General features: G+C 46.5%; 3 protein-coding genes across 3 annotated transcripts in view; 1 reads left to right on the forward strand and 2 right to left on the reverse strand.

Moving 5' to 3' along the window:
* Positions 1–9,731, forward strand: part of LOC144127535 (uncharacterized) — a 17,893-nt gene extending 8,162 nt beyond the window's left edge. Inside the window, exons 4-6 of the mRNA XM_077660527.1 lie at positions 2,138–2,217; positions 3,664–3,747; positions 9,091–9,731. Of these exons, the coding sequence (XP_077516653.1) occupies positions 2,138–2,217; positions 3,664–3,747; positions 9,091–9,647 (721 nt within the window). The 3' untranslated portion in view covers positions 9,648–9,731. The remainder of the gene's footprint in view (positions 1–2,137; positions 2,218–3,663; positions 3,748–9,090) is intronic.
* A 25,739-nt stretch (positions 9,732–35,470) lies between these two features.
* Positions 35,471–40,525, reverse strand: Atox1 (Antioxidant 1 copper chaperone). Its single transcript, XM_077663176.1, has 4 exons — positions 40,410–40,525; positions 36,553–36,622; positions 36,119–36,194; positions 35,471–36,010 (listed from the first exon to the last, which is right to left on the reverse strand). The coding sequence occupies exons 2-4, from the start codon at positions 36,562–36,564 to the stop codon at positions 35,874–35,876; spliced, it is 225 nt and encodes a 74-aa protein (XP_077519302.1). The 5' UTR covers positions 36,565–36,622; positions 40,410–40,525; the 3' UTR covers positions 35,471–35,873.
* Positions 40,526–43,477: 2,952 nt separating this feature from the next.
* LOC144129195 (acid ceramidase-like) lies at positions 43,478–55,248 on the reverse strand. The gene is made up of 13 exons (XM_077663175.1): positions 55,091–55,248; positions 52,814–52,851; positions 51,634–51,718; positions 50,945–51,028; positions 50,744–50,822; positions 50,579–50,653; positions 49,662–49,707; positions 49,416–49,560; positions 49,236–49,290; positions 48,451–48,617; positions 46,499–46,672; positions 44,363–44,419; positions 43,478–43,813 (listed from the first exon to the last, which is right to left on the reverse strand). The coding sequence occupies exons 1-13, from the start codon at positions 55,154–55,156 to the stop codon at positions 43,724–43,726; spliced, it is 1,161 nt and encodes a 386-aa protein (XP_077519301.1). The 5' UTR covers positions 55,157–55,248; the 3' UTR covers positions 43,478–43,723.
* Positions 55,249–66,669: the final 11,421 nt, after the last annotated feature.

The following is a 66,669-nucleotide window of genomic DNA, read 5'->3' on the forward strand; positions in this document are numbered from 1 at the left end:
ATGGCGCAGTATCTGTCTCATATATCGTTGGACACCTGAACAGCGCCGTAGGAGAAGGGATAGAGGAGGGAGTGAAAGAACAAAGGAAGAGAGAGGTGCCGTAGTGGAGGGCTCCGGAATAATTTCGACCACCTGGGGATCTTTAACGTGCACTGACATCGCAGAGCACACGGGCGCCTTAGCGTGTTGCCTCCATAAAAACGCAGCCGCCGCGGTCGGGTTCGAACCCGGGAACTCCGGATCAGTAGTCGAGCGCCCTAACCACTGAGCCACCGCGGCGGGGGCACACAATTGTTTGTGAATCTTAAATGCGGGAGACGCTGGAGAGGGTTTGGGAGGCATCCATCTGATTCGACGCCTTTCCGCAAACATTCTCCAGCGTCCTTACGCTAAACATATATTAGTGTGGGCAGAGAGATAGAAACAAAAATAATGTTGCCAAGGGGAACTACAGATGCGTTGGCAGAAAGTAGCGTAGTCGTTACACGCTCGGCTGAGGAACGGAAGCACGGTGGTTCGAATCCCGCCGTGCACAAGGATTTTCTTCTTATCGAGTTCACGTCATTTGATTGACGGCTATAGTGTGACAGATTTCGTGGACGGACGGACTGACAACGATGATTCATTAAAGGCCTTCGCCTTAATACTACACCGCTGATAACGTCATCGCTGTAGCATGACTGGAGACCGGACAAGGTCATGGCCTCAAGTATGAGCCTTTAAAGGCTTCCGCCTTAATAAACGGGGAGCAACGGCTCCGAGAGGGATTAATTCGAGCCGATGGCGAAGCAGAAGGATGGGCTTCACTTCCTGCTGCCTTAGACAACGTGTGTAACTCGCCTTACGCTAAGAAAAATTGGTTCTGTAGCGCGCGCTGACGCCTCCATCGTTCTTAATGGACCGGCGCTGGTCACGCGTGTCTTTGCACACCAGAAACTGCGAAGGTAGCCGCGCGCGCTGTCGCTGACTATGAGTAATTATCTGCTGACGGAGGCTCCAAGACTCGAGTGCAGCTACCATAATCTACGAGGCGTCGTAGAATCCGCTACTGCTTTCCTGGAACGCGTTTCATGCTGAAATCTCACGGCGACGAGATTGACTGCGAATTTTTTTTTTCGATAATGGACAGGAAAGAAGTCGCAATCACTGGATCGGTCATCTCGTATAACAGCTAGTAGCGAGGGCGACAAGCGGACAGCAGATGCACTATACCACAAAGAGGAACATCGACGAGTCACTTCCGCATAGTTCTGCATAATACTTCCGCATAGTTTAGACAATAGGCTTGCTTTGCAGGCTTGAGGTCGGCGAGTGCAGTCATTGTGAATTAGGTCGTGAAGTGCCAGTGCCGACTTGCCATGTAGCATGCAGTCTGGACTAGCGAACAAAAGAGCGCCGGGTTTTCAAAGATCGTACTCTCAGTGGGCTTTTGAGCCGCGCCATGAAAGAAGGGTTGGAGGAGGAAGTGAAAAAAAAAGCTGAGATTGAGGTGCCGAGGGCTGCGGATTAATTTTCATCTACCGGGAGCTTTCATACGGGGCCTATAGCATCGTACATGACAACTACCCTAGCTGCAACGTGATGCACTTCACGGTTCGCACTTCGCCAACTTGTTGGCGGTGTTCTGTCGGCTGCAGCTGCTGACCTACGCCGGTGGAAAACCTCGCCCAAGTTCTTTTAAGCGTTACGCAGACGACGGACCGTTGGGCCACGGACCAGGCGTCTCTTCCCGCTCCCGGTGCAGGAGGTCCGCTCCTGCCTTGCCATGCTGGTTAACATAGCAAGGAGAAAGACCGCGTGCATGTCTAATCCCCTTATCGTCACCTGCAAGCAGTAGTGCGCAGATTAGGCATGCGCGTGACCTTTCTGCGTGCTCGTGTCAGGCGCTGACCTCCAGAAATGAGGCATCACGCGACGCCTTGTCCGCAGGCTGATTATGAATTGAGACGACGGACCATACTAGAGTGGCCTCACGTAGAGTGCACCCAGTCTCTCCGGGAATGCCGTTCACATAGGGAGCTCTGCACTACGGGTTCTTTTGGCTGCAGGTAGCGCTAGCTTGCTAACGAAGACCGTTGCTCTCTATCACGGGTTCAGACGGAAAGTGCGAAATACGCCGCGCCTTTCTCACTCGCAGAGGAGCTGGAGACGCCGCTGCTTCGTCGGCGCCCATAGTGGCGGTGGTCCTCGTGGCCGCTTTCGCGCTCCTTGGAGTGGGTGAGTACACGCTGATGCTCACGTGATCATTCCAAATCGTGACGTCACAGCCGATGTTCGGCTGCCGAAACTGAAACTGCGTGGGAGAAGAAAATCAATTAGAAATTGTCTGCCGGGTGTAAGTGTGAGGTTTTCTGTGTGTAAGAACACACGACAGCTTGGTGTCTCCACTGTTGTAAGTATCCCCTTTAAGGTTCGGTGGTTCTCAAAATTGTGCTCAAGGCAGCAAAATTTCAAGCGGTTGATGTTGTATTTGAATCTCTGTAATGACAATAGCCTTCAGGCGCCTGTAAACTTTCTCCATAAATGCATTGCATAACGGGTGTTCACCGAAGATGTTCTGCAACTTTTTAAAATAGGATTTTTGAGATCGAACAGTGCTCTTTTCGGCATAGCATTATCAGTGCTGTCGCCCATCAGAATACAGCCAAGACGTGCAAACTAGGCTGGTTAACTAATATGGAGTATTTAACTTAACTATTACCGTTAGTCTCCTTATTTATTGAGAGGAGTGTACCCAGCCCACTGTAAGTAATATCCATATCTGTGTTAACAATTTCCAAAAAAGGCAGCTACCCTTGGTCGCTGTGGCCCAACAAATTTTGGCTATTTCGATGAGTTACATGCACTGCACAGGTTGCTTCGCCTGCACGCTCAGTCTCGAAAGCACATGCATTTTGGCGCGATGCAGACAAATTCGTTGAGCCACAGCGCCGAGGGTAACTGCGTTTTCGAAATTATAAAACTTGATATGGATATTACTCACGATGGGCCACATGCCTATCCATAATTAAGGAGCCTAACAGTAGTTGAAAAGCTAACTATTCAATATTTGTTAATGACCCTGCTAGTTAGTACATCCTAGATGTATTCTGTTGCACTGCATCGCTGACAATGCTTTTAAATCGCTCTTATATACATAAAAAAACCTATCTTCAAAAAATCGCAAAACATCTTAGGTGCAACACCCGGTGTCACACTGGTAGATGGGCTACGGCCCGACGGGTGCTTTCTGAAGCTTTATATGTTTCAGGGCACGACCAAAGGTTTGTCAGCTTTAAACGCTCTAAAACAAACAGCAGTACCTGTTTGCACTACGCAACTACATGTTGGATTTCAAATATTCAAGCTGTTAAAATTTTACAATTCTCTGGAGTTTCGTGTTGTAGAAATGAGCCGCACGTCATTTCATTCGATAGCTGCCGCGAATTGTGTGGCGAAAACAGGCGGCATTTGCCGCAGCTGTTTGGACAAAGAAAAAGTCGCGTAGCCGATGGCGAGCTAAATCTCCGCGTTAAAAGCACAGCTGTCGCGTGGTTGCGTAGACAACAAGAGTGTGGGCAACGCTGCCACGATCGGAAACTGTATGAGTGCAAACAGACGTGTTGAAAAGGTGACCGACAAAAGAGCGCAAAGCTGACCTCTCGATTACTCCTTGCATTTCAGGGGCATTCTTCGCTTTTTCAAAGTCTGGCGACATTACGACGACGGCAGGAGCCGAAAATAAATCTGATTCAGCAGGACCAGGAGGTAAGGTCGTACGGGCAGCTTGGCCGCAAGGCCCGGAGTGCTGTCACAGCTAGAGGATCCATCGGCTTTGTTTTGTTTTTTTTTGGTGTGACTAGCGATATTTAGTTTGTTTTTATTTATTTATATATCATCATGACCGAATGGTATAACAGAGATCCTGAGAGAGGAGTGGTTTACATCAATACACGCAAAGAAAGCAGATCAAAAATTTAGAAAACAGAACTAAATGGCTTTATTGCGGCAGAATGTGCGAAGGTAATATAAGCTGTTTGTATTGCGAGCTGCAACAGCATCATGCAGTTTCAAACGGAACAGCAAATACAACGCAGTAAATAAGCAATTACGGAAAATAACAGAATAGGTAGAAGTGACAGCTGCGAGGCTATCAAATCAGCAACACCAAACGAGCAGCGAAACCTTTCGAAAAAAAAAAAAAGGAAAACGTGCTAACCATCTGTGACAAGAATAGAGTAGAGAGTCAGACAGTTTACGAAAAAAAAAAAAAGGTCAGTCACGGCTGTGCGAGAAGTGACGTCATCCGTGATATTTCAGCAATAACGCGAGGAAGGAGATTTCAATTGGCAGAAACGCTGGGTATGAACAAGTCAAGAGAACGTTTAGTGCAACGTGATGAAATTCACACCCTATGGATTCCAAGAGAAGGCAAGCGCAGCATAGTGGCGGCAGAAGGTTAGGTGGGCGGTTGAGATTAAGAAGTTTGCAGGCACAGGGTGGGCGCAGCTGGTAAAGGACAGGGTTAATTGGAGAGAGATGGGAGAGGTCTTCGCCCTGCAGTGGGTGTAGTCAGGATGATGATTATGATGACGATTATGATGATAATGATGATGGTGGTGGTGGTGGTGGTGGTGGTGGTGGTGGTGGTGTCGATCTGTTTGGAACTGCGCCATGAAAATGGCTGGGCTACTTTAATTGCTAACAGGACTGCGCGGGGACTCTAACGGGTCGGCCCTCCGAAAGGTGCTGGGTTCCGCTTTACAAGCAAAGCAAACAAGAAAGGAGAGGAGGAGGAAGGGAGCGAATGGATTTGTGGTCCTTTAAAAAGAAAGGGGCCTTGTTCGCTGCCTCGAGTTCTATTGCCCGCCCTTTCCCGGTCTTCTGCTCTTTCTCTGCAAGGGCCAAAAACATTACGAAATAAACATGCGCGTTGCCTACGTTGCGAGAGAAGGGGCAGTGATAGGCTGGCCTTCGTTGGAGTTACACTGATGATCATTCGACAGTGTGAAGCGAGTTGAGGGACTTCAAAATCGGTGATAAACTATTCGACGCTATTCCTGTTTCGCATGAATCGAGCTTTTAATGAGCTTTAGTGAGCTAGGACAAAGTGAAAAGCTTGTTCGATGGTTGCCAAGAGTGTGATTAGCATTATTTACTGCATAATCGATATGCGGTTTCCAATAAGATTTGTCGGGCTATAGCTTGTTCATACTGATTGAAAAGAGTAAACTAAACTGAATGGTTACGGCAAGAGAGAGGAACACACGCGACACTTACTAACGCAGAGTGCCAACTTCGACGGTCAAAGTTGACAGTCTGCGTTAGTGTCGTGTGTGTTCCTTTCTATTGTCTTAAGCCTTTCGAGCAGTTTACCCTTTTCATGCGGTTTACAGGACGTTTAGGAAAAAGAAACTACTTATTAAGGCGGAAACTTGGGCTAGTTGGAAAGCATTCGAAATCATATTTGATAGCGCTTATTTGGACACAAGCGACAAGAGAGCACATACGCACAGCACAGACGCCAGTCTTCAACTGCCGTTTATTGGAAAGAAACATGGATTATAAGTCATTCCAATAAACGGATGTTACTTAGCATGAAACTTCTGAATGGTAACGGCCTCGGTCACTAAATGCATTTTATTGTAATTCTATTCTGTGACACACGCACGCACACACGCACACGCACGCACGCACACGCACACGCACACGCACACACACACACACACACACACACACACACACACACACACACACACACACACACACACACACACACACACACACACACACACACCGGGTGTTTCAGTGAACACTTCCAAAAATTAAAAAAATAGGTTTTTGGGGTAAAATATTGCTTTTGCGGCATAGTATTACCAGTGTTGGCGGACACCTGAAAACCGGTGAATCGTCTTAAGTAGTAAGCTGGTAACCTATTTTTAATAATTAACGTTTTAACTAGTAGAATTAGGCGCCTAGTTGCAATTCGAAATTTGTAACCGGTCGTTAGTAATAGCCATATCAGTTTTTATAATTCCTAAAACGCGATTACCCTTGGCACTGTGGCACGACAAAATTTGGCTTTTTTGACTAGTTAGGTGCACTGGAGAGGGTGCTTTCGCACATGTATTTTCGCGCGATTCAGCCAAATTTTGTCGAGCCACAGTGGCGAGGGTAATCGCGTTTTCGAAATTATAAGAACTGATATGGCTATTACTAACGACCGGCTAAAGATCTCCCCCCACCCTCTCAATCTCTCTCTCTGTCTCATATATATATATATATATATATATATATATATATATATATATATATATATATATATATATATATATATATATATATATATATATATATATATATATATATATATATATATATATATATATATATATATATATATATATATATATGTGTGTGTGTGTGTGTGTGTGTGTGTGTGTGTGTGTGTGTGTGTGTGTGTGTGTGTGTCCCTAGAATGTACACACACACAATGTGTGCGTGCGTGTGTACATTCTAGGGACACACACACACATATTCCAAAAGTGATTGCTTGGCAGCTGATGATCAATGTAGTCACCAGAAATTGAAAAACATAATAGGATTTAATTCACGACGTTCCGGCTCGAAAAAGGCTGGTCCTCCAGCCGAAACATCGTGAATTAAATCCTGTTGTGTTCGATGGAGGCCTGAGTCGCTTTGGGACGTTAAACCCTCATAAACCATAAATCCTGTTGTGTTTTTCAATTTCTGGTGGTTTTGAAGTACTTGCAACTTGGCTTGCAAAATGGCAGCACGGACGAGTAAGGGTTCGTGTGCTGCTCGAACCCTTACTCGTCCGTGCTGCCATTTTTGTGCTCTCATGTGTTTCACGAATCTGGTGGGTTTAATATATATATATATATATATATATATATATATATATATATATATATATATATATATATATATATATATATATATATATATATATATATATATATAATACACACACACACCCCTAGAATGACGCACCGGCTTGCTCAGTGACGCGGTTTCGGATCACAGGCTGTGATTCCTCAAACTGTCGCACAAGTGCGGGGCTGGTTGTGTTCGAATCTCCGTGAAATGTAGCACAGAACTGTTAAGGCCGTTTCACATGATGCGATTGTTGCCGCAGCGCAGTGCGATTTCTGCCGCTGTGCGACAGAAATGCGCGTCGTTCTCGTCGCAGGGCCACTGCGACAGACTTTCAACAAGTTGGTCGCACTGTCGCAGCGTCGGTGCGGTCGCAGCGATGGCCACAGTAGTCAGCCAATAGGAGTTCAGCGACATGACAGGAAACTCTCGAAAACGTCTTATTGAACTTAATAATACATCACGGCTCAATATTATTACTCATGATTACGAAATCAACACCTGCCACGATGTTTGACATTTATTGCAGCCGAAGAATTTTCGTCCACTGAAAGGCCGCACCGACGCTAGGGTGCCGACGGCACCGACAGAAATCGTTGGCATGTGAAACGGCGGCTGCGATTACCGTTGCAACGGCAGTGCGACCGGGCCGTAATTTTTCGTTCCCGTCGCACCATGTGAAACAAGCTTTAGTCGTAATGTGAGTCAGTGGGGGTTGAACCAAGCAATGCCAGGGCGTTTGTGGGAGCGGGTTGGCCCCGTATCACAAGCTGGTTGGTGGACGCATAAAGATGCTGTCGCACTGCCACACGTAATCAGCGATCACGTGCCTCCCTGGATATTTATCTCTGAAACTCAGTACATGTTTTAAACTTTCATTCGTTTTCCTCCGCAGAGCACCACTCGAGCGCTCAAGACGAGTGTGCTCACTTTTGTGTGTTACTGGCAAATTATGCTTGTTTGCTGTTACGCTGCAATGAACTGCAAGGGGCAGCCAAATTTGTGGTCAAAAACGAGAATTAAAGAAATGTGTATTCTGCGCGGTTCAGCTTGGAAAATATTTGTGCAAACCTGGCAGGAGCACGTTAAAGATTTCAGTACGTTTTTTTTTTTTTTGTACCTAGCTCCGAACTTGTGTATCTCAGCACTGGTTGACCACCAATTGTACGGCATTGAGAAAATTTCCGACGATATGGTTTTATCGCCGTGTAAATGAAATAAATACCACACTCTCCGGTCGGGTGTTTAGACGTTACCTCCGAGTAATTTGTACTGACCCAGTTCCTCGCACTTTGCACGTTACGCGCAGTAAAAGAAAATGTGAAGTGGACTTTTCAACGAACCGCAGTACATTTTTGCGCAATTTTATCCGTTGCCGTGCATGCACTAAGTGCTGATAAGGCGGGCCGTTCAGAGTGAGAGATAGGCTAAGACTAAACAGGGTGCACTCTGCTTCGATATTTGCCTTTTTGCTGCAGTAAAGCTGATGCATAAGCTCTGGCACAGCATGCGGCTGTTCCGAACATCCAGGAATGTGAAAAAAATAAAACCTTCGTCCTCCTGTGTCTGTAAACCTTTGAAGGCTGTACAATATGAATTGGTGGGCACGTTAGTGAAGATTTGTAGTGAACAGCGCAACGGCACGAGGCCAAAGGAAGAGAAGGAACGAGACACAGCCCTTAAAAAAAATTTGACAGTCTTTAGACTGTCCATAAACCTCTGTCTGGGGAGTCTATAGACTGTCTATAGGCAAACCCTAGAGAACAGTCTACAGACAATACAAATCCTATAGACTGTCTATAAACAATCTAAATATTTATGGCCATACATTTTTAGTAGACTTTTGTCTATAGACAGTCTATAGACTATGAAGAGACAAAAATAAATATCTATATGAAGGCAATAGAGGCTATGAGAAGTCTATAGACTACTTTTGTTCGGGAGCGCTGTCTCTTCCTTCTCTTCCTTTGCCGTTGCGCTGCTGGGCTAGAAACCTTTCAAGGCTGCATTTTACGCACAGACCCTGTCTTTCGCAATGCCGTCACGTCAGTCCTAAGAGAGGACAGTAAGCTTGGACATTCCAGATTTGTCAGGCGCCAGAGTATTGCCATCGATTTCGAACGCCACACTGTCTTTTTATTTTTCGGCTCAAACTGGCCCTCGTGTTTGCAGCAGGCGAAAATGCGTCTGGCTGCACCGTTGTTTTCCATGCAGGTCCAGCCGGTCCAGCCGGTCCTCCAGCCGACACCACGACTGGGATGACGGGTTCAGATACGGTTACGGGTGACGGCGGACCGACAAAAGGAGAACCAACGGGAGAGCAACCAACGGGAGAGCAACCGACGGAAGAGCAACCAACGGGAGAGCAACCAACGGGAGAGGAACCAACGGAAGAGCAACCAACGGGAGAGCAACCAACGGAAGAGCAACCAACGGGAGAGCAACCAACGGGAGAGCAACCAACGGGAGAGCAACCAACGGGAGAACCAGATGGAGAACCAACAGGAGAACCAACGGGAGAACCAACGGGAGAACCAACGGGAGAAACCCCAGACGGAGACAAGACACCCAACGACGGAGCGGGCGATAGCGGTGATAACGTAACAGGTGAAAGTGGACCAACCGATGAAACGAAACCAACCGATAAATCGGGACCATCCGATAAAGAAGCGACCGATCATGCGGCGCTAGGCGATCAAGAGGAAGAATCCGAACCAGGGGGGCCAGACGACGAGAAACCGGAAGGAGGGGAACCAGGGATGGGCGCCTGACCTGAGACACGGACCGGCAGCGTGGTTATTGAGTGGCAACAACTGAGAAATAATGACAAATAAAATATGGTTTGTGGTTTGGTCTATGGTGGTTTAACGTCCCAAAGCGACTCAGGCTATGAGAGACGCCGTAGTGAAGGGCTCCGGGAATTTCGACCACCTGGGGTTCTTTAACGTGCACTGACATCGCACAGCACACGGGCCTCTAGAATTTCGCCTCCATCGAAATTCGACCGCCGCGGCCGGGATCAAACCCGCGTCTTTCGCACCAGCAGCCGAGAGCCATAACCACTCAGCCACCGCAGCGGCTACAAATAAAAGAAAGCTGCCCCTGTTGCGTTCGTATGCCACGAACGAACGCATGTGACAACCGTGGGATAGACGCACAGCATCGTGCGCTCAGCTGTATGCACCGGAAGCAAGAAACCTCTCGGTGAAGAGTTTTAGAATATGGGACCCAAACTTAGGGGCCCCTCGTGAGAGCTATAGGTTGAGGATAGGGGCTAAGTTGCCAGATGGGCCCATGAACCGAGCGGTTTTAAAAAGTAGCCCCAATGTAGCCAAATGTGAAACATGCGGGGACTAGGGCTTGGTTTTCTGATTTTCCTCTTTGCCTTGTATTGTGCTTTTTTACCCTTTCAGTCAGGTCCCCTCATCTCTACATAACTGCTGTGTGCGCTATGAAATCGCTAGCTCGTCACAGGCAAGAACTGTACCTAATTCTGCACTATAAACAGAAAGGAGTAGGGCACTCCCTTTTATGAAGGGGAGCGCGCTAGAGGACAACTTACTCCCTTTTTATTTCCTTAATGGTATATTCACGTTTAGTCTGTTAATATGGGTGGGGCACTGTGGGAGACTGTTTCCCTCCCCGTGCGACAAAATTTTAAGACTAACAAGTACAGGATCCTTGCACGTCAGTTTTAAATACGAAGCAACTGTGGAACTATGATACTGTTATGGAAATATTGAACGTTATAGTCGAGCCTTATGATGCGTTCGTAAACAATTTCCCGTTGGAAAATGCTCTTGTCCAGAATTTCCGGGTATGGGTTCCATTACACTTGTGCGGCCCCTGGTCCTTTCAAGAGCGTTAGCTCATCACGTTTCTCGATTTCGTGGGGTCTGCCACCACGTACCTTCGGCAAGGTGGCGGCCCCCATAGTAAATCGATATGGCAACCCAATTGGTGATTTACTGGTGACGTCATTAGTATATCGATTTGGTGATTGATTGGTGAGGTCACTGATTTTGTGAAGTCAAAATTAACTAGTCACGTGCCTATGTTTAATCGCTTATAACTCTGTAATTAAAGAGGTCTTCATAAAACGAATTAGCTATTTAGAATACTCTAGGTGAGTAAAACACGTTAGAGACAAAAATTAACCAATGAAGTAGTTTAGGTTAGGCTTGTATATATTTCCTTACAATTAACCGATAACGTCATCTTCTAACTAATGGCATATTTGTAACGGGCTCGAATGGATAGAGCATATGCTGACACGAGTGGAATGAGCAAAACATGAAGCGCGCAAAAATACTTTTGTTCGACTTGACTGCTTGCGTGAGGTGTTCTGAAAAAAATTGCACCCCCAAAAAGAGTGCTGCTTCTGCAGCGTTTAAATAAAGGGTTAAATTCGGTAAATAGGGAGCGGTTTATGGCTTCAGTGATTAGTTACCGAAAGTGACGAAAATTACAAAAATAATTCGTAACCTCGGTTTAATTCACAAAACTCAAATATATTTGGCCCTTTTGTAGATCATTCATATTTTTATCAGTGTACAAAAAATTCATTTTAGCCACATGTAGTGTTCTAGTTTTTGTTTGTCACAGTTACCAGTCATCACGAAAACGTGACCTGTATACGCCAGCCGCGACACCTTCAATCGCGGTTTAGGGCGTAAACCTAACGAATGTTTGATTTCCGCAATAAAAATCTGCTGAGTTAGTCACTCTGGGGGATACTATCTAATCAAGGATATATATATATATATATATATATATATATATATATATATATATATATATATACCTAGCATGCTCTCGAACAGCTGACCGATTTGCAGGTAGAAATGAGTCGAAAAACGAAATTCAATATTATGGTGGTCATTCGAAATTTCTCAAGGAGCGAGTATGCACACTGCGGTACTGTTCAGATGAGGACATATTATTGTGTGTAAGCTAAATTGAAATATTTGTGTCTGTTCTAAGACACGGTAAGGTACACTCCAAGCGTGAGTTGAGTAAGCTTTAGTCATTGCCTACCATTTGGCGAAAATAGAGACAGCACACCATATCTGGCATATGTGCAAACTAACTTCTACAATTAAAGTGGGTAATCAGTGAACGCTGAGTTTTATTCATGCAAATAACAAGCAAAACATAACACTTCAAAACATAACGTTGCGTTATCGAGCTAGGCTTTGCTTTATTAGCAAAACAAAACAAACCAATTCCGAATTCTCTTTTATCCCCAAATTTGTGGTCAAAGAAGGAGAACAATTAGGGAGGGGACAGCTTTCTAGTTTGCCAAACGTGCACGGACGGGCGGCAATGTTCGGTAGGGCATGTTCACATTTATATTTAAAGCGCAGTACTAAAGGACTGATAAAATGTGGTTGTTTGTTGAACAATCTTTTCGATGGGCACTTGATGACAATGGTATGGCAGGGATGTTTCGGGAGAGAACGGAAATTTAGGACGTGTGTCCATGTAAGTGCGATTCTTCGATCCTCTACAGCGGGCTCAATAGCTCCAGTACAAAGGCTGGCTATGCCGGCGATGTTCTGTATGCTCCAGATGATAAGCGCAGTCCGAGATTATAAACAGGGTCTGATCTTTCAAGGTAGAATGCTCTTGCTGAGCCATATACTACGCACCCGTAGTCCAGCTTGGAGCGCACCGGAGAGCGATAAATTTGTAAAAAGGCATACTCTATCGGACCCCCATCGTTTTCGTGAGAGCACTTTTAAGACACTGAGGGCTTTAAAAGGTTTCTTTTTAAGGTTGTTAATGTGTGGTAGAAATGCCAGTTTCTTGTCAAAAGTGATGCTTAAAAATGTGTGTTCTTGCTTAAATGGTAGTGCGGTTTGGTATAAGTATAGACTGGGGTCGACCTGTCGGTCTCGTCGCCACAAGAACAGAACAGCATTGTTTATATGAAGAGAAAACTTTAACCCATTTCTCTCTGTCCAAGCAGCCAGTTTATTTAGTGCCATTTGTATTTGTCTCTCACAGGTTGATATGCTCGAGGAAGTGCATAATATCTGTAGGTCATCTACATAAAACGAATACATTACGGACTTGGGGATTGCTTTAGCTAAGGAATTTATTTTTGCTACGAAGAGTGTCGTGCTTAGAATACACCACTGGGGTACGCCATTCTCTTGGGTAAAAGTCATAGAGAGTTGCCCCTCGGCGGACTCGGAATGTGCGGTTAGCCAGGAAGTCGTTCAAGCAGTTCAGCATACTGCCGAGGATACCTATAGCTCGGAGGATGCCGAACTTCCAACTTGTGTCATAGGCCTTCTCCAGGTCGAAGAAGACCCCGATACAGTGCTGCTTGTGGAAGAACGCCTCCCGGATGGCGTTTTATAGGCGGACAAGGTGATCAGTGGTTCAACATGCTTTTTTAAATCCACACTGAAGCATGTCTAGAAGACATCTGGAGTCAAGTACAAAGGTAAGCCTAATGTTAACAACACTTTCGAGTGATTTTGCAATACAGCTGGCGAAGGCTATAGGCCTGTAACTGCTACGACTTGGTGGTGGTTTTCCGGGCTTCAGAAAAGGTACTATGACTGCTTTTTTTTTGCTCCTCGGGTATTTTACCAGTTATTCATATTTTATTAAAGAATTTCAATAGTGCCTCTACGGCAGTCTCAGAGAGATGGGCAAGCATAGTGTGATGTACATTGTCTAGGCCTGGTACTGTTTTCTTACCGGAAACTAATACTATATTCAATTCCTGAAGTGTTATACGCTGTTTGTATAGCCCTCATGCATGCTTGCTCCAGATGGAAGTTGTTGTTTTTCTGCTATGGATTTGTTCTTGTGGAATGAGTCTGTGCAGCTGGACTAACTTGAGACTTCAGCAAAATGCTCGCCTTATATATTGGCCTGTTCTTGCAATGATGTTTGTGTACCCGGTGTTGTCAACAACGATAATTTGAAGCGGGGTGTATGGTGACCAGTGAATTTACGAACTTTTTCCCACATTTTCTTTTATGGTGTTTTTTCGAATGTACCGGGTTCTAGCCTTAGCCTTTTTAAACGTAAGTAAATTCTCTGAAGTGAGATGATGCAGAGCGCCCCAGGCTTTATTTTGCTGTTTATTTTTGCCAATGTGCATTCTTGTGTCCACCATACTTTGTGTTTCTTCTTTACGAGTCCTGTTTTTTGTGATATAGCTAGTGTTGCGGCCGATAGCATGTAGTAAACTTTTCATTAATTTCATCTATTCTGATATCTTCTCAAAATTTTTTTCCAGAGTGGCACTTGTAAAAAGTGACTAGTCGGCGAGGTTAATTCTCCAGGGCCCTGGTCTTGTGGGGATGCTATAGGAGTAAAGGATGATAGCCTGATGACAGCAGGCAGGTGATCACTCCCCAGGAGACCATTTAAAACATCCCATTTAAAATCATTAAAAACAGGCGGTGATGTGAAAGCTAGATCGCGGAAGCTCATTTTTCCCGAGCTTGGGCAAAAATATGTGGCTTTTTCCGCTTAAAAGGCACACATTACTTGTGAAGACAAAATCTTCGATTATTTGACCCCTAAATTTACCGCGTTCGCTTCCCCAAAAGGAGGAGTGAGCATTAAAATCCCCAACTACCACATATGGCTCTATAACATCATCGATCAGGGCTTATAGTTCTTGGACAGTTAATGTGAAATCTGGAGGAATAAGCACAGAACAGATTGTTATTGTTTTGTAGCTGACGATTCTGACCGAAACCGCCTCATGTTTGATTTCTTGAGCAGGGACGCCGCTCTGAATGACAATTGCGACGCCTCCAGAGGGTCTATTTGCATGCTCGCAATCGCGTTGGAAAGTTTTACAACGTCTCAGGATATTCGCATGTTGTGGACCAAGGTTGGTTCCCTGAAGACATAAAGCTACAGGCAAAATTGACCCCGAAATATGTGTTATGGCACTGTCATTCCTCAGCAGTCCGCTGCAGTTCCAGTGAACTGCAGAAGTCATGTTTGTATTTTTTTTTTGGGGGGGGGGGGATTGGAATGGATGGGATTTATTTCTTTTCTGGGCACGTTATCAGGGCTCTGTCTTTTTTTCGCTCAAGAGCTGTTCCGCCGCTGCAAAGCGGGTGGACTGGGGATTACATTCATCACTTCATCAGGCGATGGCGGACCGCGGAGAAACCGCGGGTGTGTGAGTTCCAGGTCTCCCCTTTCGGGGAGAAGTCCTGCAGGTGACCCTTGGACCGGCGCTTCTTGCTTTGGAGCCTGTGGATGGCCCGGCCATAGGCTCTGTGAAAGTGGCCTGGGCAGGTGCCGGAGTGCTGTGTGGCGCACCACCACTGCGTCGAAGCCAGTCCTGCCGACGCCATCTCTACACCATAACCGAATATCACACACGGTTAATCCTAGCCGCCTATGAAAAGTGAAAAAAAAAACGAGAAAGGAGGAGGAGAGTTGTGAGGAAGAAGATAGGAAAGTGAAAGGTGGATGGGAGGACAGGAAAAGGCAACTGCTGATTTCTCCCGGTCGGGACAGGCCGGAGGTGCCGCCTACGGGAATCTGGGGGCCAAAGTGATGTGCTGCCTTCGCCGATGGGCCTAAAGGTCCAAACCCTCGGCATCGGCTCAACCACCAGGATCCCCGCTTCCCCGGACACGGCAATGCCACGCACGGCTAAACGCGGGAGCTCGGGTCCGTGGTGGCACACTGCTCACCATCATCCCCGTGCGGGGATGTCCCTGCGGGTGCTCGGGAACCCGTGGTGTCGCAACTCACCCTAATCTGCATGTAGCAGATGCCCCTGCGGGCTGAGAAGCACTTGTAGCTGAGCGTATTGGCGCGTACTGGGGAAAGACACATCAGCGCAGAATACGAACACGCGAGTGACGGGGCGAACAGCGCTCGTCCCGTTCTTTCACTACATTCGATTTTGTATTTTGCGCGCTGCTGTGTCTTTCTTGAGTATTAAGTTACTGCCTTTCAATTTCCACACCAGAGATTTCCACTCTGATGTGGAAATTGTCCACTCGCGAAGCTGGCACGAGCTTTCGTAATAAAAAATGAGACTTGAAGGGCCGGCGGGCCATAGCTCTGTGGGCCGCGTGCTTGAGACTCCTAACCTAAGGCCTCAAGGATAGTGACTGTGCCTGCATCAACATCCGGATAGATCCCGCCCCATTATAGTATAAAATGTTCATTTGTTTCCATAGATTTACCACCACACTGCGCATTTGTCATCTCGATTAAATTTCTTTTTGCAGCAAAAAGCTTTGCGTTGTAAGACACCCTGATCTACCTTCCAAGAATACGGCGCTGCCTCTTGAGTAGAAAGCAAATCGCCTGGTGCCCAAGAGGTACAGACTCGGGCAGTGTCGTGCCTGCTGATTGCCCGCAACCGATTTGTGGCCCATAGCAACTTCACCTGCTCATGCGGGCGGAGTATAATAATTGGTTTTTGGGGAAAGGAAACGGCGCAGTATCTGTCTCATATATCGTTGGACACCCGAACCGCGCCGTAAGGGAAGGGATAAAGGAGGGAGTGAAAAAAGAAAGGAAGAAGAGGTGCCGTAGTGGAGGGCTCCGGAATAATTTCGACCACCTGGGGATCTTTAACGTGCACTGACATCGCACAGCACACGGGCGCCTTAGCGTTTTTCCTCCATAAAAACGCAGCCGCCGCGGTCGGGTTCGAACCCGGGAACTCCGGATCAGTAGTCGAGCGCCCTAACCACTGAGCCACCGCGGCGGGTCACTGGCGGAGAGAGCGACGACGGATTTGGAGCGTGCTCGGGGAGATTTTGTCGATTTGAAAGCGCCACAGCGCAGCCCGGGAATTTGATAGAATGGCAGTGTATTCGGCACCAAGAGGGACAGCGAGTCGCTTTAATCATAATAATGGACGTAACGAAGTAATAGCCATTCTTCTTGGAAGCTTCCTTATAGAAGCCCATGTATATAACATCTCGTTTTTACAAAGAAAAATATTTCTTCCCCCTCGGATACTCTATATCACAGAGCGGCTGCAGAGTATCCGAGGGGGAAGAAGCTGCTGTCGCGCTAGCAGTAGCTGAAGGATACCGCAGAAATAAATCGCTCACAATAATCACTGACTCCAAAGAAACATGCAGGCACTACACTAATGGTAGGATCAGCAAGGGAGCGCTACGCATCATCCTCCAGGCGGGACTCCCGAACAAAGAAATTCAGCATAAAATTTTCTGGGTGCTGGGTCACACCGGGGTGACTGGGGATCAGAGGGCCGACGATCTAGCTCGCGAGCTTACCAACCGAGCAGATACATCAATTGACCCTGAGCCCACCACAACGGTGGAACCATCGTACGCGGAAATCCTAAATCACTACAGAGGACAGAGGATAGCGTATCCTCCACCACACCAGCTATTAACGCAATATGAGGCAGTCGGTTGGCGTAGACTGCAAACAGGAAGCTTTCATAACTTACACATACTTCACAAAATGGTTCCGAACCAGTACGCGGACACATGCAAGTGGTGTGGAGCCACCCCCACTTTATACCATATTACATGGGAGTGTAAAAACAGTCGGCTGTTGTGCTCGGCCATATGCGGACGTGCCAAGCTTTCCGCCAGTTTGCATATGTCTGCAGCGTCTTTATGTATTGCGTGGAACATCGGCAATACAGTTATTGTCGCACGGAGGTGTATGCTTTACTCTTTTGGACCTGTCCCATCGTTTAAAACGCACGGTCATGACTATGTAGGTTTTCTGGCAGTACGTACTACCAAAAAATACTGCGCAATAATATTTTGTACATGTTGCAATACCATCTCATATTTTCTAGCGCTTAGAGAACACAAGGGACAAGAACACAAATACACAGGACGTACGCTAGCCTTCAACTGAAGACTAGCGTACGTCCTGTGTATTTGTGTTCTTGTCCCTTGTGTTCACTAAGCGCTAGAAAACATGAGTTCAAACAATATCCAACTAGCCCAAGTTACTGCCTTACTAAATATGCAATACCATCACATTAAAATAAAGTTTTATAATCATACATCATCTTTGCGCTGCGGTTTGACTTTAGGGCCCTGGGTGGGAGGATGTTGGGAGGGGAAGGGGGAGGGGGGAGAGCTGCGGTGAAACTTGGCTGCTCCTAATTGAGAACCCTGCGCACTCGCTAGCAGGTGTTCGTGAAGTTGTCGCAAAAAAGCGCTACGGCGCTGCGTATAGTTTTAGCTGGCCGTGCCGTAGCGTCCCTCAGACGCACGTAGCGTCATCTAGTGACAAGACATCAAAGCACATCAACGCTCGGTTGAAGAAAATTTCATCCGTGATTACTGATAACTAGTGTGAGTGCATTGGGAGCCTTTTTTGATCCAAGAAGAAAAACTATGCAAACCGAAGAAAATGTAAGAACTGGCTAAAAGCCAGAAAACTGCTTCGCCGCGTGTCGTTGCTAAGAAAAAAAAACACTGCATATAGTTAGGCCTAGGAGCTTGAAAATCGCCAAATTACCTGAAAAACAAGGGCTAGTTATCGCTTATACCGATACGTGTTGGCAAGAGCAGGCGAAATAAAAGCGAACCGCTACCATTTGAGCGAGCTATTGCGTCGGAGAATCCAGCGGCGACATGTATTTATTCCGAAGCGGGCGACCAGGGCGCCGCCATCTTGTCAAAGCGTACGCAAGCCACGCAAGCGCCGCAACGCAAAGTTCGCTGGCTAGCGTACGCACGCAAGACGCAAGGCTTGCGGTTGCGTTCTGCGCATGCGCACTACCGTCCCCGCAAACACCTTGCGTACGCAAAGCCGTTGCGTACGCACAGCTAAAACTGTCTAATAGGTCTCACCTCCCTCCCCAAAATGTGCGTACTCCGCATGTAGGCCAACTCCCCCATTTTCAATGCCCCTTTCGCAGGACGGTATGTTGAGCCGTGTGCTTGCTCGGCATCTTGAAGATTCGCTCAAACTAGCGACAAGTGGTTAACCAAGTTAGAGGCACTGCCTCTCACGTCATCTCCTTCCAAGTAAGTAAACACCAATGGGGTCCAAGGTTCACGCCTTGGTTCCCCCTTGCCCTCGAAATGAGCCCAGAATCACAACACCGCACTCGCCCTCCCTGGTCATCACACGCAACGCGCACTTTGAGGCCCGAGGCATGTGTTCTTCGGCGATGCGTGCCGCACCCCACAGCCGCCTCCTCAGATGACTTCGCCCCTCGTCTCCTTCTCCGGCGCGTTGTGTACAATTTCATGGACGACTCTGGGGCCTCTTTGTTACCGCCCAGGTACAAGCTCTTTGAAAAGAATTACGAACGGCGAAGCGTGTGGGCGCCATGCTAGTCGCATTTCGTTTTATCGCCTCTGTACGCATACAGCTAGCTCAACTAAAAGACGATTAATTAACTATCAGTAACTAATCAACTTTTAAATTTTGGCTTTAGGTCACAAGACAATATTGCGAGATTGAAGGTCGTCAAATTCGAAGGCGAGCGCACTCTTTTTAAAATTTTCTGGATCTGCATTGTGGTTCGAAATACTGAGCGCAAAAAATACGCTTTTGTAAGCTTGCAGAGTTGCCTTTCCCGCATTGCATATTTACAAAACTGTGTCGCTGCGTCTTTTACTGCAGCCGAAATCACGTTGACTTCTTCTACATCATAAATTATAGAAACTGAGTCTGTATTTGCGGCATTAGAAATGTGAGCGACGCCATTTTGTAAGTTTGCAATGCGAGAAAGCCAACTTAACGAGCGTACAAAAGCGTTTTTTTTTTTTTGACGCTCGATATTTCGAACCACAATGTCGATTCAGAAAATTGATGAATTGGGCTCGCTTTCATTGTTGACGGCCTTCGATTGCGCAATATAATCGTAAGTCCTAAAACGAATAATTAAAAAGTTAACTAAATACTTTATAACCAATTCATCGTTACGACTTTAATGCACGCCTTGCTGTATACAATCCTACTGTACAGACCGCACTGACGTATCACTCACTGATTTCAAAAATAAAACCTGCAAACGTGAAAACAATCAGCCGGCATATGTTAACGCTTTGACAATTTGCTTTTGTTTCCATTGAAATGAAATATTTTTTGCCTAGATAGTATATTCAGGAATTCAGGACTTTACAATTTGTTCATTTTTTCCGGAGCAAAATGCTATAAACAGATTTTTTGCAGAGATGTGCAATATTTTATACAAAGCATCATAATTGATCAAAATATATAGTAACACCGAAATGCTGCGACCTATTAAGTAAGCGCCCCAAGTATTGTAGGAATAATTTATATTTCGAAGGTGCACATTTCGCTCGAAATTGCGGAAAAAAATGATGTTACAAATGGTGGCAAAAAATGTCTGCACAAAACAAAGATAGCGGGCGACGTGTTACCCCGCTAATTATTTAGCGAAATATTACTTACTTCGCTCCTTATAACATGGCATAGAAAACCGGTTTATTTGCGAGATGAAGGATACGAAATTTGCGTGAAACAGAAATTACTGCTAGGTGCCACCTACTCTCAGAAAAAGCGGCGAGTTCACTTTTTACATACCTATGTGCATAACGTTTCAAAGAGTTAAACTCAATCGTAATTTCGTGCAAGATAATTTTGTTCTTTCTCAGATCTCATTTAGGCATCCGATATCTATTTGATCAGTACTCAAACGGTGAAGGACGGAAGCTGCTTAAAACTAGTAGCCAACGTCACGAGCGCCCAGCAGTACTACGTTCTTCACACTGCTCTTAATTTAACAATCTTGTTCTAATGTACCAGTTACTTTCCTGCTAAGACTGCTACCTAAACAGTATTGAACGCGGCCGGTTCCTGGGATTCCTACCACTGCCCGCCCAGCCCAGCACAGTTGGGAAGGCTCCGCTATTCCGCACAAAGTTTCAATACTACGCACGACCATGCCATGGCCTCGTTAGATTTATAGTGTCTAGAGTGTGGTCCGGTTTTCGTAGCAGATGCAGGTGAAATTACTTGAAAACTTGGTTCGAAACCTAGTTGGTGCAGCCTAAATCGTCATACGGGCTTTGTTCAAGAAAGGTGTGTCGATGTGCGCGCTAATCTCACTTGTATATTAATCGAAAAATTGGAAGGTACACTTAAATACGCCTTAAGGGTATCACGCGATAGCGTAGTGGGTTAATTCCCATACATGCAGAAGGTCATTCTCTACTTTACATTCATGGATCCCTGGGAGTCTTCATACCCTTCCTGGCACAGTGGTGCAGCGATTAAGCGATGCGCCGCTTCCCTGCGATGGCAGGTGCTCCCAGTGGTGGGCCTTGTGCGACCCGGGTTGCCCTTCCCGAGGGACCAATCATTAATATAACTGCCACCTACCACGGTGGGCAGTTAGCTCACTATACGGTGGGCAGGTTGTGATGACGCCGCAGGGTCACGTGACCTAGGTGGCCCACCTGCCTCCTATAGGTATCTATATGGGCACCACCTGTCAGAGTCATGCTCGTGATTTTTCTCTCACAACGCGAACAAGCCGACGCCGGATTTTCTGCGCAAGAGGGCCTTTGACGCTTTCGCGACAAAAGCGCAGGACCCCTGAAGCGTCGCCCTGACCTGTTTTCTCTGCGCTGATAACCAGCAAGCGGTCGGCGCACATCTTTGATGAAACTCATCGTATCGAACATTATACGGGCCTTTTATCGCCCCAGACGCTGGAGTGGCGGCCTATACGCACTAACCGCCTCCGGGATGGCGTGCCAGAAACGTGCACGACAATCGGTGGCGTGTATCGCCGTCAAGTACTTTCGATCGGCCTTTCGTGAGAAATGTGAAAGTGCGAGTGGCCGCCAGACACTCGAAGACGCGAGGTCAGGATACACGTGTCAAGTTGACAACTTCGTGCCCACAAAGGCTAATAAAGCATCTGGGATCGATCCCTTGTCACAGGGCCTTGCTATAGAGAAATGAAGCGCGGAGCTGGACAGACGGACGGACGGGCTGCTGGGTATGTATTTTATAAGCTGTCCATCTTACGTTGACCATTTCACGTCCAATCGGTCCTCTGTCAGTGGTCACTGAGTGGTCACCCGCGGCTTTCAAGCGTTTGTGTTAAGCGACCCGGCCATTGGGTGGTCGGCGACCGGACTTCACCATTGGCTGAAACTGAATGCAATGCATCGCAGCGCTTGGTCGACAACAGGCGGCCGGACCTGACCACTACCTGCAATTGGCTGTGATATGCAGCCAATGGTGAGGTCCGGTTTACAACCAGCCAATGGCCGGGTCGCTTGCCACATACGTTTGAAAGCCGCGGGTATATCTCAGTGCCCACTGAAGACGACTGAATGGACACGAAATAGACAACGGAAAATGAACAGCTTATAGAATATACGGCCCTTGGTATCTTTTGAAACGAAGTGGTGGGTGCAGTGCGATAGCTACGCATTAGCAATACTAGTGGCACTTCGCGTTATGCCGGCGTCGTGTGTTTGAAGCCTCTTTGAGTGAAGCCTTCACCATCCAGAAGACTCCAAACCTCACCCCCGACCACCTGCACCCTCCAGAGGTTCAACCGACCACCGTGCCACCTACCACTACCCTCCACAAGGCATCCACCCGCGAGGAGCCCACGCAGCAGAACGAAAAAGTGACGGCGAAATCCAGACGCAGTGGTAACTTCAGTTGCCCTTCGGAAGCACCACCCTCCAGTCATTTCCCCACGCCACCACACCAGCAAGGAGGCGCGGACAAGGGGCAAAAACAAAATTTTGACGCAGACGAAGGGAGCGCGTACTTTCGTAAGCAGTGCAGAAGTTGTGCGTCGAAATGTATATTTGAAAAATTGATCAAAACCACGTACTTTCAAGAAAAAAAAAGATTTTGTATCACAGTATGTAGGCATACCGTACATTACACATTTTGAATTTACACACTGCATTACACATTTTGCATTTAGTATACAATAAACTTTACCGCGGCACAATGCGCAACAAAATAAAAGCAACCTATACCAGAAAGCAGTATATACTGTAAGTTAGCGCAAGATCAAGGCGCTTGTGAAATTGGAAAATATAACGATTTACCATAGTACAAAAAAAACAGAAAATCTGTCGAAGTTCTGCGAAAACATACGTCATGTGAGTGTTCCAAGGCATATCATTACTCATAGGTATGTTATTCGAGAGACAAACTCGATAGCACCAGAATTACTGTTGGTGCAATAACTCAAATGTAGGAAAAATAGCCTGGAAGCCTGTATTGTTTTGTGGAGTTCGTAATAATCGCTATCGTCAAACGTCTCAGCTTTGCCAAACCTCCTCCCCAACTCACCGGACGACATCTACATCTGCCATCTGGATCATGTGACAGTTTCCGGGGACTCCTACTGTCTGAAGAATTCTATCTGGGATTATAAGCGTAGTTTCGTGAACTTCGGCCTGACACATTACTAAATAAGGCCAGTTCAAGGAAAACAATGTTACATCAATAATACGAGGTATATTTCGTTGGCAACGCCGATGCTCCCGCAAAAGTCCCACTGGTAAACGCAAGCATCCTTTTCAGCCGTACCTTTCGGCGAAGGGGACATTATAGCAATCGTCATAAAGATATCGCTTGTCGGCTAACGATTATTTATATGGCTACTCATTCTATTGCGTGCTTGCAATGCGATGTTGAGGGCAGTAACCACCGAAGAAAAACCGAGCGTGTGCAGTTCGCATAATGAAGGGGGACCTGGGATATTGCGCGTGAAAGCAGGCGATCCTCTCGTCGTTTTACGCGCCGAGCTGCCGCACACATAGACATAGACATAAGGCAGTTTCTTGCATCGACGAAGCGTTAGTGAAACTCTCAGTAAGTTTGCGATTTTGTGTCAAGGTGATCCCGAGCTGATAAAGATGCATGTGCGCATCACCTGAAAGAAAGAAAAAATAGAAGAGGTTAAATAAAAGAGGACCCATGCAGCGTAGAAGTGCGCTTTTGACCCAATAATAATGCGAAACCATCGCAATCAATACTGGTGGTAGTTGCGGCAGTTTTCATGCAAAGTATTTTCGTAGCGAGAATTTGAAGTATATGCCCCAAACTTTCTAATCAAGCATTAAAATGTATGTACATTAGCTAATATCTAACGCATTCGGGAAAGTTATTCATGTAATGGACCTCCGCCTTAAAGCACAAATTATTGGAAACGAGATCTGTGCGTATACAGAAACTGTCATGCAATAAAGGTGCATTCTTCGAAAAAGACATGAATATGAAGGAGAGCAGAGTGGAAGGTGAAGGTGTCTTTCCGAAAGAAGGAGTAGTAAATGTATGTTGCCAAAGAGACACTTCATCACGAGAGGAGTAGCAGCAGTTCTAATCCCGTTTATTACACATGTGCGATCATTCGAAGACAAGGCTTTGTTTGCAAGAGGGGGACAGAGTCTTGAGAACTTTCGCTTCATTGTGCTGCGGAAATCAAGCTATGTTTCGACTTAGGCTTGCGGAGATAGAGGCTCGTACGCAATTCTAGGACGGAATTACGTACGTGCTTTACGAGAAGCAAGGCTTCAACCTTCCCCTTCGGCCTCGGAACCAACCCTGCTAAGTACTGTGGCCGGAGTGTTTGCTCTAGGGCGCCCCGTGAGAATGATGAATCGACAAGGAACGCCTGAGAGCTGATCATATCGCACAAGCTTGAGATAAAGTTCTCAGATAAGCTGATTTTCAAAACAGTGAGTAACAAGCCTAGCTATCAGTGGACTTTAGCTCTACAGCTTTTCTTCAGTAAATCACATCTCCCGAGAAAACATAGACAAGAGTATCTGTTTGGGCGAGGAGTCGGTTTCTCGTGAGAAATAATGCACCGCTCGTTTGCAAGGACGGAATGGCGAGATTCTACACAGAAGTTGAAAGTTAGCGCATGTGTTAGAATGTAGACAGCTGCGCTTGGCATTCGCTGCACCGTTTGCAAAAACCGGCGCGACCGTCTCCAGACGCGCTGACCAGTTTGACAAGGAAAAACCATTTGGTGACGTTTCGAGCTGCCCTGAAGCAAGCAGCACGCATGCATTTTACGGGGGTCTCGGAGTAGCAAAAGGTCCTGAACCTCCGCAAATGATGACCTCGTTAGAACTCAAACTGAACCAGTGATGAGGGTAAGGATTGTTGACCTCCCTCGCGTCACCTTAACCGATAGCTGACCTCTCCTGAAACGCATCTCACGCGTGAGGTCGCGGCAGATTTGAGGTTGAGGTCGGCCGCGAGAGGTATGAAGCCTATAAGCTTGCCCGCAGGGGCGGATTTATGGGGGTGTCTCCCTATCCCCAGCAAAAAAAATTTTCACGGCAAATTTTTCATGGAGCTACGGGTTAATTTCATTTCGTGACATCACCCATCACTTTAGGCTGGAGAGGCGCGCATATCTCCCTCTCCCTTAACTAAGGCGCAGGAAGTCACCTGGTACCGGCTGCACACACACTCCCTTCTGAATCCGGCGCTGCTTGCCCTCATGTACCATAGAGAATACAGCCCTGCAATTGATGCGTCGAGAGAGCCACATATGACCACAGGAACTGAGCAAAATATCCGCCCCCGACAGGCAGCTCCCTTCTCGCGAGCGGTAGGAGGTCGTGCTGGTCAGCTCGCACGCTAAGATTCAAGTACGGGCCATCGAGCGGCCCAATGAGGCCACAGGACTATTAATACAGCTAGGCTTAAAAAATATTGCGCGGGGCGCAAAGGATTACTCGAACCTGTGCATTTTGCGCTAACTTCTTTAGGCTGTGGGACAATGAATGCATGTGGAATTTGGAATTTACCAAATGAAATTGCAGTTGTGGCTAATTAAGCGATTTTCATATTCCCCAGCGCTGGCAGCTGTCAGTGAATAAGATATCCCGACCTGAAAAGCGAACCATTCTATATTCCAGAAGTTCGTGCGTCAGGGTTCGTGGATTAAGTCCCTCGCAAGAAATCGTGTGTTTCGGAAACATCATGCTCTCAAAACCCACATCCGTTGCCCACAATGTGTAAAAAAGTCCTTTAGAAATCTGAACACTTTAAAAACGTTAGTTCCCTGAAGACAGTCCTGCAGGAGTCCGTCGTACCTTGCTAAAAATAGATCGCTAAGAATGAGAGCAATGCATGAACCAAAGCATGAACATGAATCATGCATGGACAACAAGAAGCATGAACAACGAAACTAGCACGCACCTCTACCGTCGTTGCCTTTGCTATAGTTTAGTCTCGCATGGACGCAGTAACGAGCCGCTCGGAACTGTGCCGGGCTCTTTGACCGAATTTCGCAGCGTCGCTTCCAGATGTATAGCGACCCCTGGCTGCGCATCGATCATGGTGAAAACCCATATTGCGCTTCTGTGTTTCTGTGTTCATGCTTTGCGTTGCTGAGGTACAGAAAAGAAGCAGGGATGAATTAAAGGCGCTCAGAGTAGCGTCCCGGTTGCCGTTAACAGACTTAGTTCACTTGTTGGGGAATTCTCCAGCACGTGTGTTTGCTTTGCTAAGCACATCTGAGCAATGCATGAATCAAAGCATGAACATGAGTCATGCATGGACAACAAGAAGCATGAACAACGAAACTAGCACGCTCCTCTACCGTCGTTGCCTTTGCTATAGTTTAGTCTCGCATGGGCGCAGTAACGAGCCGCTCGGAACTGTGCCGGGCTCTTTGACCGAATTTCGCAGCGTCGCTTCCAGATGGACAGGAACCCCTGGCTGCGCATCGATCACAGTGAAAACCCATATTGCGCTTCTGTGTTTCTGTGTTCATGCTTTGCGTTGCTGAGGTACAGAAAAGAAGCAGGGATGAATTAAAGGCGCTCAGAGTAGCGTCCCGGTTGCCGTTAACAGACTTAGTTCACTTGTTGGGGAATTCTCCAGCACGTGTGTTTGCTTTGCTGAGCACATCTGCGCAGGGTCGAGGAGTGTTGTGTTGTTGTAAGCGCGCGCGCGCACTCAAAGAAGTACCCAACAGTTTTCAAAACCAACGTCTCAAGAAAATATTACATTCTTTAGGTCTTCAGTGAAGGAAAAAAAAAGTGAAGCAACAATAATTTAGATATTAAATATTTTGGCAGAAAGTATAAGAAAAAAATATGCGGAACGTGGCAAACATAGAAAAGACCGCAGGTTGTCGTTATGGTTGGTTTGGTTTGGTTTATGGGAGTTTAACGTCCCAAAGCGACTCAGGCTATGAGAGACGCCGTAGTGAAGGGCTCCGGAAATTTCGACCACCTGGGGGTCTTTAACGTGCACTGACATCGCACAGTACACGGGCCTCTAGAATTTCGCCTCCATCGAAATTCGACCGCCGCGGCCGGGATCGAACCCGCGTCTTTCGGGCCAGCAGCCGAGTGCCATAACCACTCAGCCACCGCGGCGGCTCGTTATGGTTGGGCTTGACGCTGGTGAACACTTTAAAAAGTAAATACGGAGACAGCGAAAATCTTATGCTTTCTTCGACTTTCTGTCAAAATAGCTTGTGTCTAGCTGGTAACATCGCTAAACAAAACAGTTATAATATCACCCGTGCTTTACATGGCTTCAAAGGCTCTATACCACACTCTCCAGGCCAATGATAATCTGTGCGAAGCTTTGGGACATCCCTAATCACCTGAGCACATGCTTCTTGTTTGCCCATCTTATCGGTCGCAAAGACTATTCAGCGTTTTCCGCGTGAGAGAAAAGTTGCGCGCTTTTTCCTCGTGTGCGACCTTCGGTGTGCCTGAGTTCGTTCAGGGGCAGTGTTGGCCTTCCCACGCAGTGGGCAAGAATTCAGATTAGCGATTCTTTATCTTGCACTAAATGCTTCGTCATCGTTGCGCCGCATGGTGTCAGCTCTTCTCACACCGATGTTTCTTTCTTTTTACGTTACGAGTGGAACATATCATCACTTATATCCTATTCCCCCTGAGTAAGAAATGACCAAAAATTAAGTTTTTCAAAAATCGACGAATCTATTCGTATGACTCCTTTTCTGTGCTCTAACGAAGTTTCCCCCGTTGAAACCTACCGGGAAATCCTCCACACACACACACACACACACACACACACACACACACACACACACACACACACACACACACACACACACACACACACACACACACACACACACACACACACACACACACACACACACACACACACACACACACACACACACACACACACACACACACACACACACACACACACACACACACACACACACACACACACACACACACACACACACACACACACACACACACACACACACACACACACACACACACACACACACACACACACACACACACACACACACACACACACACACACACACACACACACACACACACACACACACACACACACACACACACACACACACACACACACACACACACACACACACACACACACACACACACACACACACACACACACACACACACACACACACACACACACACACACACACACACACACACACACACACACACACACACACACACACACACACACACACACACACACACACACACACACACACACACACACACACACACACACACACACACACACACACACACACACACACACACACACACACACACACACACACACACACACACACACACACACACACACACACACAAAATATTGTTGTATCAACTGCGGTGGTGCATGCCGTATCTTGACAGGGTAGAAAAATCGACCTTTCTCAACCTCGGTATCTTCGCGGCGGCGCGACCGATCGGCACTGTCTTGGTCTCGACGGAATGCTTGTTTCGTCGCCTTCAAGTCTGAAGCCTCAGCTCGACACCACGGTCAGAGGCAATGATGCAGAAAGCAAGCTTCAAGGTCTCGCAATGTGACTGCCGCGTGTCAGCATTGGTCTCCTGCGCGGTTGGCCCTAGAAACTGGTGGATTCTACGAGGGAGCCTATGAATTTGCATCTGCTCTTGCGATCGGTTGGCTACGCTTGCACAATCATCTCGGGCTATATTGTTTTGGTACCGCTACAAAATAGAAGAAGTATACTTGTTTTTGGTTCGGACTTCTGCGAACATGAACCGATGTTCCTTTAAAAATAAGTACGAAACGGCATGCTGTTACGGCAGCCGTAAGCGAAAGTCGCCAATGGCCAAGAATGGTAAGAAGACTTCTATGCAGTCTCCGGCAGGTGAGTATATCGTGGAGGGCACCACAGACGTGCCATGAACACAAAATAAAGTTTATTCGTGCTGCTGCACCGAATTTTTAAAGGATCATGCATTTAGCAGAAAACTACGTGAAAAAAATAAAATATGCTTCGGACTAATACTTAGGAACCAATTGTTGGCTGTACGCTACTAATTAGCAGTTTCCTTTGATGCTGCTTCTACGTGCACGCGAGACATACTGCACTCAAAAAGGCCGATGCCATACCCGATATCATACCATACATCTTCATAAATAGGGGAGCCCATTAAATTAACACCCGTGTTCGGCGATGTGCCACTTCGTGCTATTCTTTCGTCTTTAACGTAATTTCTTATGCCTGAATACATTTAAAGGTATTCAGCACGAGAAGCATGCTGAAACAACATTCTCGCAACCTGTTGGCCTTTCCTCGCCATCAAGGTTATGCTTACTTGACACTTTTCTTGTTCATTACGCGGCCGACACAAAATGAACCAGTGATCTACTTGTGGATATGCATTCCCGGTCTGTAACGTGTTACTGGCCGATTACTGCAACGCGTCAGTGGTGCAATAGATTCTCAAGGCCTTCTCGCATAATCCCTTTATAGACAGCAGTTTGCGCTGTGCCGAGCAGGTGGCTTCACTAGGACCGCCGCCATTTCCAGCCTCCCGAGCTGTCGTTCGCTGCATTTGCACAGAATGTGAACCGCTGCTCTGCTGCTTGTGCACGAATGTCAGTTGTATTTTTGAAGTATTTCCTAATCATGTACTATAGTCGGATACAACTTAAGTCTGCAGTGAAACTCCGCCCACATTCAGGACCGGCGCACAGAATTCCTCCACGACAAAAATGTAGGCCGTTGTTAAAACTTCTCTTGTCACCTAAACAAGAAGCTAACCATGAGAAAAAAGTTATAAGCTCTAGAATTCTGATACCTGGCTTGTTTAATAAAGTCAAATATTAAAAAGCTGATTTCGTTCACTTTTGTGACTGGCTAGCGGAGTAATACAGTACGCCGCGGACCGTGGCCCAGTGTTAACAACTGCTGTTTTTTTTTTAAGTTGTATCCTACTATAGACAGTATTTCTGTGGCCGGTTGACAACAAATCTGACGCGGCTGCTTACACGGGGCGCAGACGCAGGTTGTCGCTTTCTGAGGGCTGTTTTGCACGGCTAGGCTACTGTGAGGATACGGAATTGTGACACCGAAACGAATAAGAGAAATAATCGAAACGCCCCGCACCAGCTTAATCCAGCGCCGGCAGCAGCAATGCGAATTAATGAGCTGGTAATCTTCAGAGCAGTAATATATTACTGATCCCGTGATAACGCTGCCACATTGCGAGTCTTTGCAGCAGTCATTAATGGGAGCGCCTTTGAAACAAATTCTTCATGTGGAGTAGGCAGGCCACGGTGCGCATGCCTTTAACGTTGGTTACTTTCGAAGCCGTTGATCCAGAATACGTACATGAAAAATCGATATTTACAAGAGCGATTTGACGGGCTAGTAAAGAACTCCAGGTAGTCGAAATTTCCGGAGCCCTTCACTACGGCGTCCCCCATAGCCTGAGTTGCTTTGGGACATTAAACGCCAATGAACAGGGGCCAGTTGGTTCTGCATAATGAATGTACAGCGAAAGGCACAGCAACCATCAATCGAGTTTTATTTCGGAGGCACGAACAATATGTGGTCGAATAAGGGGGCGGCTGTACATCGACAGTGACTGTGCAGCCTCTCTAAGCAGTGGCAACATTTACAGAAGGTCTACTCACATAGCGAGTGCTGGAAAGCAAGTGTTATACTATGCTCGGTTCTGTTACAAACGCCACCATATCAATGGAATTTCCTTTTCAAGAACAAGAAAAAAATTATGGCTATAACTGCATGTTCTAAGTAAAAATTATTTTTAAAAATAAAACTGCGCACTCCGGCAATCGAAAAGCCCGCACAGCTCTAAGGTAGTAACTTAACGCGTTACCGAGATGCAGATTTATAACGGATTGCGCATGTCTGCCATGAGCGTTTGATTCTGAGTTGAGACCGGTTTGTCAGCCCATACGGGACGTTTCGGCAGCCAAATAATGGCGAGATCACATGGTTAAATAGAACGTTTTCAAGCACTAACACATATCATGCGTGTCTGCATAACGCTATTGAGCCGCCCGCCAGCTGCTTAACCACTGGGGGAGCCGGAACAGCACCTTTCAACAGGCCGCCAGCGTTGCAGCAGCCGTCGAAACGAGAAAGCGTGCAATGGTGGAGTAGTCACGTGACCAGAGATGGCAGCGCCCATGCCCTCGCTATAGTGCCTACAGAATATACTTCATTCTAGGCACTACACCCTCGCTCTGGAAAGCGTCTATCCATGCATTCAAATATGCGTTCCCTCGAAAACAATCGCGAGGTCCTGCAGACGCAGTGCGAACGGAACCAGAGCTTTATCTCCATGGATAGCAAACATAATACGCAGTTTACTTCGAACGCGCGAGCGCGCGTGAACATCACACGGCTGCTTCTGCGCACGACAGCCTAAAGGTCATAACACTTCGAGAACCAGGTGCGAACAGACAATGGGTGAAAATGTGCCGACCAGGCCACACTACGGCACGCTGTTAAACCGCAACCCGCTGTATACTCTGCATCGCACGGGCGTCAGCCGCTTCGAAGAAGCTCAACGAGTGGCGCTCGCGTGAGGCCCAAAACTGAGCTGCTTCAAACGTTGGCCCACGTGACTGATTGATTCATACACTGAGATAAAAAAAAAACGGGAGTGAATCCATTGAATCCAGCGAGATATCGCATCTCATGGACCTGTCGAAATAGAGGTAATACATGCCTATATAGTAGATGCAGTCACATCCCTGCTTTGTCTCGAGCTCGTCCGCAAAGTCAAAGGATATATTTTTCCGGCTCTATATACCCGTAAAGCATGACGGAAGGCTTGCGAGGCGAACTATGTGGTGGTGACATTTGGCGGAGGCGTTAGGCTACTGGTAAAATACGCGCGTGGCTCAGTATACCACAGGACGGTGAGGCTAATATCTTCACAAAAAGTTAGTTCTTTCTCTAGAACGGGCAGAAAAAAAAGAATTAAAAAGAAAGCTGCCCTGTCCCCACTGCTATATTCACAAAAATCGTTGTTGCAACAAAAGTAATGAAAAGTAGTAGGACCCCTAGCTGCCAGTACCGCTAAGCATAGCAGGCTTAATTAAATGGTAATAATAAGTGAATTGGTCCCAAGGGGCAACGGTTTGTTTGGCACGCCCGGAGGCGGAAAACAAACTGCTTCAGAGTGGGCACAGCTGCTGGAAACCGGCGCTGCGTTGCAGGGCTTGACTCTGGGGCTAAGATCACCCGCCACTGCCGCCCTCGTTCGGCTCAGTGTGCGGTGAATGACAGATTGAGAGTTGGCCGAGAGGATAAACGCAGAAGATCTCCACTGTCGCTCGTTCACGTACTCACTGCACGGCAATCATGATCTGATAATAGCGCAATTCTCCACAGCAGCCGACTTCGTTTTCTATGCAACAACGTAACCTTGACATTTGGAAATCGATTGGATTGGAAAACATTTAATTCGTCAGAAAAGGCAGAATGCAGACGATCCGTGCTCGGTGGCTATCAGTCCACGGCTGACAGCGACCTGGGTAGCCCATTTAATGACCCGGGTTTGAACTCCCAAGTCTGAGCTGACCAACACGGCCTCCCACTGCTCAAGAGTAGGAACCTGTATTAGAGATTTCGGGGGCGGCTCCTCTTACAATTCCACAATAGTGATCATAAGTGGCTAAATCACCACATAGTGTACATGCAGGGTCGTATTCACCGGGGTAGAATTTTGACAACAGGTAAGGCGTCATGAAGGATCGCGTCTGGAGTCGCCTCCAAGTGGTCTCCTGCTCCTTATTAGAGGCTTTGTCTGGAGGAGGGAATATCCTCCTTTCAAGTTTAAAGTGATCAGTAATATCGTGAAAAGATTATAGGCCGTCCTTCGAAAAACTCTCAGCAACGACAGCGTCCCCTGCTCGGCTGACGAATCCTCGAGCTGTTATGCGTGCCGCTTCGTTACCAGGGTTCCCCGAGTGATCCGGGACCCATATCAATTCAATAATTCTGTCTAAGTCTTTGGTTTGACCCAATATGCTCATTGCTGCCTGAGAAATTCTGCCCCTCGCATAATTGCGTATGGAAAATTTAGAGTCGCTGAGTATGGTAGTAGCTTCTGTGTTAATGATAGCAAGGGCGATTGTCGCCTCTTCTGCCGTTTCCGAGGATTTCGTTATGGTAGTGCCGGAGACTATCAGTTTACCTTACGTATCCACCGCCGTTAGTGCGAACGCTTGTTTCTGGGGATATTCTGCGGCATCTACATATACTGCATGTTCATATTGGTTGTATATGTTGTGTAGAGCTTTTGCCCTAGCCCTTCTCCCCTCGTGGTGAGCAGGATGCATATTCTTAGCTAGTAGCTTAACTCTTAATACCTTAGCGATGCGTTTAGGTATCTGTGTTTTGGTATCTTGGGGTGGCAACTGTATGCCTAGTCCTAAACGATCAAGTATGGTTCTTCCTGCTTTGGTGCGGGAAAGCCGGCCTCTCTGCATTGTTAAGTGTGCCTCTGTAAGCTCGTCTAAGGTATTGTGTACTCCCAAGCCCAGAAACCTTTCGGTGGAGGTAGTTCGGTAGCCCTAATGCTACCTTGTATGCTGTTCTAATCATAGACTCTACTTTGGCTTTTTCACTACTGTCTAATTTTAAGTATGGGAGTGCGTAGACAAGCCTGCTTATTACAAATGCTTGTACTATTTTGCAAAGTTCTGTCTCCTTCACTCCCTTCCTTTTGCTTGCAATTCGTCTAATTAGTCTTACCGTCATATTGACGGTTGTCTGGAGATTTTGTAGTGTTTCCTTGTTCTTCCGGTTCGACTAAAGGAAGAGTCCTAGGATTCTTATAGTTTGAACTTCCTTTACAGGGAGCCCTTCCACCCAGATTTTCAGTGGAGGCGGAGGTTTGTAATTTTTTTCTCGAGGGCCCCTTGGTTTGTATCTGATTAGAAATAATTCGGACTTGGAGGGCGAGCAGGTTAGCCCTGATTTACCAAGTCGGCCTGAGGCCTCGTGATTAAATATGCACTGAGGACAACTACATCCAGCTATTGCTGTCAGCAGAAATTTATTTATTCAGTACCTTTTTTCCGGCTATGTGGACGTTTGTCCGACAGGAAATGAATCCCCTATAGGCGATGAAACTGAATTTAGAGAGCTTCCCGCCAGTCGATTCAAACTCGTGATATCCTTACTGAAAAAAAAAAAAAACAACTGACCGCCAACGTTTTGAAGTGAATTGCTGCGTAGCGTAGCCACTGAGATCCGCGAAAAAATTAGTGTCGATGCAAGCATTTTACTTGCGAAATCCGCCAGAGATGGCGACACCCATATCTCTATTTTTTTTTCCTTTTCGAACTTATAAAAGCTCCGTTTTCGGTAAGGTGGTACCTTTGTGCTTAGAAAGCGGTACGCTATCGGTGCAAGTCAGCTTCTATCTGCCCTTGCACCCTATGGTAGCAACGGTGCCGTATCGAGCTTTACCGCATTGACACTCAAATTTATTTCGTCCCCGGAACATACCCGACGAATATATGCAAGGTCTGCCACACTGCTATACCATCTTTACCCCACATTCTCTGGGATTGCAGCAAAAGCCCTGACGGTGCTAACTCCGGAACCCTCCCGCCGCGGTGGGCCGCTGCCTTGCGCAGCCCCAGTCTCGGTGACCAACTCTGGGCCGTCCAGCGGGCCCGCGAGGCGACGGCGAGGCAACACCTCGACGTCCCCACGTGGAGACCTAAGGCCCCGCCGGCGAAAGCTCTGCAGGACTTCTAAATAAAGTTTTTACCAACCAACAAAAGTTCAGGCAGTTAAGGGAGCAGTTGATATCAATATTCAGGTGAGTAAAGCTATGGAACTAGAAAAAAAAAGTGGTTTTCTGAAATATTCGTAGATGATGAAAATTTGGTCTCGGGCTCGAACCCGGAACAAACATCACTGATGGGAAGTCGCCTTACTAGATAAACCAGACACGGCACGGCGAAGACAAACTGCAGGGCTTTGGGGTAATCCAGACGGAGTTTACCAATACGGTTACCCCGTCTAACCGCTAGCCATCCACCTTAGCTTATTTCGTAAAGTCGCTGTCCCAGCTTGGCGGCGTTCCTTGTTTCAAGCCCAAATCCAGGACGATTTTTCTTCTGAAAAATTCAATGAAACTGTGCAGGTCTTATTTGTAGCCGTACAGCTGCGCACAGGTAGATGGAAGTGGTAATTACTCCTTTAAACGAATTCACACTCAACCTTGCAGGATTCAGAGACTCAACTGGACTAGGCAGCACAACTAAGTTTGCACGGCGCCGTAAACCTCCAACGCCTTTCGCAAACCGCTGTACCACTGTAAATAACAGGTGCATCTATAAATGAACCCACTGCTATGCTTCATAAATATGACGTTTATTTCCCACAAAACACCAACCTAAAAGTAAGACTACAGTAGGGTGTCACCTAAAAGTAAGACTACAGTAGGGTGTCACAGGTGACAGGACACCAGAAATATTGGTTCACACACAGGTCAAATCCTTACCAGGAAGGAAACCGAAAATACAGGCTCATACAAAGGTCAGAAGCTTACAAACAGACCACATTTGCGTAGTTACTGGCACACAACTTCACCATGCTTACGAGCGCGGTTAATACACCTTCAGAGAGTGGCTCGAACCCTTTAAAACGGTCATTAACCTCCTGAAAAGCATCATGAACACTTGAACGACACGGCTGGCAGGGAAAAAAAAGGTACCAATAACAATAGGAGCCGCCGCATTACAGTGTGCCTGGCCTACTGTTTCACACCGATGTACGAACAAGTTTTGCCAGCCTTCTTCAAGACTTCAAGCAGCTGGTCAGATGACATCGTCGAATCGATGTACACTCGCTGGTCCTTCAAGTCGACGTCGACCTTGTTTACGCCTTGGCCTGCGGAAATATGTGAAAACCATGAGTTACTCCACTCCAGTTTCCCCGCCGGTCCAACGCAATTTCCTGTTTGCCGGAGAAATTCCACAATTTTCCCGTTTTGTTTACCTTCTAGTTTCCCTAGAACACGCTTCACAGCGCCGGAACAGCCTTCGCAGGTCATCTCCACTTGGAATTCGTGCACCTATATTGAAGAAATGCAAATACCAAAACGTGTTGGAATTTGACAATGTTGTATGAGCAAACGCCGCATGACAACTACGCCTCAGCGTCGTTTGCCGCGCAAGTTAGCGACGCTGGAATTGTCTATGGAGGTAGAATAATCACGGCTGCAGTCATATTTCTGCGAGCGTACGGTTACGCGAGACAAATTCCATACGTTCCACGCCTAACGTCGTTTGAAACTACCGGTCACAGCACAACTCGCATTCAAAACGCAAACCGATTTCCAAGCGAACGGCCTGCTCTGAGATTTCCGAGCCATTATTAAGATACACTGCATGCGCAGGAAGACCATATAGGAACAGAGAAACGGTCTATACCTGAGAAGCCATGATCCGAGTCGAAACAGCTGACAACTGAACAGGCACCGGGAAGAGCAGCGGAGAGCGGCTGTGGAAATGAGAATGAACAAACAAGAAGAGTAAGAAAAAAAGTTGTTTCAGTGTGGCCAGCACAGAGTTAGTCTTTCGCCAAACTCAGCGCTATTGCCACATTGCACGCAGAGCGATGTGGTCACTTGCATCGTGATTTTTGGTAGCCGGCTATGTGATTTTTACTACTAAATCTATTAACAGTGATATCTGGTATCACAGCTCCAAGCTGTGCTGCGACATTACTGACTACGCAAGCAAAAACTACATATTAGCTGCGGAAGGAAAGCCGGACAACTGCGCGACGGCGTAACTGTCTCACTCAATATGAACACATGAGCCGTGCCGCGAAGGAAGAGACTAGGTCAAAAGGGGGCTGCATAAAAATTGGGTTAATAGAAACATGCTATGAAGGCAGATTGCTTAATTTCCTTCACACCATACCAACGCGCCACATCTAACGTCGTCTCTCTCGTAATCTGAACGTGTATGCTATTTACGTCTAAGGATGTAAAGGCTCCTTCTTGCATGCTTTCTTTATTTTTTTTAATAATGCGTTAGACATTAGTATAAGTGAACCCTCTCTACTATCTCCCCACGACAGGCAAATCATTAATAATTGAATTTCTTCTTGATGTTGTTTCGGTTTCGGTTTCACCAATCGAGCGATGGTTGTGACGTGCAAGACGCGTGTAGATCACGTGAAGTATACCAAGAGCTGCAATATAGCTGTTTATACGAAGTTTTAATTCACTGCAACAATTAAGCCAGTCTACTTCGTTTTTTTTTTTCATGCTTCAGGTGACCAAATCACTTCTTACGTGTTACAGCCATCATACAATTGATGAAACCGAAACAGCATGCAATGAAAATTCTGAATTCGATCCACATATTCAGATGTCTCATACATCATAACAGAAAAAAAGCATGTAATTAAATGTATTTATTCCTTTAAGACATATTCCAACATTCTAGAGTAGGGGATTGAATTACTTTTGGCGCCTTTCGCAGTCGTAGCCCAGAAGCGATCGGTTTCATGAGTGAGTTAGCCACCACATATCCCTCAAACCGGTTCTGTTTCCCTCTCCCAGTGCGAAAACTAACGTTCTGAGCGAGATCTACCCGAAGAGACCCATGGGCTATGAGGAAGGCCGTAGTGAAGGGCTTCGCATTAATTTAGACCACCAAATCCGGGTTTCTTTTTAACATTTTGAGTTTATGATCACAATACATTCCCTTCGCACTGGTGAATAAACGTTTTTCGAAATGCAAAGTAGAAGTATTTTACGGGGACAGGGCAAGCATTTTTTTAAGCAAGTGCCAGGCCACCTTTTTTGTTGAGGCAATGTCTTGCCATCGATTTGAAACACAATTCCATGAACCTGGTCTGAATGTTTCTTCGTTCAGTTGGAGTAAAAACATATTTAGGAATAATCTTGGTACTCTTGGGCTGCATGCTATCATTCTAGTCCTTCACTTTCATCATCTGAGAGCAAGCTGTAAAAAATCACACTCTAGTGCCAGAGGCATTAAGGATGTACGCAGCAGATGCTGTCATAACATTCAACGGCGGCAACATAGCAAGAGCCACGGTTCTAGAGCCCTTTGAGCTAACCTGAAGCAGTAACACCCTCTACTGGCTGAGAGAAGTTTAGTGATGGTGGTGGTGCTACTGCTGCTGCTGCTGATGATGATAAATTTTGATGGCGCAAAGGCATCAGCGGCCAAAGAGCGCCATGGCACAAGGTATTTTCGTTTATCAAGGCGGGGTCAAAGACCCATTTCCCAAGCACTTCACCACGAATAAGCCGAGCACAAGGCCAGGGGAAGCTTGTACCCGTTGTATCACCGGTGGCGACAAGTTTCCTCTACTGGCTGAGCAGCATAGCAAGTAAAGAAGAAAGCCTAGGAAACTAAATGACTGGTAAAAAAACACAAAGATGAGTTGAATAATGATAATCGAGGTCGTGCATATGGGATTATGGAATACATTGATCAGCAAATGTTGGAAAAGTGAAAAACTTCATAAAAAGTTACTTTTTACTTTGAACTCATTTCTCTCAAAACAAGATTTTTTTTGTTACGACGGTACCGTTATCTTCAAAAAGATAATTCAGAATGCCAATCTGAGCCAAAATTAGGAATGTGCGGTAATCTGGTCCGATTTTATAGACAGAAACAAGGCCAAAAGCGTCCTTAAATCTTGCCCTCGAGAGAAAAAAAAGTCAAAAATTAGTCCTTCAATTGTGTTGCATAATTTTGGTTCAGTCGAAAGAGCATAAAACAACGACAAAAATGATATAAACAGGTAGGAGCCATCTCGATTCGTTGTTGACAAAAATGTACCGAAGCAAGTCCTAAAATACACGGGAAGAAAAGGTGAGGGTTACCCTGTCCCCTTACAAGATCGAAAATCAGAAAATCGAAACGGAAACTGGGTTTCGATCAAACGATGCCGTAATCACAAATTTTGCTAACACATCACGGATACTGTCACAAAACCTATCACCTGCGCGCTGATTGGCTAAACCGGCGATTTTAAGTGAGAGCGTAGGTCGCTATTTGTTCGAAACGACCAAAGCCAGCTCGAAATTTTGTTCTTCAGCAAACACAGCGGACATCGACGGCAGTGCGCCCAGTGACGTTACTCGCACAAGGTGCCCGTAGAAATCTCCCCGACTGAAGCCACGGAATGGAAAGTTTATGAATTAATCTGCGCTGCAACAGAACTCCGCCCTGCTGCGAAGCTTGGAATACAAAGAACCAGACAGTTGCGGAGAACGTATCGTCAAATTTCAGTAAAATGAAAGGTGGTAGAAAAAACGCTGGGACAGCAGACGGGCGCCTTTTGCGTTCCGTCTCCATGGAAACGCGGCCGCCGCAGCCGGGATTGAACCCGGAGTAGAATTACTGTAAAGGGAGAGGGCTGCGATCAGGTCGCCCACGAGAGTCCGGCGAAACCACAATATACAGTCGCCATATAAGGAACTCACCGCTCTCGGGCCGGGCTTTCTCGACGCATCCGCGGTGAAGCGTCAAAATTGTTGTTCGTATGCCGTGCGCCCATTCGCCTGACTGATGCGGCAGCGCGGTGTTAAAGGTGGAAATTTCAAGCTGTGCGCCATTTTCAGTGGTTACTACAAATTCTCTCAAGCAGTACGCCTGCACCATGCAGTGCCAAAATGCTTGCACAGGGCACGTTATACGACTGAACGTGTCCAACCACTTGCACTCTCTGCTTCCATGCAGGTTTTTGGCTCTCTCCTGGCATCCTACCTCGGGTGCAATGCGGCAGGAGACTTTCTGTACTGCGCGCTAACCCATAATAATGCTTTATGAACTTGACCAAAATATGGCGAGAGCTGCGATTAGTCAAGTGCGCTGCCGAAGCCATGGATCGAGGTGAAAAACAGCTTCTAGTTTCGGTACCGACTTCGGTTCTGTATGCAGCATAAACATACATCCAGAGTGACACAGTTGCTGCGATTTACATTTACTCATAACCAGCCATCATTAGTGGTGTCCAGGGGTGGAAGCTAGACAGAACATGCGCTTTGTCATGACAGGACAATAGCACCACGCAACATTAAAAACAGCGCCAGCCAAAATTTGGTTGTCCGGCTGCCTGAGCCAATGTGCACACGAAAGTTGTCCTAAAGTTTACACCAGGGGAAGAATCCCCCGTGGAAACGTGCTAAAAGTTGTAGCTTTTTACAGTCTGTCAGCCAATTATAAAACTGCATGCAAACTAATGCAAAATCAGATTTTCTTTTTTTTTTTGTCAGAATTAAGAGCTCAAAACTTACCTTTCTACTTCACTCGGAATCCTGGGCGCCTCTCCGGTGGTCAGGGCTCGAATGTTTGACACTCACGAGCGGCGCTCCCCGCATAAGCGAGTGATTACCTAATAGGGCGCTCCGTCCCTGAGTCAGCCTGTGCTGCGGACTTGCACAACTGGTCGCAATGCGAGCGAAGAGGAAACTGGAACGGCTCCGTCACATTCGCATACGTCGCGTTGGGGGCACTGACAGCATACACGCGTAAACAAGCCCCGCCGCCGAAAGCCTCCATCTTTCTGCTGCTCCTCGTAAACACACCAGATGAATGTAGAAGTGACTATATACGCTTCAATCAAACACCTTGTCAATCGACACTACCGTACCATATATAACACGATGATGTTAACACCAAATTTTTCAACCAAATTGACACTCTTACACTCTTAGTACTAAGAAATCTGTTCGCTCATATAAGGTCTCGTTTCGCACTGGATGACAAAGCAGAGTCTAGCAGTATGCAGCAGAAATATTTTCGGCATCATAAATGCATGGAAACAGCGTAAAGATAACAGCTACTACTTGGGCCAGTGCAAAAAAAAAAAAGCGTAATAAATCGGTGGCAGTTATGCGCACACGAAAAAAAAAAAGATTATTATACACGCCTCACTGAGCACAGCGCCGGTAACAAAAAGTAGTGCGAAATTGTGAACAATGGCATTGACAAGATGCACAAAAGCGCATTTGATCAGATCGTATTAGACAGCCTTGATTCATATTTTACTATCGTTGGAATTTCTTCAGCTAGCAATGTAATTGAAACAGATTAGTTTTTTGGCAAGCCCGTTCCCAAATGCCTTTTTTCTGGACGACATTTACACTTTTGTTTTTTTTATCAGGCCGACTATCCTGCACTTTTGAATAGCCTGTCGCTTTACCAGCTGGAGGCCGCCGCGGTGGCTCAGTGGTTATGGCGCTCGGCTCTTGACCCGAAAGACGAGGGTTCGATTCCGGCTGCGGCGGTCGAATTTCGATGGAGGCGAAATTCTAGAGGCCCGTGTACTGTGCGATGTCAGTGCACGTTAAAGAACCCCAGGTGGTCGAAATTCCCGGAGCCCTTCACTACGGCGTCTCTCATAGCCTGAGTCGCTTTGGGACGTTAAACCCGCATAACCAAGCTTTACCCGCTGGACTAACCGAGCGGGTAAAGCGACAGGACGCTCCCTGAACCTGAAAAGAAAAATTGCCACGGTTTTAACTTGGTTAAACCGACTATAAATGCGAAAGCACTGGTTTTTGGTACAATTCGGCCAAGGTTAAGTTTCGGGGGTGGCCAGGGCTAATTTTCGGAAATGACCCGCGCCAAATTCGACGGTCACCATCGTGTTGGGCACGGTCAGTAATGGTTGCACATCGCTTTTGGTGCAAATCGGCCATGGTCAAACTCTGGAGGTGGTCCGGGACAAATTTTGGAAAGGGCCCAGGCCAAATTTGGAGGTTACCATCCTGTTGGGCACGGTCGGTTATGGTAGGGTATCGGTTGGGGCGTCGCTACCAGCAGCATTGAAATCACCAACAGTATTCCCATCACCTGCAGAGGCCGATACGTCGGTCAAATTGAGCGTTGCCTAAACAGGTGTTTGCAAACGAAAAGAAATAATTTAACAGCAGACAATAACAATCTCATCTTGTGGCCCGCTGTCAAGGTCGCGAGGCAATGAAGACGAAAAAGTGCACTGCACTGTGGTGTATCACACACAGGTACTGTGCACCCACACGTATCAGGCCACACGGGAAGTAAGTGGCTGAAGCCTTTCATGTTGCAAAGGAGCAAAGAAACAGCATTAGACAAGCTTCCATTTGTTTGTGCGATAAGGGTCGAGCTCGCGTTTGTTGGCGATTTTAGAGCGTCGCCCGCATCTTTGTTCAGTTTTTGCTTTTACTCCGCACGACCATGTGTCAAGCCTGTGAATCTTCCTTTATAGACGCTCGGTTTTGCGTATTGTCACGTCAAAGACGGACAAAGACGGACAAAAGTTCTAAAAGAAAACTCTTTATTTGGGCTGACCTGCGCCCACAATGGAGTGAATCACTCGGCGGTGGCGAAGCGACAAGCGTGCTCGGCGGTCGTCGAACAGAATGCCCGCCGCTCTCGGCCGTGCTCACTTTACAGCTGATAGCGAACTTTCGAGATAAAACGCGCAAAGTTACTAGGACATTCCTGAATAACGTAGAATCAGCTCTGCCTGACTGCGATCAATCGAGATAAATGTAGTCGCGTCTTGCGTCGCAAACAAAGCGATAAAGTGGCATTGCGGCAGATTTGAAGAAGGAACACTGCAAACATTCGCGGCAGTATAAAGCCTTGGTTATGAGTAAGCACTTGTCCTATTTTGCTTTCTTCCGGTTTGTCGTTTCTCCCGTTGTTTTGCCAGAATGAATCTTTACCAACTCGCCCAACTCATCGTTTTGCAAAACGAATAAGAAGTATCCCCCGAAATAGTGCTTTTGAAGGAGATGGTAGGCATGCAGGTATATATGTTGTGCCGGTGCCTACGAAAGGAATAAAACCAGAAATAAATGATTGAACTGCTTGCTGCTGGATCAATCCGATTCGATGAAAGCACGATGAAATTGCACTTAACTAAGGAACAACGCCGATTCAAATGGCCTGTCGATTCGGTATTTTTCGAGCTATTATACAGGTAGGCACTACGTTCATTTATTGGGTGTTTAGCAAAAGTTTCGCCAAATTTCGTTTCGTTCCGCCTTCGTGTTTTCCCTCCGTTCTGACGGCAAGGTCACCCGCGGTGCGCCGACAACGGCAGCGAGAAGAACTTTATGCTTGAAACTCCTTGTATTGTTTTAATTTTGTATACTTACCACTCCGCTGAAAAAGTTTTAATGGCTCTTATAATAAATAAACTTAAAAATAAACGATGACATCAGGCGTATGTATGGATAACTGCGGCTTTGAAAGAAGATCTGGCAGGAATTTCGCGAGTACTGACGAGAATGCACCAGAAAATTAAAAAGAGTATTAGTGTAGAATACACTACTTGGCCTGGAAATCAATAGCGGAAAGCATCAATCTCACGTTCGGAAAAAAACTCCACGTTCCTTTATTGTCATCAAAACGAGTTTCTGCTATTCCAACTGTTATGTTATTCTGTTATTCCATGGGAGGAGGTACTGGTACACAAGAGAGCATCGAACGATTTCTTGATTCGCCTTCACCTGAGATCACTCACGAGTTGGTCACTGTATACTTACAAAGAGCGTCAATGAAGAGCGCTCACTGGCGAGAGATCACGAAACTACGCTGAGTGTGTTCGGCCCAGTCATCACCAAGGAGAGCACGGAGGTATACAGGTCTGCGTGTACGTGTCCAGCTGTCCGGTGGAAGGACGCATCAGCGCCACGTATGCAGTGAGCTGAAACACAACCAACAGCGCACTGTGTTAATCTTCCAGCGTCGCCTTCCTGTTGGATATCATCGTCAGACCTGTACAAAAGCTCGGTTTGTCGGCGTAAATCAAATTACTTTTCTGAAGTCTTGGTATTTATCCAACAGAAAAAAAAAAATTTGCAGCCGTAACTCCAACAGATACATCCCTGTGACTTTCCTCGGTGCTCTGTGCTCTATATATGCTTTCGAAAACACGCAACGTTTAATGATGCATATTTAGTTAACGCGTACGGGACAGAGAACTTGCTTAAATCAAAATTACAAATAATCTGGTGGGTAATCGCCAGCAATTTGAAGTTATGTGGCCTCTGCATGGGAGCAGGACATTGGTTTCGACAAAGCAACCAAGTCGGAATTAGGCTGCTCAAAGCGGCCCTCTTGCTGCATGTTTCCTGGAAAGGCGACTACGTGGGAGCACAGTGAGTCACCTGACTTCGAATATAGCTTACAGGCTGCAGAAGTTACCGAGGTAGTATACAGAATACATATAGACGCTGGAACCAGCTGTTCTTACCATATTGAGGACGGGCTTCGTGCCCAAGACATCGAATAGACTGCCGAACCCAAGGCCCTGCGCAAATGTAGGCGATAGCATTTAAAAAACACTGGAATTATGCGCTCTAAAAGGTACTAGCTGAAAACGCACTCAAAAGTAGTCGACGACATTGAAATTCACCAAGTAGAGCATTGGAGGTGCACCGTGGGTTGAGTACTTGGCTGTGACACTCTTTACAAACATAATGCACCTAATATTTGCACTTAGTTCGCAAAGAAAATTCACAGATGCAAGAGGAAGTTCAGTTCACGCATGCCTTGCTCTCGCAACAGCTTGGGATTCGAAAAAAAAAAACGGCCGTGGCTTAGCTTGGTTAAGCCTGGTGATTGCGAAGCAATAGTGTGTTATTCTCGGATCAGCTGGTAGTATGGCTGGTGGTAGTCTTGGTTTATGCTAGTGTTACGGCTTACAGTGAATCATCTAAGAGGAAGTCATCCGTCGAATCCGTGTATGCCGACAAACATTTCCCTCACCTGCCTCACTGCCTTGGCGAGAGGAGCGGAGCTATTTTATACAGCTGGTGTGACGTCACTCTGACCGTAGCGCCCCTGGTGAGAGGAGCGGGAGTTAGGCCGCCGTTGGTGGCTACCGCCTCGCCTCGCGACGGCGTGAGATGGGGCCCCGTTTTTACACAGCTGGTGTGACGTCACTCTAGGTCACGTGGTGTGACGTCACGCAGCGAGGTCGCGCTAAAGGTCAATGATGCCTACCACCGCCTCGCCACGGAACGGGCTGAAGTGCGACCTAAAGTAGTATTGCTTCGCAATAAAAAGATTCGGACGTCAGTAGTCTTATGCCTCGCTAGTCGCGGCTGCGTCCGGTGAAGGCACGTACGAGCGGACAAATCCCGTATGGGAAAGTGACGAAGACCGCTGATGAAGAAGGAACGAGCGTAATGTGAACCTCTACTCTCACGAGTGAAAGACAATGGCAAATGTAGCATCTGTAAGGTAGGAATAGATAGCCACACAGATAACCATGATAACAGTGGTAAGATTAGGGTGAAAGGGATATTAAAACATGATTGCTTTCCACCCAGTCAAAGAACGTCACTGTCAGCAAATTTTTAAAATGTGTTGAAGGGTTTGAAGAGACGCATTACTTGCGTTTGAGGTATAAAGATGGTTTAAGCGGCATTGTAATACCAGCGTTGGCGAACACCAGGAAGGAAACACGGGGGGCATATTAACTAGTAAGCTGGTTAACAAATTTCTGATAGTTAACTTTTTAACTGTTTCCCTCTCTGTTCTCTCCAATGGGACTAGAGCAGCGAGCACAGCAGTGTGGGCGGGACAGAGAAGCTCGCGTGCGTCACGGAGTGACGTGTTTCACGGGTTTCACGAGCCAGAGGCGCGCGCTTTTCGAAAGCGCGCGTATTTTGACGCCAGATGGCTAACATTACTAAAGAGGAGCCGCCCCCGAAATCTCTAATACAGGTTCCTACTCTCGAGCAGTGGGAGGCCGTGTTGGTCAGCTCAGACTTGGGAGTTCAAACCCGGGTCATTGAATGGGCTACCCAGGTCGCTGTCAGCCGTGGACTGATAGCCACCTAGCACGGATCGTCTGCATTCTGCCTTTTCTGACGAATTAAATGTTTTCCAATCCAGTCAGCCAAAACGCCGGAGGTAATAAGTTTTCGAAATTCTAAAACTGATATGACTATTGTTAACGTCCAACTACAAATTTACATTTGCAACCAGGTGCCTAACTGTAATAAATAACAAAGTTAAGAGTTTAGTTAATCAAGCTGCTTATTAGTTAACATAATTCCTCTATTCTTTTCTGTCCGCCAACACTGGTATTACAATGCCGCAGAAGCCAGCTTTACACCTCAGAAAGCCTATTTTAAAAATTAGTGGCAGGCTTCCCTGAAACACCTGGCATGTCCGTACGGGACATTAAAAAACAACGGCACAAGAAAATGCACTACACTTAAGTTTCAAGCGGCACAACAGGTTCAGTGAAAGCTAAAAGCATGAGACGACAGCATCCATGAACAAAAAATGCCGCAGTACAACAAATGTGGGCAGACATGGCGGCAAGACGTTTTCTGGCCGCCAGGAACGTCAGCGCCAGACATGCGCGTGCGCATACCTGCTGCGTTACATTCCTCATGCAGTGCATTCCGGGGCCGCGCCGGTCGTCGTACGAGGGCGGGGACTCCCAGTGGTCGTAGTTGGTCTGCAGCAGGAACCACTTGTCCGGCGTGTCCGACAGCGAATACACGTCGGCATCGTGGCTGTTCCGGTCCCGAGTGATGATGGCGCCCTGCCGGGAACCGGCACGTCTTTGTCATATATATACCATGCACTTCACTTTGCGACTGCGGCAAAAGGACACTCTAAGCGGGCAGCGGGCTTTGGTGACAAGGCAATATCTGCCCTTATAAAAATGGTCTATAGACCGTCTATGGACTTCCTATCAACTTTATTACCTTTCTAGAGATATTTCTTTATCTCTTCTCTATTCATCGCCTATACGCTGATACAGACAAAAGTCTACTAAAGGTGTATGAACATAAATCTATAGATTGTCTATAGACTATCAATGGGATCTGTATTGCCTATATATACTATTCTCTAGGATTTGTCTAAAGACAGTCTATAGACTATATATAGACAGAAGTCTATTCTATGGATAGTCTATTGACACGTGTCTTTTATCTTTATCGGGCGACCACGTTTCGCCGCCTAACAAGTGTTATCGCACAGCGCGGGACGCGCCTGCATCTATCCGAAGTTTCTGGCAAGTCATCGATGCTTCTGTTCGCTGTCTGTTGTAGACGAACCTTATGTTATCTGATTTCATCGCCTGACGCGAATGGTGTAGAACTTTGTGGAAGGCACGCGGGTCTCAACGATTAGTCTGGAACATTCGACGACTGCTATATAACAGCCGACGCGCTTGACCCGCGGATCAGATTTTCGACGATCGCCGACCGTGCTCGCCGCTACCTGTTCGTGACTGCCAGTGTTCTTATGTAAATGTGGTCTGGTGTACCAATAAATTCTCTTTATACCGTTGTGCTGTAAGTGTAGCCTCTTTTGTGGCCACAGGTTCGCCCAATTAAAGTTAGTTTTGTCTTTCACAGTATTGCTACTGTGTTCTTCAACGTCACCACCACGTAACACTATAGGCCGTCCAAAAATTTTCGCAAGGGTGCAGCTAACATAAACTTCAGCGTGGTCACAAAACTGTCGAAATGAAGGCCGAACTGACTCGTCCGGTCATGTGATCAGGTTGATAGGTCACGTGGCAGAGAGATCTAAAGTCAGAGCAGCCTTACGAGAATAAGGGAACTTACTCATACGAAGTACATTCAGCGCATAAGGAAAGTGAGTAATTGCCACAATCGGTTGCTTATTTATATATCCAATTTCTGCATTTAATGTCACCGTTCCAAAGGTAATTTTGAACAGCGTATATTTAGTTATTTAGCGTTATTTAGTATTTGCAAGTCGCCATCAGCATGCGCCTGTATTACGCCTCTAGAAGCAAAGTTAACACTGCTTTCCGAGCATAAAAACATCAGGTAGGAAGATGCAATCAGTTAGAGAAACAGCATATTCCCACTTGTCCTATACACATGTCTCGTATTAGGAAACCAACTCCCACGAGCATTAAAGCAGTCGCTGCACGTAGCGGCGTCGACGAAGGCAACCAAATTTGCCCCACTTCAGGTCTCAGGTCAACTAAATGCAGACAAAAGGCAAAGAAAGGCAGCTCGCGTAGTGCTGCTGACGATGATGGTGAGTGAATTTTTTATGGCGCAATGGAATCTGCGGCCAAAGAGCGCCATTGCACAAGATATTTTCGTTTGCTCAAGGTTGGGTCAAAGATCCGCTCGCGTAGTGCTCGGTGCAGCCGCAAGCACTGCTCCGCAATGCACATTTCGATTGCACGTCTCCTTACTGGCGCTATACGACTCGACCATCATTTAGAAGTTGTAGGAGTTGGTTTGAGAGCATTGTAAAAGCGAACAGTGTGTGCTCTCTGTCTTTTTCGAGCTGTTCGCTTTTACAATATATATAGCGTATAGTCCTTACCTCGCCGGGCCGGGTTCCGGCAAGGATGAAGTAGACGGGAGCCAGCAGCTTGGTGGTGGACACCGCCTCCTTGGCCGTCTCGTAGCTGGTCGCGTTCTCCATAACCTCCCTGGTCAGGAAGCTCACCCACTGCTGGCTGTGGTCACCGAGGATCCACTCCAGCAGTCCTAGGAGCAGAAGATACGCCCAGTGTTCACGCACGTGCACGTGTCGGATGTCCTCCAAACTGGTGTGGCTCGTCCTGTCTTCTCTGTCTGCGTCCCAGTTTTATGCGCTCGTCTTTTAATTAATGATTAACGTTGTCAAGTGTGCCAGGTTTTGGTGCTGTGCGGAAGTTAGTGAGCAGGGCCACTCGACCATGTCCACAAGAGGTATTATTCAGCCCGTTGAGAACAATGAATCCGCACGAATCATAAATACCCAGTCCTGAAGTCACTTCATTGTAGTCGGACTTGCTGTGAACAAGAAATCTATGCGGTTAATGTATCCGCTTGTTGTGCTTGGCGCCTTAGCTGCCTATGTGCCATTAAACACCCCCACCCCCCAAAAAAAGAACAACAAATTAATGTATTCGCTTGTTTCTGAATTCGTCAGTGAATGGATTTCATCGTACCTGCACGCAGTGTAATTAATCGGCGACTAAGTGCTTCTTCAAAGAAGCATGTTTCAGAAACGATCTATATTTGGATCTCCATGCAAGACACGCGATAGCCTCGCGGGAAACAACAACGTTCAAAGTAGAAGCTTTTAACAAAACCATTTAAAATTTCAGAAATGAAACTCACCAATAAATCCGCCATTCAACTTGAACCGTTCGTTGACTGTCATCGAGAAAGCACCCTACGAAAATGCAACAAACACAATTAACCGGTAATAGTCATGCCCAGAAACCCAAATCGTACAGTAACCGAAAACTGAGCAAAAATGTTAGTGATGATTACAAAAAAGAATGCAAGGTCATGTACCTCTTTCACAGCAGTCAAGACGCCCAGGTATCCAGCGAAAGTGACCGCCTTAAACACCGTTTTTTGTGACCTCTGGAAGTCCAGCTTGACGACCGTAGGCCTTAGTACTTCCGTCATAGCCCAAGTGTGATTTTGTGGGTCCCAACTGGAAATGCCAACATTTTTTGTGATAATGCGACCATAGCCACAAAAAGACTAGAAGGAGAGGTATATTGAAACGAGAGTTCCAGCCGGAAGTCTACTTGCCCAAGGAACAGCCCGAAATCCATATTTCGTGCATGGTATATCTCCCCTGGCCAGAAAGAAACGACGGCGAAAATACATTTCAATAAAATGTGGTTAGCGAAAAGAGAAAATTCGCTTGTTTTTACTTTTTATTTTTATATTCCTTGCAAAAATCTTACAAAAATACCTCATCCTTACAAAATCCTTACTATATATATATATATATATATATATATATATATATATATATATATATATATATATATATATATATATATATATATATATATATATATATATATATATATATAATCATCAAAGATTGAAGAAACATAACAGGATTTAATTCACCACGTTTCGGCTGGAGGACCAGCCTTTTTCGAGTGTAGTACAGCGTTTGAAACACGCAGCTTTTATAGAGCGTGTGCGAGGTACAAAGTTACAGCAAAGCACGAGTTCGCGAGTTGATTTTATATTATATTGACCAAATCAGCTGACAGAAATCACTTTTTGTATATATATATATATATATATATATATATATATATATATATATATATATATATATATATATATATATATATATATATATATACATATATACATATATACATACATACATACACAGTCTATGGACTCTATTGATTGTTTCTGTACGGGAGCTGTCTACGCTGAAAAACTGAATTAAAAAAACAAATTTTCCGTTTCCTTAATACCGAGATAGCTACAAGAGAGTAAGGCGAAGTGTTTTCGCAGTTCACAATAACTGCTTGATATGCTAGTTGGTTGAACATCGCAAAAAACCAGGGCTCAAAGGCGGAGCGTAAACAAAGAGGGACAAACCGCTTTTTTTTTGCGATGTTCCTTCATGTTCCGAGAGAACTAAAGATCAAACGGCCTTATCTAGGCTCTAAACGATATCACAAAACCAAACACACCGTCCGCATCCTGAGCCACAATGGAAGTACAGACGGTGAAGAATTCGTAGAACACGTTGTAGAGCACCACTTCACCTAAAAAAGAAATGAAAAAGTGTAGCATTCCGCTGTAAGTAACCGCTGTACTGCGCAAGAAGCGTTGGGTATAGAAATTCCTATGCGTACCCAGAGGCAATCCAGTTGTCTCCGAAATAGACTTCATCTCCTCAGTGAACGGCCAAGGCAACGTACTGAGAAGCTTTGGCTGATAAGAAAAAAAAAACAGAAGGAGATGGGAAAATTTGCAATATATTTTTGTTATGTCCCTGCTAACGATCATGAGCGTGCACTATGTACTTAAATCACAGTTCCTTGTCCAACACACACCATGGCCGTGTCGATCAGCCTCAGGACCCTCTCCCCCAAAAGGCCCACAGTCAAGTTCTTCAGAGCCTCGTGCATTTTGTACACCTGAAAATGGCGACGAAAGAAGATTTAGGTAAGAGACCCAGTCCGCTAAAACAGATACAACAACAACGACAACAACAACAGCAACAAAATAAAATAATAATAATAATAATAATAATAATAATAATAATAATAATAATAATAATAATAATAATAATAATAATATGAGGAAAGGAAAGGCTATTGCCTCACTTCTCGGTGGGCACCTCAACCACTTCGTGAGGGAAGAGAGGAAGGAGGGAGTAGAAGAAGGGAGAGAGAAAGAGGCGACGTAGTGGAGGGTTCCGGATGAATTCTGACCGCCTGTGTTTCGTTAACGTGCACTGGTAACACGCAGCATGGACAGGCGTCTTGCATTTCGCTTCCATCGGAATGCGGCCGCTGCAGCCGGGATTGAACCTGCGTCCCAGGCCTCAGCAGCCGAGCACTCTTACCAGAGCCACCGCGGCGAGCGTCCGGCTTCACAGGTACAGCGAGAGAAAGAAGAAAAAGAGTGAGTGGAGGGAAAAGGGGAGAAAGCGGACGACACCAACGACGACGACATGATTCCGCCGAACGTCGCCCATACAGCTGCTGCTGCAAAAGAGGCCGCGGCTTCTCAAGCTTACCTCCGCTTTTTTCGCCTTCGCTACCTCGGTCCATCTTTCGCTTGGCGGCAGGTCCAGATTTATGACGAAGGAAGGCACCTCTGAACTGCAAGCGATCAATTTACAAGCAATGAGCGATCAGAAACTGGTTAGGGCGATGTTAACCGGCTGCAGCTTAAGAAAGAGGCGACGAAAGCGACGATACCAAGGCGGGATGTGCTGCGACAGGGACAGGACTTATGAGGGGAGGGGGGGGGGGGGGGTCGTTTTTAACGACGGTAAGATTTGCAAAATATACAGATCAATTTGAACTCCCGCCCCTTCCCCCAACCGTCCTTTCCAAGAGTGACCCTGGATAAACCCGCCCCTGCGTTGACAGCCTTCTCCAAGTCTTAACGCAAATCACACAGAAAGCCTCCCAAGGGGTTGTCCGACATTAAACCAATCGGAAATAATGAAAACGGCGTCTGTGTGCAGCGTCGTATAAGCTTTCGCTTTGATGAAGATCTTGATACCAACATGCTGGCGCGCCTGCGTAGCCATATAACCTTCCAAGAGGCTTCACGCGCATCGAAATCGACGGAAACCGGCCACGTTGGAGTTAAAAAGTGTAGGTCACCTGAGATTACACACTGAGGCAGACCGGAAAGGAGAACTTGGGGTTCCTTTTCAACCATCTGGGCGCCTCTACAATGTGCGGATGTACGCTTAAGGCTCATCATAACGAAAATACCGACAAAAAAAATGTGGGTACAAAGAAAGGAAGCGTTGCACACATAGAAAAGCTCCCCTGGAAACTCGCGCACACGACCGAAAATTCATTCGGTTTATGCGGAGTTCGATTTAAGCAGGGCTCTTTTAATCAGAAGAGCAATTCTAATCCAAGATACGTTGATGGGACACAAGCATCACTTGGAATAAACCGGGAGTTTGAAGTAAGCGAATCCCAAGCAACGACAATACGGTGCACACATTTCCTCCCTTTAATCAAGCAGCTTCTGGAGAAAGTGGTTACGATTGAACAGTTTTTTCTTAAAGGAAAAAAAAAAGCCAGCCATATTATCTTACACAGAAATGGCGCGCAACTCTTCAATGCTCCATCGATGTGGTAGTTGAATTTTTGTCTAATTAAAAAATTATTTGACTTTTTTATATGGGGTGTGTTGCGGGGGTCACAACACAATAGGAAAATTATCCTTACCTGTTGAGCGGCTGCAAACCATGTTCACATTTGGTTTGCTGAAAGCAAAATGTAACGGGCAGAAATTAGCCTACACTTTATTCCCTCATACTCAAGAAGTATGAACCAATACCAACCAACTAGCGCAACTTTCTGCTCTCCTAACTTTATTCCCTGTTGCAAAGAGACGTGCATTAATCGGTGGACGCTTGAAAATGAACGAAGCGACACTGACAAGCGGTTGAAAGTAAACCTGTGTCAAAGAGATCGAGCTATATCGGCGTATTAGGGAGCTTTACAATAGGGGGACCCTGTCGGCTACGGGAATGGGGGAATAGCGGAACGTCAGTGCGCATGCGCACGGCAGTAACCCGAGAGGCGTTGTTGTCCTGCGCAATTGCCCCCCGCTATTCCCCTATCCCCCTAATCGATAGGGTCCTTCTAAAACGCACTTTTGATCAAGTTAGAGTTGAATATAGCACGTTACACAGACAGCACGCCACATAATTCAAACATGGTATGAATGCAAGCCTGCTGAATCAAAGACGTTAGTGAGACACGTTCACGGATTATTATAACGCAAAGGCAGGAGCGCAAATTCTAGCTTTCGTAGATCAATGGGACCACGCTTAACTTTCCCCTTTTCGAACATGGTGCCGAAGAGTGCAGGATCAGGACGGAGATCCGAGGCCACACACGACATGTGGCCACTCCGTTCTTTTGATGCACTGTTCGGCATGCAGGTCATGTGCAGTATATAACAACCAACTCGTTCGACGCCGCAGTATGGCATCTATTTCGCATTTACCCTACAGATAATGGCGCAACGCAGCTACTCGTTAACACGTTATCTCAGCGAATGCTTGGCGCTGACTCCCGTCAAGCAACAAAAATATCTGTGTGGCCAGAGTTCCCGGCTTTAATGAAGAGGTGTATGCTGCAAGAACACGACGCAGAGTACATATGTTACTTGTGTGAACTACGACCATTAATGCTAATCTTCAGATTTCCTTCAGAAAGAAATTCATAGAATGCATGTCCTGCACTAGCAGCGACAAGGATAAGATAGGGCCGTGCAACCATTTTCATTTGGCTCTCGGAACTGTCCAAAAAGCCGAGCGGGCAAGTCTACCTTATCTCTTATTTTTGTGTTTACCTAGCCAGTTTTTCAAGCGTTGTTGCTATTTGAGCGCCTTTACCGGTCCCTACTTGCGTAACAGGAGGTTACTTGCACCCAGTGAGCAATTTAACTCTTCAGCTGCTGTCTGAGACTATATAGTCTCGGGCTTTAGACTGCGACCCATTGTTCCCCGTGCAGTGCTCTAAAGACTTGTTCAAGTATGCTTTATTAATCCATTTATATTGCAGTGCTGTCCTCAGGAAAAACGGGCATTATACAAAGGCAGTAGTTGCAGTACATAAATTTAATGAATAAATAAAAAACGTCTTCTTCCGCTCCAAAAATGGCTCCTATAGTTGCACAACAGCTGTAATCGTAAACTGGCAGCAAATACAAAATGTAGCAGGTAGGCGCCACATAGAAAATGAAAACCATGTTAGCTCTGTCCATGATATCCCTGCGAGGAGAGGAACAATTGAAGATAACACACGTTTCACAAAACTGATAGCTACAAACAAAGCGCTGTTGTCCCGTACTTTGGAAAAAGACCTGCACTGTGAGGCCGCAGATCGGTCAACAACGAACAGGGAAAGATGGCAAGAAAAAACAAATGTCGGTCTATTTGCGTATTTTGACCAAATGCGAAATAAGTGCGCTAGCAGTTCTGTTCTCATTTAGGTTCCGGTGTTCGGATCATTCCTACCTTGCATTCATTCATCTCTGGGAGTACTCGTACAACTGCTAAACCAATCGTCCGGCGGTTACACGATGCGCCACTGTCCTGCGATGGCAAGTCCTGCCATCGATGCGGCTTGTGAGAGACAAAGGGAGGAGCACAGGCCCCGTCGAAGCATCGAAGCTGTATGCATTACTCGCAAACGCCACGGCAGCAGCGCTAGAAGCCGAAGCGCGGACAGCAAAGCAAGAAAATAAGCAATGCTGTTCCTGTCAAGAGAGACATATCAGCTAACATGAACGGATTGCGCTTTCCACACCTGCACACTACATGTGTAAGCGATATAATTCGTGCTTTGGCTGGGACTGCAGCTGATGGTAAACGTGAAAGACGATGCTTTCCGTGGGGGGCGCCCCTTTTTGAACACGCGCGAGACTCTGCTGGGTACTCGGGAGTAGAAGGCAACGGGAGTGCAGCGATATCGACTGACAGCTAGGCTTACCTCGCCTGCACTTCTGGCGCTGGCCAGGCCGCACACCAGGAGGAGAACCAGACCCAAGGGGCTCATCGCGGTTGACGCTGCGTGTACCGGGGCCGAGTGAATGAGAGACCGTGCTCGAGCGGCACGGGACTCGCTGATCTGCGCGCGACGGCTTGATAAGGTTGTGACACGCGTCCACGGAATTCCCTTATCGATACGGGATATCACGCGACGCTGAAACAGGACGCCGCGGTTGTTTTCACCGGAGCTGAGAGCAGTCAGGAAAACCGCGTTGGCGCGCAGGATTAAGCAACGGCTGAACTCACACGCTCAAGTGAGCGCCGTGCCGGAAGGGTCCACCACACGCCACGTGCTCTGCTCAGAGTGATGAAGAATGCAGACTAGCAAGGAGACTGGGCACCAGCCGACCGAAAGTTTCATTCTGGTACCACCGCGCGTTATCCGTTCTTGACTATACCCGAATTGCACCTCACAGGCTCTTGCCCGTGCTTAGGAACAACTTTTATTGGCACTGAAAATGAAGGTATACGAGCGCGGGCCTTCGGCTTGCAGACAAATTACCAAAGCTCGTGAGCGCTTGAGGACAACAATCTCGGGGAAACCGCCACGTCGCTCTCGCAGCTTTCCCTTCATTAGCGAATTGGCCTCTGCCGGAACAGTGTATTTTAATCGAAAACGCGTGTTACAGACGTTCCCCATCCTCAGGGAGGTCACATCTCTCACGCAGACACGGATGCTGCAGAGAGGCATACAACGGCCAGATAATACACCATCGCGTAGCTGTGTCTGCGAAAGCTACACCCGGACATGCACAGTGTGGCCTTCATTACTCACCACCACGCGGATGCACCGCTGCCACGGGCGTAGCTCGCAGGGAAGGATTTAGGAGCAGCTCTCGGATTGGGCTGTCCTTCCCGTTTGCGCAACGCATTTCTTGAACTTTATTCGTCGAATAAGCTCGCACGACAGTTACCACTGCGGCACGTGAAGTCGCAGTGCTCGGACCGGTGTAAGCATATGCCACGTTGCAGTGACGTCATTGCACGCTGACCAATCAACGTGACGCGCTACAACAACGCTGCAGAACGGAAGCGTGCCCTTCGCAGCTATCGCTTTAAAACGCCCACGAAACACACAACTTCTATAAAACGTGTTCGAACAACTCCAAGCATCTAGCAACGTCTAACCTAAGATTGAAACGTTTAAAAAACATCTCAGCAATAGAGGTTTTTCCACAAACGTTTTAAAAACATACTGACCAAAGAGGTTTATTCACAAACGTTTTAAAAACATACTGACAAAAGAGGTTTATTCACAAACGTTCTAAATTTTCTCTGACGAGAAGTATATTCGGGAACGTTTTAGCGAGGTTTTTTAACACTGATTTTGCACTGATGACTCCTGTATGTTGACGCGTGCCTGATGAACTGGCGATGTTTTGATATCACGCAAGTCAAGCATGCTTGTATTTTTTTCCCGGCCACCAGGCCAGTATTTATACTGGCTGGCAGCCAATAAACGTTTCAGTTGTGAGTCAGCGCTGTGTGTTGTGTCTCCTCTTCTTTGTCCCGTCTGTCGCGCTGTTATGGATCATCGTCAGCACCAACTCGCCCAACAACTGGTTTTGTTTTTTAACAGCAATTTGTTCCGAACGCACCTTTGCATGTATGTCCAAGTACTTGACACAAGTATTGACACAAACAGTCGGTAGATGTGAACTAACGCCGCAGTGAAGCTAAGTCCAATCATATGAATTTTTATGCATCTTTTATTTCGGTGATTAGTGACGACTGAGCATAGTCATGTACATGACTCAGCGCCAATTAACATAGGATAATGCGCACGGCCGAGGGTAGCAGGAATGTCCACGCAACGAACGTTGCAAATAACATCCTTCTTCGAAGTCAATATACAATAAGAGTAATAAGAGAACTATAGAGTGCGCGTCGGACGTACCGTTTGTAGTAGAGCGCGAGACAATTTCTACGACTGTGCTGGTTTCAATCTCCACGCACACCGCTGGCAGAAACTGATGAAACTGTATGGCAGAGAGTGATGAAGCGGGTTTTCTTGCGTCATTTGCATGTGTATTTACGCTGCAAAGGGCAGCTGAACAAACAAAATCTGCATGCTCTAAAAAAGCATGAGCTCTAAACGTAATGAAATACCACTGGTTGATTTTATGGAATTCTAAATATACAGCATACTGAGCTTGAGTCTATAGGCTTCATATTAGCAGCCATTTACAAGAAATAAAAATGTCTAAATATGTTCTTAAAGGGACACTGAGGAGAAATTGAAGTTGGCTTGTATCGATAGAATAGCAGCTCCTGATCCCAAAAACGCCACTCTTCCTAAAAACAAAGCTCTTGTAATGTAGAAAATAGCAAGAACCAAAATACAGGTATCGCCGCCACAGGCCAATCTCGCAAGTACAAGCGTGATGACTTCCTAGAACAAGAGGCGCCACCTTGGAGGAATTTCCTTACTTCATGGACGCCACGAATGTCTGAGGCTGGCAAAGGAAGGTTGCGCACCGCACCGCTAGCCGTCAGAAATCACGGAGTCTGCGTTTACGTCACGTTTCACGTCACTCCGTTCTGTGACATCATAAGAGTTCCCTGAGTTTGAATCAGAGCGGCGGGAAAAACTTTTTCAACTTCGAATCCAAATTTCTTTGAAATAAATGCCTTTTTCGCGCCCGGGCAAGCGGAAACAAAGCCATGAAATGCCGAACTATCAGATTTTGCTAACAAAAAAAATTGATAGAGTTCTCCTCAGTGTCCCTTTAACGAGTTCTTACGAAGTTTTCTAGATCTTTTTTGGCGGAGCATTAGCAGGAATATGACACTTCTTTTTTGCCTCATTGTCTACAGAACACCTGAAAATAGATTTCTTCAAGACATTAGCGCATATACTTTTGTAGACGTTTGTTACACGATGCGTAGCCCTTCTTGTGTTACGTGGGCGGGGGGGCAGTACGGTTTGCCCACAGGAATTCCTGTCAACACTGAACTTTTGCTCGATTGGAAATTGCAGCATTCCAAATGGCCGAAATAAATCCGGAGTCCTCTTCAACATTTTTCATCCCCCAGTTCCACTACGGCGAGGTCAAGGTGTGTGTCCGCCGAGTGTGCGACAGTTATTGCGCGTCTTGAACCATGCAGCATTCCAGGAGGAATTGAGTAGGGGATTGTATGCTGATGGGGCGGGCAGTGCTCAAGGTCTGCACAGGAATCGGAGCAGTTAGGGAAGGCGGGGCTTTAGTTGAGAGGTCATCATGCACACATGCAGTGACAAGCGAATAGCACAGGTCTGGAAACGTAAACGTTGACAGACGGACACAAGAACAGGCCGGCTGACAACTGCTGACGAATATCAGTTCCTGTCGTGAGCTGTGCTAGACAGGGAGCACCGTCCTTTGCCCGCATGGTCTGGCAGTGCCAGACCATTCCTACAATTTCACCCCTCCCTAAACTGTATATGGCTGGTGGACCGTGCTTCGGCAGTAGCCACCACCTAAGGGATTCTGGACTAAGGTACCCAGCCGGCGTGCTCAACTGCCTATCAGCGTACGCAAAAAAATTTAGTACGTATGTACATTCCTACTACACAAGCAGCAGACATAGCAACTGCACCAGAGCTTCGAGGTTTGTATACTTACTTACCTGCAACCGACGTCCGTATAAAGTGCAAAACGCCGCCCATATTGAGCGATTTTCCTGCGAAAAATTGGCGAACGGCCTCCCGCGGCGGCGTCCAACCGACGGCTGTTCGCCGGTGGCCCGTCGACCAAGCCGAGCTATATATGTTCACCGGGAAGCTTTCAGCGCGGACCAATCGGGCGCGACCGCGTCAACAGCCAGCTAGGGTGACAAAAGCTGCGCGCATCGCGTACAATAAAATTACCGAGGGAACTTGAGACTACTTAGGTGCTGTGAAGGCGAAATCATGCACGCAGGGTGTTCGGCTCCGGCGTACTATTTCAATGCAGTGGTAAGCGAAGCTGATCAGCTCGCGCCGCCCGAATTGAAGTTGAAGTCGATACCCAAACCCATAGAGAGCCTGTCAGTCGCCGTCCGTCTCTTGCCCAATCGCCCGCATTGGGTATGCGCCATTATCCTCTTGAGGACAACAATGATGACTGGCAGCTAAGCGCGCGCGCATTTGTGCTGCGGTGATACAATGCTCAGAGCGAGCGAACTAAATGGCTGCCAGTGCTGATGTGACCTGGCGAACGAAACGCTTTCGACTCACAGCGCGGCCTCAGTTGCGGCTGCCACTTTGACTATTTTATTGTTATTTTGCTCTGCTGCTGCAACTTTTATTTATTTTTTTAACCGTGAACAGGAAATAAAAAAAAACGGTGCTAGCGCAGTGCTCCAATGAAATGGCCAGCGAAGCTAATCTGTTCGCGCCGGCCTGGGTTCGAAACTCACTTCGGGAGAAATTTTGCTTTCCTGGTGATGTACGTAATGCCGATGATGTCATAACGTGTTTCCGGATCCGTCTGACCTGGACAACTACGACAACGCCGCGTTTTCCGCCTCATGAGCCAACAATGCTTTCGCGTTAATAAGTTGATCGCAGCCGTCCAGATGCAACCAATATTTACCTAGACCACAAAAACGCTGCCGCACCTTGCACAGCAACACGCCGCGGCAAGACGTGTTGAAAGGTAAGTATATAGGCTAGGAACGGTGATTGGTCCAAAAATTGTGACGTCAAATGTGTCGTCGCACGTAACGTGAGGTGTAACACTTCTTGACGTCATGTCAGGTTAAGGACAGATGTTTTTCCTAGGATATTTTTTTCCCCAAATTATTCTTACACGGCCCTTGCTCCCGCAGTGCTTCTCATGGTCCATATGAACACTGTCCAATCAGCGATACTTTAACTAGATCACGATTACCCGCGATTATATAGTGTGGGCAGTACGAGCGATTTCTCCGCGTCCTGTGCTCTATGTTGTGATGAAAAGAGACAAAAATTGTCAAATTAACATTAAACATAAACAATATAGTCGAGCCCACTTTAACGGCTGCAGTTATATCGAACACTCGCTTATTACGAACGAGAATTACGAACACTCGCTTATTATGTGTGGGATAAAACCAATAGTGGCCACATCACTCGGTTATAACAAAGGAAGAAGCGTCGGAAACTATCCCCCGACGTCGAAAAATCCGCGCAGACCGAAGTCTCCCAGCTCCCCTGGTCTCCCCCAAAGAAAGTGTCGACCCCCCCCCCCCCCCCCTCCCTGCAGTTAATCGCCGGTCGAGTACGCCCAGACATGCTACAAGGTCAATCGGTGCGAGCATGTGTGCCGACTGGGTTTAACGTGGAAAGAACGAGAGGGTAAGCGTTGAAATCGAAACTACTGCACGCGGCCGGTGATCAATCAATACGTGAAGTTTGTATACCTGTCACGAAGTCCGTCGACTGGCCCATCAAGTTACGTGGCGTGCATCGCCTGCCCAATCGGATCTCCGCCATATGCGCTGCTGCCACGTGCAGGCAGTGCGCACATGGCAGCCTGAGTAACCCTTTTGTAGAGCGGTTAAGCAAGGCCCACCAATTAGCGAACACCGAGATTATAGAGTAGCCATGACTTTGGGTTAAAGCGCCAGTCCCACCTTTCTTGTTGGTTTATGCTGCTCTCCGCCGCGCTAGTGCTGGCCGCACGAAGTTCGTCGTGCACGTTCGCCTCCTTGTGGGTCGGCATTAAAAACCCCTTCACTTTGCATGTCAACGACTTTAGTTACAGGAAAAGGCGACCTCAGGAAGTGCCTAGCAACTGCAACGAAGTCTGTATGCTTTGTAACAAGGAAAGTCCACTTACTACGAACTTCGGACACAACGAACGCTATCCGCATGGCCGTTAATTCTAAGTGGACTCTACAGCAATTCCTACTCTTCCCGCCATGGAGTAAACAATGGCTTAATTGCAAATGCAAAACTTTTCCCTAAATTTACTGAGCAGAGTAGAATAAAGCTGTTTCTAGCAACACTGCAATATGATGGCAGTGGCACTCCGGCGTTCTCATAAGAGTTCTCAAATATAAACTAGAGGGAAAGCTGGCAGCGCTACGCTTCACCCACCACGGAGACAAGCAGGGTAACGCAGGTGTGCCGGGAAGTCGAGGATGACTTGGCTTGCCTATTGTTGGGCATAAAACATGGACTCAGCGGTAAAAATACGACTCTTCTCAAGACCAACCTCGAAGAAATGCTGCTAAAGTTTTACACCAGCGTAATCCAGAACTTTCATTTGCGTTAAATTTATTGTAGTTCTGCGCATGGAGGGCACCGTGGTGAAACTAGCAATTTCGAGGTATAATACACTTTTCGGCCTAACATAGCCAAGCCAAACACTAAACCTAGGGCGTTCTGCCACGCTAGTGCTAGCTGCATGATGTTCGTTGTGAAAGTTTGCCTGCATCTGGGTCGGCCTTAAAAACGATTGCACTTTGCGTGTCAGAGACTTGTGTCGCAGGTAAAAGTGGCTATCAAGGACGCCCACCGAACGCCACACACCGGCCCTGTGCTGAAAGTATTTCGCTTGACCGACACAGCCACCACCTACAAAAGCGTAGCCGTTGGTGCAGCAGTGTGCATACTTTCTTTTCATCAGCAAAGCTTGTAACAAGAGTCCCTCCCTTGCCGCCGCAGGTACCGCCCATCGCCTTCCGTAATGTGCGTGGTCATGTCGCAGTCATTGAAGCACTATCGTAGGATAAAACAAAAAAAGCAGGTTGTAACAATGGTTCACAGTGTCCTGTCTTACTCTGTTGACGTATTATAACAGTAAACGAAGTCAGCTTTTTTAGGCTGTGTATCAAATCAAACAAGCCAGAATCATCAAAATTCTTGCTTATAACTGAGTCTTGTGATTAGCTTCTCGTTAAGGTAACAAGCTTTAACAGCGGACTTTTTGTCACTGAGGAACTCTGTTCGGTGGTCCTGAATGTGGGTGCAGCTTCACTGCAACTTGGCACTGGATTAGACATGTCTTATTTACCAACCTTGGCTTTTTGCATCTCGCTACGGAATTAGTTGCAATTACAGAGCATTACCAAAATCGGTCACGAGAAAAGTATACAACAGCTGTATCTTCCCGGAACTTACCCTTACGATTATGTAACACCCCCAATCCCGGAGGCCTTTAGGGTAATAAAGTTGAGTGAACTCACTATAATGCAGAAACGTGGAGGCTAACAAAAAGGGTTCAGCTTAAATTGAGGACAATGCAGTGAGCTATGGAAAGGAAAATGATAGGTGTGAGGTTACGAGACCAGAAGAAGGCAGAGTGGGTGAGTGAACAAACGCGGGTTAATGACATCCTAGTCGAAATCCAACAAGAATAAACGGGCTTGGGCAGGGCATGGAATGCGAAGACAAGATGGCCACTGGCTCTGAAGGGTAACGGAGTGGCTGCAGCTGGCAAAGGATAGGGTTAATTGGAGAGGCCTTTGCCCTGCAGTGAGCGTAGTCAGGCTGATGATGGTGATGGCAGAGCACAGACACTGCATGTCTGCACAATTTGCACTGCCAACATCATGTAAACTTCCCTGTAGCAACACCATTCTTTGCAGTTTGTGTCTCTCACGAGACATTTCCACTGAAGCCCATTGCTATAGTAGGATGCAACTTTTAAAACAGTCGTTAACAATGAGACACGGTCCACGGCGTCCAACATTACTCCGCTAGCCAATCCCAACTGGAAATGAAATCAGCTATTGAACAAGCCAGATATCAAAATTCTAGAGCTTATTGTATAGGTAACGAGTCTTAACAATGGACTACTTTTTCGCCATGGAGGACTTCAGTGCAGCGGTGCTGAATGTGGGAGGAGTTCCACTGCAGACTTCAGTTGTATCAGACTACAGCAAACTTTTCAGCATCTTGGTACAGAAACATCTTGGGCGACATTGCCACTGCTGAAAAAGTGCGGGGCATCGCGGAGGGAGGTGGTTTAACATTTCTTGAAATATGCTTAACCTAAATCGAAAAAATTTACTAAATTCACAGTAGCTGTTTCCTGAGAGGGGGAAAAATGCAAAGTTAGGCCTAAGCTGCACGATCACTTTTACAGGAAAGCCCATGGCTGCCACAACTAAACCAGACACTTAGTACGGTTGACACTCGATTGGCTAAACATCTTCAGACTGTACGCTGTTCATACACTAGTCAGTGTCATCAAATTGCTTGCTTGCTAAGCTTAAGTCATCAAACTTGCCAACTTGCCATGATGGACTATTTCAAAGAAAACAAGAAAACAAAGAAACGGTTGCAACTGCCTTTTATTGGAATTAACATGAAACATTGTTACAAATCATCTCCATTTAACTGCTTTCCAAAAATAGTACAAGTAAATGCAATATAACCAAGCATCTCGGTTGCATGGTTCAGCAAATGCCCAGACAATAGTGCCTCGAACGCTCACGAGAGCCACGCAACTGAGACGAGAAAAAACTGCTTTGTACCAACATATATATGTATGTATATATACTTCAACTTTTTTTTTCTCCTCTCTCCTTCCCTTTACTTGTGTGTAATGAACAGCCACGTAGGCACAAAGCCAGCGCGAAAATCTCAACAAGATCCAGCTTGGATGGCAAAAAAATGGCTGCTCTGACCTGTCGTTTTTTTTCTCCATCACTCCTCTCTCGCTTAGCTTGGTAACATACTTGCTGTCTGCAAGCTTAGGTGAACTGCACATCTATTTTTTTTTGTATTTTTACCGCTTTAAATTCTTGCCATTGTAAAACAGCACCAAAAATATATCAGTGCTCGTGTAAAATACATAAACATTAAACGTCTCAAAAGTGTAAACCACGGAAACATCGGGGGGATTGAAAAGAGGGAGAAAAAATAACTTTTTTTTCGCGCTTTTCATTGACGTTTTTCCAAACACTTCAGAAAAACTACCACATGACATCACTTGCAACAAGGATGGCCGAAATAAAAATTTGGTCTACTTTCAGCTTTTACAATGAGAGAGAGAGAGAGATAGTCTCATCTGCATCAAATCGGTGCAGTAGGGGGGAGACCGAGTGAATTAAAACAAGAAAAAAATATGTATGTATACAATATGTTCGACAACCGGAAGCACTGGAAGCGCTAGCAATGCAAAGACACGTCCGCCCTTTGATAACACTGAACGATGCAATGCTGCGCTGAGAAACACTGCAACAGTCCACTCAGCTCCCTCTTTTAGGACAGTACAGCTCGGCATGCGCTTCACCCCAACTTCACTGCCTTAACTGAGCATACACTTCTCTCCAAAAGGAGTCTCACCACCGCAATAATGCACCCTAGTGTACTTCCTTTCCATGTCACTCCGAGTAGGTGGCCTTTCCCTACGCACACACTACAGTGTGCACAGCATTAGCAGTAGGAAAGTAACCAACCCGTAGCTTTGATAGAAAGAAATGCACCCGGCAACCCTGAAACATTTTCACGTCAGTCCTCTCTCTTCGCAGCAGCTAAGGATAGCCACTGCCTCACGAGCGCACAAATAGCTGCATGCCAGCCACGAATGAGACTCGCCGAGAAACTCTCCCATTGCAAAAGGCCGTGACAAGAAGGGTCTCCCTGACCGCAACAGCCACAGATAAGAAAAGCCCCCTGCCTCTTTACCCCACTCTCTGCTCAAAGCAGCAACAGTGGCAATTGCGGGGTTACAAATGGGAGCGGTATATAGCCTGGAAAGCAACTGCTCCTGGGGCCTCGCCGTAGCGCCTATAGCACACCTCTTTTATTGCTCTAGGATTATTCGAGTAATGGTGCCACCCTCCGCCGAGTGCACGAAGCAAGCCACGCGTTGCGAAGGGAGACATGACGCAGGGGGGCAAAGTAAAGGGGAGGAGATGAATGCCACAAACAGCACACCAAGGAGCAAGCAAGACCGGGCCCCAGGAATACTGACTGAGCTCTTCCAGCAAACACCGCGGCCAACCAGTGTTGCAAGCGCATGCCATAGGCAAAACAACATTTTGCATAGATTAAGAGTGAATAAACGCAAAAAAAATAGGCTCTCTTCCCTAAACACACACACACTAACACACACATAGCCTCTTGTTCACTGCGCGGTTAAATTGTACACACCCAACAAGTCTCTGCTTCTGCTAGACAAGAGGGACCCGAACGACAGACGAGGGGGGATGTAGTGCACGTGCGGATCTATTGTGATTCAAGGCAGTAAAATGCAAAACAAAAACAAATGAGGCTGTGAAGGAGGGACCGCACGGTATGGTTACTGATTCTTTCCCTTTACCCCTAAATCTCACTCACGCAGTCTTCGTTACTAAGTTTTGTAAGCTTCACGTCACGCTGTCTCAATATAAATGGACTAGTCTGGTAGTATATAAGCTGCAGAAACAGCCTAAGCAGTAGACAAGTGTCAAGGGAAAAAAAATATGAAAGGGGCAAGAGAGAGAGAGAGTGAAGAAAAACAGAAGAGCACGAGAAAATGATTTGCTCCTACATTTGTCTTTCCTCACCTGCCAGGAGAAAAGGCAATGCCAGAAATAAAAGATGCGCCGCCAATAAGAGAAAAATTGTGTGCATAGTCGATGAGTTGCGGCAACTGCGGCGAACAACGGCGAGTGAGGGAAATGAAAGCTGCACGAGCTACTCTTTGCCCAAGATAAAACAGAAAGGCACTAGCAGAGATATGGTGCGACAGTGTGTGGGATGACCTAGCAAATGTTAAGAACAGCAATGTGAAGCAGTGCAGGACCGTAATAAGCTACTCGCCAACAAAGATTATGCAAGGAAAAAATAAAAAAAATGCTTAAAAACAAATTCTGCATGGTCTGTAAAAATATCGACAAGGTACTGGGAAGGGGGAAAAAAAGGCCTTGTCTCATCAACCTTATCAAGTAGATGAGCAGCATAGTACGTTCTAACTTCAAACAGTTCTCCACTGAAAGACACACACAAAAAAGACAACATTAAGGACCCTGCGAAAACAAAGAAATGGAGAAAATACTGCCCTTTCCCCAAGAAAAAAAAAAAACAACTTCGTGTAATGTATAATATACAATAGTATAATATCCATATGTATAATAATATTGGCAGACTACGTGCAAATAAAGGCTTGTCTGTCGGGAATGTCTGTTTCCCCGACGGTTTGAGAAATAAAATGAGTGTCACAGTCTTGTCACAGTGATTTGTAAAACAAGCGAATATAAATGAAAAAAAAAAACAACGTATTGTCACACATGTACACAGACACATTGCAAAAACAAAGCCCTACAGCTCATAAGCTTACCAAAAGAAAAAAGTGAAGTGAGGGGGGAATCTGCAAATGTAAGAAGACCATCATTATGCTCAACTTTGTTCCGCCAACGTTGATTCCTGCCAAGAAGACCTTTGTTACTAACTGAAAGCACCCGAAGCCCTTCAGCCACTGTTTAAAATATGAAAGTGTGCGCACACCTCATCTGGCTACAAAAGCTACAGATGGATTCAAACTTGGTGCCCAAAAAAACAGTGGTGCCTCATGCTGCAAAAGACACTGACCGCACTCCACACACAAATAGAGCACTTTCATTGAAGCACTTCCCAAGCAA

Source organism: Amblyomma americanum, chromosome 4, assembly GCF_052857255.1.
Source record: "Amblyomma americanum isolate KBUSLIRL-KWMA chromosome 4, ASM5285725v1, whole genome shotgun sequence".
Lineage (NCBI taxonomy): Eukaryota > Metazoa > Arthropoda > Arachnida > Ixodida > Ixodidae > Amblyomma > Amblyomma americanum.

Excerpts from the sequence above, each read along its gene's own strand:
- Atox1 (XM_077663176.1), bottom strand. Across the intron at positions 36,011-36,118 it reads TGTTCTAGGGAAACTAGAAG|GCCAAGGCGTAAACAAGGTC; the intron begins GTAAACAAAACG and ends ATATTTCCGCAG.
- LOC144129195 (XM_077663175.1), bottom strand. The coding sequence starts at position 55,156 with ATGAGCCCCTTGGGTCTGGTTCTCCTCCTGGTGTGCGGCCTGGCCAGC. Across the intron at positions 48,618-49,235 it reads GTTGAATGGCGGATTTATTG|GACTGCTGGAGTGGATCCTC; the intron begins GTGAGTTTCATT and ends TTCTGCTCCTAG. Across the intron at positions 46,673-48,450 it reads CCGGAACCCGGCCCGGCGAG|GGCGCCATCATCACTCGGGA; the intron begins GTAAGGACTATA and ends GGTTCCCGGCAG.